Source organism: Pelodiscus sinensis, chromosome 22 (genome assembly GCF_052426305.1).
Source record: "Pelodiscus sinensis isolate ZL-2025 chromosome 22, ASM5242630v1, whole genome shotgun sequence".
NCBI classification, from domain to species: Eukaryota; Metazoa; Chordata; order Testudines; family Trionychidae; genus Pelodiscus; species Pelodiscus sinensis.
In genome coordinates, this window is record NC_143073.1 from 4983315 (window position 1) to 5044321 (window position 61007).

Genomic DNA, 61007 nt, shown 5'->3' on the forward strand with positions numbered 1-61007 from the left:
CTGCACCCCAGACCCTCTCACATCCGCATTTCCTCCCAGAGCCTGCACCTCTTCCTGCACTCCACATCCTCTTCTGCACCCCAGTGCCCTGCCTCAACCCAGATCCTGCACCCAGCACACAGACTCTGTCCCAGAACCTATACCCCAGGCCTCCATCCAAACTCCCCATAGAGCCAGGGGCAGGTAAAGGGAGGGAGGGAGCACCACCCCTACTGAAAACATCTCTTTTTAACCTTTTCTTTTTTTAACTTATCAGAGGGGTAGCCGTGTTAGTCTGAATCTGCAAAAGCGGCGAGGAGTCCTGTGGCACCTTATAGACTAACTGAAGTGTTGGAGCATAAGCTTTCGTGGGCAAAAACCCACTTCGTCAGATGACATGCATCTGACGAAGTGGGTTTTTGCCCACGAAAGCTTATGCTCCAACACTTCAGTTAGTCTATAAGGTGCCACAGGACTCCTCACCTTTTTTTTAACTTGTGTTTCATCTGTTGCCCAGTTCTTCAAGAATAGATACATACAAAGATGCTTACACAGGGTGAAGAGGAACATCCTAAAAATACATTATTTCTTTATATGTATCTCCACTGCTGTTGGCTTTTTTTCTATGCCAACAACAGTGGAGATACATTTGCTCCCTGCCACACTACAGTTTGTGGAGAAATACTGGTCTTTAAAGTACTAAATTGATGCTAGATGAATGGTCTTGTGCTTATCTGTATTAATTTCACTAAGACTTAGAAGTGTAATTTGTTGTATTCAAGTGTCTAGCACATATTTTAATGTTAACAAGTTTTACTTACCTCACTAGATCATAGCTGTTTATGTACCAGAAAAAAAGGAAGAAAAATTTGTTGATAAGAAAACCTAGTATTAGCACCACATTGGTAGTAAATAAAATAGTTTGAATAGCCCAAAACATCTATTTTAAGGTTGTGAGATCAAAAACTATTCAACAATTTATGTTGCTAATACAGTACTTCTGACTAGCATAAAAAATCTCAGGGCTTTCTAAAAGTACAGCCAAGTATGCTGCACTATAGCTCTCTATCGCCACCTTCTGCTACCATCAAAGGCAGGCATCGATAGCTGAGGTTGGACAATTAACCAGATATGCTAATGATTAGACCAGATGGCCTCTTGCATTGCATCCTGTCTGTGATACTTTATCCTCAGCCAGTAATTAATACTGAGAGTCCAATCCATAAAAGCTTCACAAGAAAGAACACATTTTTCTGCTATGGTATCTTTGTACTGTATTAACAATTTACTAATGCCTTGAATTCAACAGAGGTGGGGTTTTTTTGTTTTAAAGCTTGTGTCATTGCTTTGAAAAGGCAAACTTTTTTATGTGGAATTGTATGGCTGCACATTCCTAGAATGAGATAAAGTATTAAACTTGTCCTTTTTCAAAGAACATTGTCTAAAAACTTGTCTTTGTTTGGAAGCCAGCTGGTGAAACCAGCATCCGCATTGAATCTAGCTATGGTTCCATGTTTAACAATTCTGGTGTGTAGCAAGGTTGTTTGGTTTATATATATTTACACCTTTTCGTTGCTCAGTTGCAATAGAGAATACCAAACAAATACTATTCTACTTGGGTCTCGAAATCATTGACTACCTATCAGAGGGGTAGCCATGTTACTTTGTATCTGGAAAAAAGAGGAGTCCTGTGGCACCTGGCCCTGGTCTACACTAGGGAGTTATTTCAAAATAACTCCCCATATTGTAAATAACAAGCAGAGCATCCACACTATGAAGGCCGTTACTTCAAAATAACGGAAGAAGTTACTCACCTTGTGCAGTAACGATAGTTCTTCAAGATGTGTGTCCTTGTGGGTGCTCCACGCAGGTCTCGGTGGGTGCCTGCACTGGGGATTGGAGAATTTTGTGAGCAGTGAGCCTCGCACCACACCTGTGTACTCAGCGCCCCCTCCCACTCCTGAGCCCGTGGCGTGCACGCGGGATGTGAGTCCTGTCAGTTCCTTTTCAACGGTCCCTGGCTGAAGATGAAGTTCAGAGCAGCGCTCTTCTTCCTGACAGGAAAAACAGAAATCCTTTGTTAGTTTTAGGCTTTTACTTCATAGTTTTACTTAGTGCAACCTTTTTTAACTTTTACTTCGTTTAAGAAAAAAACAGTTATTTCAAAATCATTTCTTAGTATAAACATACCCTAATAGATTTATTTGGGCACAAGCTTTTGTGGGCAAAGACCCACTTCGTCATATGCATGCATCTGTCTACCTAGCTACTACAATAAGGAGTCCAGTGGCACCTTAAAGACTAACAATTTTATTATGGCATAAGCTTTCATGAATTGCAATTCACTTGATCAGATGCATAAAGGGAAAGGAAAACCTACCTACTACAACTTGGTTCTAAAACTATGAATGACAAAACCTTCAATTTATAATCAGCTTGTACTTCTAAATAGGATTTTTCTATTTCTGTTTCTGGTCAGTCTCGGCCCCCCACTCTGGCAGAAATGCCTTCCCTTTCCTCTCACAAATATTGTGAAGGACACAACATGTGGCCACCACATGTGGGATGTTCTGCTCATCAACATCCAGCCAGGTGAGGAGGCATCAGAACCGCACTTGCTGAGCCTAGCGTTGAACTGCTCCCTGGGTGGGTCAAGATGGCTGGTGTAGGGCTTCATTAGCCAAGGCAAGAGAGGGTATGCTGAGTCCCCCACGCTGATTGTGTAGCTGGGGAAAAAAGTGCTGGTGAGCAGCTTCTCAAACACGTTGGAGTTGTGGAAGACGCCTTCCCCGACCACCTGACGTATATGTCCGTAAACTGGCTGCGGTAGTCCGTGATGGCCTGCAGGACCATCAAAATGTCTCCTGTTAATGTACACAGATGCCTCTAGTAGTGGGAGGCCAGATAGGGATATGGGTGCCGTCAATAGCCCCTCTGCAATTAGGAAAGCCCATGTCAGCAAAACTGGTGACAATGTTGCGGAGGTTGATGACCCTGCACAGCAGGATGGTGTTGATGACCCATTTGAAGAAGACAAACAGAAAATTGCAGGGTTGCCAGAGTCCTTGGGAGGTTTCTCCCTTCTCTCCCTCAGCAGGAACAACCCTCCACTTATCGCATCTCCTGGCAGGGCTTTGTGAAGACAGGACTGAAAAACCTCCCAGGGAGAAGGCTTCCATCACCACCACCACTACCATCCCCTCTTCCCTAGGAAACCCCATTCCAACAGTCCATCCTCCTCCTGGGACAATAACCTGAGAGCGCCATACCTGCATGACCAGGGTCCCGATGGTCGATCTCTCCATGCCAAACTGGTTCCCGACAGATCAATAGCTATCCAGCATGGCGATCTTCCACAGGGCGATGTGACCTGCTTCTGGAGGGGGATGGTGAGTCTCATGTGACTGTACCATTGCCTGTGGAGAGGGGCAAGCCACTGAGAGCTCCAGAAAGGTCTCTTTCCTCATCCGGAAATTCTGGAGCCACCGCTGGTCATTCCACCACTCTGTGACGAGCTGTCAGAACTGTGTCCAGACGCCAGAAGCGGCAGTGCCCGGAGTGCAGGGGAGAGTGGGTGGGATTCAAACAGCATGAGCCACACCTGCAAGGAGCCAATGAGGGTCTCCAAGATGAGCAGAGGGTTGGGTTCCTGCAGGGTCTGAGAGGTAGCCTGCAGAAACTGCTGCATGAGGTGCAGCACAAGCTGCAATAGCTGTCGACTGCCCAGAGGCAGTTCCAGCTCTATACCTAGGGTGCTGAGGTGTCCACAAGGGCAACCACAGCAGGCAAAGGAATGAGTTTGCTGTCCCTCAATGAGGTAGGCAGAGGAGAAGAGCCTGAGACACTGCTATACAGGCGGGGTCCCTTTAAGCATGAGCCTCAGACAGGCTCAGGCAGCAGCTCCAAGTAGCTGCTGTCCTGATGCCCTGGACTGAAGTGGTTCTTGGTGGCCTCAAATGCAATTCAGCATCCAATCAGTGTGGATGCTCTATTTTGAAATAGCTAAGTGCTATTTCAATGAGCTTTTGGCGTGTAGATGTGCTATTTCCAGGGCTCGACAAACCGCTGATTCTACTCGCCCATGGTGAGTAGATTTCAGCCAGTCGCTCTGTACGCACCATTCAGTGGCGCTGCGCGCATGCGTCGTACGGGGCTGGCGAGTAGGTTTGACAAGCCCTGGCTATTTCAATATAAAATATTCAGATTATTTCTTCCAGAATAGCTTATTCCGAAATAAGTGTGCAGTGTAGACATAGCCTCACAGAAATAATTATGACTTTCAAACCTCTAAACTATGCAAAGACTGTAAACAGAATTTTATAATGTAGAATCACTAAACACAGAAGCTACTCCAATCTCCAATCACGCAGATGAAAACTCAGATGTGACCGAAAAATTGGTGAAGGCCCGAAGTCCCACAATGATTTAAATCAATTTTTGCAGGTATACATAGCTTCTTTTGTTGTCACTGTTATAACTGCAAGGTATATAATAAATGGAAATGACTTGGTAGAAAAATGTCAAAATTTGAGGCTCCTTTGTCTCTTGAGGCTCTGTCCAAATGGCCCTCCTGGCCTCCCTCTCTGATAGCGCCTGCTCCCATTGACATAGCTACAATCATGACAGAGGCTGACGTAATTTAAATTGAGAGCGCCTGCATCCTATTATAAGATCTGTAGTGTAGCCACAGCTTTTTAGGTTCAGAAGTGATGTAGGCAAGTAGGAGCCTGTGTCCCACCAAAACTCAGAATGAATAGGAGCATTACACTTTGATCTCTTCCTTCAAAGGCTAGTATAAAGAGAAGTGGCTTTGCATTATCTGCTGCAACATGGAATTGCAGAGGTGTGAAGTGGCCAGTTCATCACAACAGGATGTTCCCATATGAATCAGATAACCCCATGGAGACTCATACAACCTGCCACAATTGGCTCTTAGAGGTGTGAACTGACCTATTCATCCCAATGGGTGATTTCCTCTCCTCTAACTCAAAATCTATCCCAGCCCCTGGGGTGGAATACAAATTGAAATTTTAAAATCAGCTCCTTTTTGGGATGCTGTATCTGAGAAACCTTTTGACAAAACTACTGCAGATTTCCACCAAGAGATAACTTTTGTGACATAACTGTTTTAAAATAACTTCCCTTTGATTATTAAAATTATCTGATAGCATAAGTGATATGTGAGGAAACTTTTACTAAGTGCTTCAATTTGCACCACTTTATATTTTGTACCTAAAGTAGCACAATTAAACTATGGTGGGGCAGCAGTGCCACCACTGTCAGGATTGCACAGGGATTTTTATTTAAACCAAGTTGAAAAAAAATCGACAAATATTCTGACTTTGGGTTAGTGTTTCCTTTTTAGATGTTTATTGTTACTTGTGCACTAATTCTTTTTTTCTACAGTAATCTGTAGAAGAAAGATATAACAAAGTTTACTACTCGTGTTTTCAAAAGTGACTAAAATGTTGGAAAACTGGCTAATACATTTGGGGTCCTTTTTCACAGAAATTACTGCAGTGGAAATTGACAGTTCATAGAATCATAAAACTGGAAGGGACCTCTACAGGTCATCAAGTCCAGTTCCCTGCCCTCATGGCAGGACCAAGCACCGTCTAGATCATCACTGATAGATGTCTGTCTAACCTGCCTAAATATCTCCAGCGATGGAGATTCCACAACCTCCCTAGGCAGTGTTTAATCACTCTGACAGGAAGTTTTTCCTAATGTCCAACCTAAACCACCCTTGCTGCAATTTAAGCCCATTGCTTCTTGTCCTAACCTCAGAGGCTAAGGAGAACAGTTTTTCTCCCTCCTCCTTGTAACACTGTTTTAGGTACTTGAAAACCGCTATCATGTCCCCTCTCAGAGTACATCTACACTAGCCCCCTAGTTCGAACTAGGGAGGCTAATGAGGGCGTCTGAAATTGCTAATGAAGCGTGGGATTTAAATATCCCGCGCTTGATTAGCATATTCCCGACCGGTCACCATTTTGGAAACTGACTAGCCCAAAGTAACTGCCTGCGTCTATACGCGGCAGAGAAGCGGGATTCCAACATAAACCCCTTAGTTCGAATTAACTGTTAATTCTCATTCCACAAGGAGTAACAGTTAATTCGAACTAAGGGTTTATCTCGGAATCCTGCTTCTCTGCCGCGTGTAGACGCGGGCAGTTACTTCAGGCTAGTCAGTTTCCAAAATGGTGACCGGCCGGGAATACGCTAATCAAGAGCGGGATATTTAAATCCCGTGCTTCCTTAGCAATTTCGGTCGCCCTCATTAGCCTCCCTAGTTTGAACTAGGGGGCTAGTGTAGACGTACCCTCTGTCTTCTCTTTTCTATGCTAAAGAATACTTTCAGTCTTCCCTCATAGCCATAGCTCATGTTTTCTAGACCTTTAATCATTCTTGTTGCTCGTCTCTGGACCTTCTCCAAATCTTTCTTGAAATGTGGTATCCAGAACTGGACACAATACTCTAACTGAGGCCTAATCAGTGCAGAGTAGAGCGGAAGAATGACTTCTCGTGTCTTGCTCAGAACACTCCTATTAATGCATCCCAGAATCATATTTGCTTTTTTTGCCACAGCATCATACTGTTGACTCATAGTTAGCTTGTGGTCCCCTAGATCCCTTTCTGTAGTGCTCCTTCCTAGACAGTTGCTTCCCATTCTGTGTGAAACTGACTGTTCCTTCCTAAGTGGAGTCCTTTCCATTTGTCCTTATTAAACTTCATCCTATTTACCTCAGATCTGCACCTTTATTTTGTGTTGATAAGATGAACTGGTGCACAAAGTTGAAATTTGTTTTCTGTGTTTTTCACGCTAAACTTTGTTATTGTTTCAACTGACATCTTGGTACCATATTGGTCAATGTTGATTTTATGCCAGACCTTAGAACAGAGCTCTCTATTTAGGTGCATTTTCGGATGCCCAGTAACATCTTTGAGAATCACAGCTACTTGTTTTTGTTTTTTTATCAAGATAGTAACTTTGTTTAGGAAATGGCTGAGGAAAATATGCTGCTGCTTACTAATGACTTTCATTTTCCTTCTATGGAATTAAATTTATTTTCTTTTACAATTCTTCTGAAGTAAAGTGTAAATACTCAAATGCATTTTAGAGACCTTCGTAATACTGGCTCTTCAAACAGAAACTTTGTTCACAAGACAAACCTTCTGGACAGTACCTCTTCAAAATGCATTCTCAAAAAGCTGACACAGATAGTACTTGTGTTGGGCTTAAAAGAAGCACCTGGGATCTTTTTCAGAGGGATAAGGCAACACGCCACATGTACTGAACATCCATAGATCAATCAATACTTATCATACGTATATGATACATTACACTCATGCACTCTCTCTCACACACACAAGCACACTCCATCTTGTTACCAAAAGTTGTTCCCCCTAACTGCATTGGCCAGGTGAGTTAGATGGGGGAGGGGTGGAGCCGGGCTTCTGCCAATCAAGATCAATGTTCCCATGTTGACAAGAGGAAAACCGGGGGTCCCTCTGCAAGATGCCCCATATTTATCCCTCTCATGCAGACAATTAGTCATCACCTTGCCTTTCTTAATACTGCTTCAAAGAGAGTTCTTCCAAGGGCAGGCACTTGCTGCTTGACTCCCAAGGCATCTGTATGTCCAGTCTTCTTAATGAGCTCACTTTACAGGTATTGCCTTGGATCTGGATCCCAGACCTTCTCCACCCTTGCAACTGCTGCTGGAGGTGCTCACCTTTCATTCTCCATTTACACCTCATTCATTTCAACAGGACAATCAAGGAAAGGGGAGAGCTCAAAAGACATTTTCTCTTACAAGATCTATATACTGTATATAAAAAGAAAAGTTTCTCTTAATACAAAGTAATAGGAGAAATGTTACAGAGATCCTATAAGAACACTTAACAAAGATATATCTTAATAAAAAGTTATATGAGAGTGATAATATTACAGGGATTTATCCACACTTGAACCTACAATACAAGGACACTGGGCATATTAAATGGTCACAGTACAGCACCTCAAGCCACCAAAAAAAGTCATGCAAATTTGCCTGCAAACATCCTGGTTTGGCAGAGCTTCAGTCCAGCTGCATGAGCACAAATGAAAGACAAGAGAGAGGTTCACATATGCTGTGATAGATCACATAAAATGAATTGAGCAGTTACACAGGAAGTAAAAGTTGTTACAATTTGTTGTAGTGAACCAAAACCAAAACCCAGTGTCTCTGTTATATCTATGATAGCTTGGTGTCCAGTAGAGTTACATACTTAAGTTCTCAAGCTCATCTTTTGAATTGTTATTAAGGTGTCCTTTGAAGATGAGGATTGAGAGAGAACATGTAGAATGATGGCTTTGTGAAGTGTGTTCGCCCACAAGTGATATGATGTCCTTGTCTTTTATCATTGTTCTATATGCGTTCATATGAGAATTTGATTGTCTGGTTTTACTTGCACCTTTGTTATTGGGGTGTTTGATGCACTGAAAGAGGTACATCACATACTGTGATAAGCACATATGAAACCCAGGGATCTTGAAAGGTGTATTGTGGAGAGTATTGATCATCATAGCAGTGGAAATATGTCTGTATGTTTTGCATCTCTTGCTCTGAGAGCATCTATTGCCACTTTCATTTGGTCTGCAGATCCCCGGTCTGTAGGGGTATGTCTACACTACCACCCTAGTTCGAACTAGGGTGGTTAACGTAGGCATTCGAACTTGCAAACGAAGCCTGGGATTTGAATTTCCCGGGCTTCATTTGCATGTTGTCGGGCGCCGCCATTTTTAAATGTCCGCTAGTTCGGACTCCGTGCCCGCGGCTACACGCGGCACGAACTAGGTAGTTCGGATTAGGCTTCCTATTCCGAACTATCTGTACACCTCGTTCCATGAGCAGTACAGGTAGTTCGGAATAGGAAGCCTAATCCGAACTACCTAGTTCGTGCCACGTGTAGCCGCGGGCACGGAGTCCGAACTAGCGGACATTTAAAAATGGCGGCGCCCGGAAACATGCAAATGAAGCCCGGGAAATTCAAATCCCGGGCTTCATTTGCAAGTTCGAATGCCTACGTTAACCACCCTAGTTCGAACTAGGGTGGTAGTGTAGACATACCCTAGGAGATTGCTTGGCAACTGTTGGGCTATGTTTTTGGAGGATCACGGCACAGTTTCAAATTGCAGGGGCATGCCAAAAATCATAAGAATTGTAAACTGTTGATGTCATGTAACTTTTGGTGAGTTCTTTTATCTTAGGAATCCCTTGTTCAAAGCAGCTCAAATTCGGAGCAATAACCCTATCCCTGATGTCCATGAGATGCAGCAATTTTCAAGACATAAAACAAAATTTGGGTTTTAGAGCAGTTAGACATACCAGCTGTGAAACAGCAAGCTAGTTTCAGCCTATAGATATGCTACCTCTCCACCATTTTATCTTGAGAATGATAAAAAATATTTTTTCTAATCCAAAAATTTTGCTGAGGTGGCAGAATAGGTTTTTTTTGTTTGCTATAACATTTCTTAATCCCTGCCAGAGATGCTCCAAAAAGTCAACAATAAAGTTTTAAGTTAGCAATGTAGGAGAAAGATTGGATGGCTAAGTACGATTCAAGCTGATAACTGTTAGCCAGTCAATCTTGCTCCCACATTGCTAGCTTAAAACTTTATTTTTGACTTTTTAGTGCACTTTGTTCTTATTTTTAGTCTTTTGGTGCGCTTTTAGAAAGATTATCTTTTTAAACATTATTTTTACATATATTATTTAAAATTTTGTCTGTTTGGTGATAAATCTAGTATGTTGCCTATGGCAGGATGGAGCTCTTCTTGCAGTACGCTCTTATCTGTAGAGCCACGCAGCCAGCTCCCCTCTTCCACGAGCCAAGGCTCACCTGAGAGAGCTCCTGTGGTCAGGCCACCAGGGGAAATGGGGGGCTACGGCAAGATGCCAGCAATTGCTCCTGCACTCAGACCAGCAGGGGATGGGGTGGCAGCAGCAAGAGGCCCGTGACAGCTCCCGCAATCAAGCTGCTGGAGGGGGTGGGTTGCAGCAAGAGGCCTGCAATGGATCCCATGGTCAGGCCGGTAGGGGAGGGCAGGGACAGTGGCAAGAGGTCCACAGCAGCTCCTGCAGTCAGCTGGTAGAGGGGGTGGCCTGCCGAGGGGGCTGAGAGCCACATGGCATGGCACAGACGAACTGGCGGAGGTGACCTGCCAGGGGCAGAGCACGCCTGAAGGAGCTGGCAGGGGTAGCCATGTTGGCACATGCGCAGGAGCAGCAAGCTGAAAATCCCATGACAGACAGACAAGAACAGTGGCCACTTAATAAAAAGATTGTATAATAATAATAATAATAATAATGAGAGGACTAGAAAATTAAATGTTTTAAACATTTACAATGGTAGAAAAAGTTAGCCTCATTCAAAGTTTCATGTATATTAATTTACTCTAAAAAGGAAATAATCCTTCTTATATAAGTACATTAGCAACAGCAGAAGAATATAGGGCTAGTTTATAGATCTACTAGCAGCGTTACCCATCATTGCCTTGGGTCCTTCAGGGAAGGGGCTGGCAGTGTGGGGGAAGCAGGAGTCAGGGCAGGGCCTTGGGGATGGGGTGTGTGTGCAAGAGTGAGCATTGGGAGGCAAGGGGAGCTCAGGGAAGGGGGTCCCATCCAACATGAGCCTTCCCTGATCTCCCCTGTCTGCCAGGGGCATTTACTCTCCCTTCGGCCCTCCCACCCTCTGGCCACCAGGGGCCTCCCCCCAATTGCTGCAGCCAAAGGCTGGAAGAGTGGGAAAGGGTTTGAGGCAGGGGGGCTCCTTACCCAATGATCAGGCAGGAAAAATGGCAGAGGCCCAGCCCTGCTGGCCACTCAATTGGTGGTACAGCTGCCCCCAGTGGACACGCTGCAGGATAGCTCTCCCCTGGCATGTTTTCTGCCCCCTAGTGGCCACTTTAAGTATCGTGTCACTCTGAACTGTAACTCCCTCCCTTTGCATGTTGTGGAAAACAGTCTCTTTCTTAGGGCTTTCCATAGTCCTGGCACAACTAAACTCTGATCTTGCTTTAAGTTCGAAGAGGAAGCTACACACCAAATTTGGGGGCAGAGAGGGACAAGCATCCATGCCCTGCCATGCTCCTCACAGGAGCGCCCCGACCCTGCTCTCCACTAAGTGCTGGGGTATGGGCCAGAGGTGGGACATGCTCCACTGAAGAAGTTCCCTGGCCCTGCTCCCCACCAACTGCAAGGAACAGGACAGAGTGGGAGAGGCTCTTGTGCTCTGGCCATGCTTCTGGCCAGCAATGTCTGGACCCACTCCTCATTAAGTGCCAGGCAGGGTGGAGAAGGACACAAGCACCCTGCCACAGCTACTCTCCTCCACAGAAATGCTGCACCTCCTCCCCATAAAAGCCTGGTGAGCAAAGCAGACCCCCACCAGCACCCTGCCCCTGCCTCTTGGCCAAACCCCCACCAACACCCTGCCTCCTGGCCAGACCCCACCAGCACACTATCCCTTGGCCAGAACCCCACCAGCACCTCCTGCTCCCTCCCTCTTGGCCAGACACCTACCCCCAGCTTGCTCCTGTACCCTACTTTCCACCCAGATTCTGCACCCCCATCCCTACCCCTCTCATTGGCAGCCCTGTACCGCACACTGGATCCCTCATTTTTGGCCCCACTTCCACTAACCCTGGAACCCAGAAGAGTTAATCTGGCCGGAGTCCTTGAACCTCAGTCCTACCTCCGGGTATGTCTACACTACCCTCCTAGTACATTACCCAGGAGGGTAATGTATGCATACCGCACTTGCTAATGAAGCCCGGGATTTGAATTTCCCGGGCTTCATTAGCATAAGCGGGGAGCCGCCATTTTTAAATCCCCGCTGCTTCGAACCCCATGTAGCGCGGCTACACGGGGCTCGAACTAGGTAGTTCGGACTAGGGTGCCTATTCCGAACTACCGGTACACCTCGTTTCATGTACAAAATAAAGATAACGTGTCTTCCAAAATGGAATCTGTCTTTATTGAACAAAACTGGGGGAGACTGGGAAAAGGAGGTGGGAGAGGGGAAGAGAGAGGCTGGGAGAGGGGAGGGCAACTAAAATGATCAGGGGTTGGGAACAGGTCCCAGATGAAGAGAGGCTAAAGAGCCTGGGACTTTTCAGCTTAGAAAAGAGGAGACGGAGGGGGAACAGGATAGAGGTCTATAAAAGCATGAGTGGGGTGGAGAGGGTGCATACAGAAAAGTTCTTCCTGAGTTCCCATAAAGAAGGACTAGAGGACACCAAACGAAAGGAATGGGTAGCAGGCTTCAAACTAGTAAGAGAAAGTTGTTCTTCACAAAGCAAAGAGTCAACCTGTGGAACTCCTTGCTGCAGGAGGCTGTGAAGGCTAGAACTAGAACAGAGTTTAAAGGAAAGTGAGATCAAGTCATGGAGGATGGGTCCATGGAGTGGTATTAGCCAGAGGGTAGGAGTGGTGTCCCTGCCCAAGGTTTGTGTAAGGCTGGAGAGGGATGGCACAAGACAAATGGCTTGGTCACTGTCTTCGGTCCATCCCCTCCAGGGTCCCTATGGTTGGCCGCTGTCGGCAGACAGGCTACTGGGCTAGATGGACCTTTGGTCTGACCCAGGACGGCCATTGTAAGCTCAGGGCTCAGGGTCAGGGGTCTCACTGGATCCCCTTGATTCTCTTGCACACCTGCTCCTGGGTGGCCAGGCTGGCAGCTCTCCTGCCCTAGACGGCCACTTTCCTGTGCCCAGTGCGGAGATCGTGGACAAGGTCCACGATGTCTGCACTAGCCCAGGCGGGTGCCCGCCTCTTGCGGTCCCGGGCAAGCTCCCGGGAGCCGCCAGCCTGGTCCCGGGAAGAGGGGGAGGGCTGGGGGGCATCAGGTGGGTGGCTCGATCCGTGCCAGGTGCAGGGTCTGCTGGCTGGGTGCTGGCAGGCTTGCACCTGGCACGGGCACCATAGCCAGCCCGTGCCCCTTTAAGGGCTCCAGGGCTTGGAGGGGGGCAGACGAGTTTCCCTGGTGTTGGCCAGAGTGGCCACCAGGGAAACCTGGGGAGGGCTAGCCTCCCACTAGTTCGAATTAAGGGGCTACACACCCCTTAATTCGAACTAGCTAGTTTGAACTAGGCTTAATCCTCGTAAAATGAGGTTTTCCTAGTTCGAACTAAGCGCTCCGCTAGTTCGATTTAAATTGTGTAGCGCCTATGAAAGTTAGTTCGAACTAACGTCTGTTAGTTCGAATTAACTTTGTAGTGTAGCCATACCCTAGTGGTTTTCTTGCATTCATGAATGAAGGGAATGAAAGTTTTCAATGAAGATGAGAGATGGGAAGTTTATCAGAAGACCATTGTCTCATTGCAGGAGAAAAATAACCCCAATCCTACAGACATCATCATCACCACCAAAGAACACAAAATGGTCAGATGCAGAGTAAGTGACTGATGAAGTGTCAAAATATATTACCCTGAAGCTGACAAAGAATGAAGATGTGCAACTGTTGGGTGGTGAAGACAACACAAACACAACTTTCCCTTTCTCACTCCAGTTGTGCATTCCATCCCTGCATCCAGTTCACCCTCTGAAAGAATCTTTTCAGTTTCTGGTTACACAATTAAAGAGACTTATATTTCACTTAAACCAGAAACTGTAATGATTTAGTGTTTTTACATAGCAATGTCAAAAAAAATCAGCTGTCTTGAAGACATATAGGCTGTTTCTAGACTGGCAAGTTTTTCTGCAAAAGCAACTGCTTTTGCGGAAAAAATTGCCAGCTGTCTACACTGGCCGCTTGATTTTGCGCAAAAGCACTGACTTTCTACTGTCCGAAATCAGTGCTTCTTGCGCAAATACTATGCTGCTCCCATTCGGGCAAAAGCCCTTTTCCGGAAATGCTTTTGCGCAAAAGGACCAGTGTAGACAGTTGAAAACTGTTTTGCGCAAAAATGGCGAAAATGGCGATTGGAGCTTTCTTGCGCAAAACTGCATCTAAATTGGTATGGACACTTTTTCGCAAAAAGTGCTTTTGCGGAAAGGCGACCGTGCCAATCTAGACGCTCTTTTCCGCAAATGCTTTTAACGGAAAAACTTTTCCATTAAAAGCATTTGCGGAAAATCATGCCAGTCTAGATGCAGCCATAGGGTGTGTCTAGACTACAGGGTTTTTTCCAAAAAAGTGGCCTTTTTTCAAAAAAACTTCCCCTGCGACTAGACTGCTGCCATGTTTTTCCAAAGTAAATCAAAAGAATGCGGCAGCTTTTTCGACCATGGAAAACTTTGTTTTACAAGGAATAACACCTTTTTTCGAAAGTGCTCTTTCGAAAAAAGGAGCTATGTAATGCAAAATGCATTTTCGAAAGAGAGCGTCCAGACTGCCTGGGTGCTCTTTTTTTTAAAAAGCAGCTTGGTTTTTTGAAAGTACTTTGTAGTTTAGACGCTCTTTTTCAAAAGAGGCTTTTTCGAACACATATTTTGAAAAAGCCTCTTTCAAAAATGGCTTGCAAGTCTAGACATAGCCATAAGGCCCAAGTTCTGCAACTAAGAGCAGGTGAGGTAGAGACTAGCCCTGCAGTGCATAGTTTGTATTGAAAAAGTTGTTGTGGCTCCAATAAACCCAAGCACAATAGCACTGGAGGCAAAGGTTTATACTCACCCCTATGCCCTCTCTAGAGCCCCTCCCCTTAGTGTAATCACATGTAGAGGGAAAGTGCCTGCTGTGCCTACTCCTGTTTCTCCCACACAATCCTCCTAGGAGGATAACTTATGAAATGAGAAGTGCCAGTAGAAGTGTTTAGCCAGGTCAGCCCTAAAAATTAAGAACTAGCTGGGCAGCTGGCCAAAGAGCACCTTCTTTAGTTCACTTCTCTCTGCCTCCCACACCTGCACCCCTCTCCTGAAGCTGCTCCCTTCACCACTGCAACTTCCCAGTGGGGAAACTGATGATCTGATCTGAAGTCATGGTCCAGACTGAAGTGCCTGTTGTCGATGGTCGTGATCCCCCCCATAAGCTCCCTAGGAGAATAACTTGTGAAGTCTTCTCAGCCCAGCAAGCCCTGGCTTAGCACTAAAACTTGGCAGCCTGCTGGAGAGCACCTGCAGCCCCCTGCACTCCTCATCCCTGCACTCCCTCTCCTGCAGCAAGAAACTGACAAAGTCACAGAGCAAAGTGTCTGCTGTCGTTGCTCCTAGCTCCACCACACAGACCCCCTAGAAGCCCAGAGGGGAGGTGTCCTGGGATTCCCCTCGTGATTCCACAGGTAGAACAGATTCTCCTCTCTTGCATTATCTTATCTCAACTATTCATCACTCAGCTTCAGTGACAACTTTGAAACTGGGCAATGCATAGAGATAAAGATAATACCCTACAGTGTGTTCTGGGGAGGGACTGTGAGCAATTAAAAACGCTAGAAAAAAGCCAGAGGAACTCATTCTCATCATATGGCATTTTCTTCTCCCCATCTCAATATTGCAGAACACAGCAGGAAGCTTGGAGACTGGCATAATTTAAAAAACAAGGAGGCAAAGGGAAAGAAAGGCTCCCTCCTCCACTAGTCCAAGGCTATGGTTTTAGACTGCAGTGAAAACCATAGCAAGGATAAGGGTAGTATTGTACTTGTTCTGACGACTGTTATAAAATAAAGATTGATGTTTACAATAACAACATGGTTGATACATACATTTATTTTATTAAGCCACAGGACACACGCGCGCACACAAACACAAATGCTCCTTCTAAGACTGAGCACAGTGAGACGAGCTGCTTCCGGCTTGATGCGGATGCGGATGCAGATGTACATAAAAGGTGGAGAGCGGATTCCGGATCGGATACATGCTGTTTTTAGCCGATGTGGATCGGATGCAGACCCACATTTTTATATCCACACAGAGCTCTAGCCATTGAGGAGGCAGGAGCTGCGTGTGTGTACCAGGGGAGGGGGTGGGGCTGCTGCCTGAGGAGTTCGAACCCTAACTCCTGTCTCCATTTGCAGCGGCGTCGGCCCGGCGGCGCTTCCCTCCCTCACGGCGCGGGGGCCTCAGGGAGGGGAGGAGATGGAGATGAAGAAGCGCATTACGCTGGAGTTGAGGAATCGGGCCCCAGAGAAGGTATGGGGATGTGACGCCCCCCCTAATGTTCCCCATCGCTGAACAGCTGATACCTCGCGGGGTGGGGGGTAGCCGCCACGTGGGGCTGGACACCTCTGCGCTGCGAGGCCGCTGCACTCCTCCACCCGGTTTCCCTCTGCCCTTACGTTTCCAAAGGTTCCTCGGGAGGCAGCTTGTGTACCGCGCAATCCCTGACGGTTCCCCCGCGATGTGTCTCCATAGCCCGCTTCGCCTCTCCCCAGCACCCTTATTCTGTTGGCTGGGTGTCCAGCCCTGACTCAGCGGGCATGACACCGGACAAGTGGGGCAGCCAGTGCCTGGGACTGGCCCCTTGTCTCGGGCGATGGGCATGATTTGAGAGGTTCCGCAGTGTGACCCAAGAGCAGAAATTAATTTACCTCCCTCCCTTCCTCTGGCAGCCCCTTCCTGATCCACAGCTTCAGGGTTGCCCCCATTTGGAGGGTTCCCTTCTTAGACTTTTGTCCCTAATTCTTGATTGAATTTAAAGGATGTTTCTCCTGTTTGGTGTGGATGTTGGATTTAGAGTGAAAACTTCTATCTCCTTTCCCCGCCTTCTGAGCTAACTTAACTCTTGTATACTGGAAATCTGGGTCACCCACCATGCTTCAACATCAGTAGGTCGGGGGGAGGGGGATTTTTGTACGAGACTTCAAGCTGCAGCTGCTTTTTGAGCTGACGAATACATGGGAATCCTTAACTTTTATAATCCCTCTTCTCGTTGCCATCGGTGGCGTGCTTTCTTATTTATTTTTAACTTCTACTACGTGGATATTGTAAACAGGTCATAGTTGCACCGAATCCATTTTAGAACTATCTGGGTACATGACTTTGATTTCTTGCAGTCCTTTTCCAGCAATCTACGAGAAGCAGGCAATTTTTATAAAATGTCTTTGTAAAATGATTTTCCTCTTTCTTTCTCTGCTGACATTTAGAGCTGTTTATTTTGAATTACATCATATTTGTTCTCTTCTTTCTCCGTCTCACCCCTTCCTTCCCTGAGTTTTCAGCTCTGCCCAGAAAGCGCATGCTGGGGTAATGGCACCCTTCTCTCTTTTCCTTGAAACCCATACTGCTTGTAACCAGCCTTCCTAATGGCTAAAGGCAGATAAGGCGATTGCTGTTAGGTCCTTTTCAGTCATCAGAGACAAGATAGGCTTTTCGTGTGTACCTCCACCCACCAAGCCATAAGGTTCGGTTTTGCGAGGTCATGTACAACAGGATTCGCTTCTCTATGCCCGCCATGCGGCTAGTCAGGTAGCTCTACTAACTCTGTGATGAGGGAGTGGAGGTGTACAGTACTGCAGAGAACACCAGCCCCTACTGCTCAAACTTAACTTCAAAACAAAAGTCCGGGAGAAATGGAGCCTGCTTACATTGAAACTTTTTATTTCTTTTATAGTGAAGTAGGATGAAAGTCTGAAGTGCATTGCAATGTGCAGATTACATGTAAAATACTTTTCTTAATATTGTATTTAGTCTTCAGACAGATACAAGCAATTCTACTCATAATGAATCTCCTTAAATTGGGAAGCCCAGGTCATGTGCTTACATTGTAAAACTCAAGTATATATAGACAAGCGTGCTCTTACTCACATGAGTAACTCAAATTAATCACAATTAAATTAATTGTGATTACAGTTTTATTCACAATGTTAAACAATACTAACTGAATTTTAATAAATATATTTGGATTTTTTTCACATTTTCAAATATATTGATTTCAATTATAATATAGAATACAAAGTGTATAGTGCTAACTTCGTATTTTTACTACAAATATTTGTACTGTAAAACTGATAAATAGCATTTCTGAATTCAACCCATGTAAGTATTATAGTGCAGTCTGATTACCATGAAAATGCAATTTAGAAATACAGATTTTTTTTTTTTACATAACGGCACTACAAAATAAACAAAAGGAAAACTAGAGCCTAAGAGTCCACTCATTCCTACCTCTTAGGCAGTCAACTGCTAAGGCAAACAAGTTTGTTTTCATTTCCAGGTAATAAAATTGCTTTTTATTTACAATATCTGAAAGTGAGAACAGGCATTTGCACAGCACTGATATTGCCAACATTACAAAGTATTTACATGCCAGATATGCTAAACGTTCATATGCCCCTTCATGCTTCAGTCATCATTCCAGAGGACATGCTTCAATATGGATGATGCTCATTTAAAAATGTTAATTAAAAGTTTGGCTTTTGGGGAGTGAATTGTATGTCTCCTGATGTTTTACTCACATTCTGCCTTAAATTTCATGTTATAGCAGTCTCAATGATGAACCAACACATGTTGTTCATTTTAAGAACATCTTTGCAGATTTGACAAAACACAAAGTACCAGTGTAAGATTTGTAAAGATAGCTACAGCACTTGACCCATGTTTAAAAATCTGAAGTGCCTTCCAAAATCTGAGAGGGACAAGATGTGGAACATGATGGACAAGAAGCAATGGGCTTAAATTGCAAGGGAGGTTTAGGCTGGACATTAGAAAAACTTACTGACTGTCAGGGCGGTTAAACACTAGAATAAATTGCCTAGAGGGGTTAGTGGAATCTCCATCATTGGAGATATTTAAGAGCAAGTTAGACAGACACTTGTCAGGGATGATCTAAACCAGGGATACTCAACATGTGGCCCGTGGATCCACATGTGGCCCATTTGTTTGTGGCCCACAGTGCGGTTTGAGATTATGCAGGGCTCAACACGTGGGATCCTTTGAACATGGCCTCACGAGGCATCTCCCAGGCGGGGTGAGCACTGAAAAATGGAAGACGGGCTGGCTGGAACAGATAGGTATAGGGTGTCAGCGTTTCTAGTCCCCAGGGAGGAGGTGCCGGAGTGCTGTGTGAAAGAAGCTATTTGCATATATTTACATATATGCTTGCATTTATGTGCAACCACACTTAAGTTGCGGCCCTTGGCATGTACTGTGTGTATCATTGTGGCCCCCGCGGCTTCCAAAGTTGAGTAGCCCTGATCTAGACAGTGCTTGGTCCTGCCATGGGGGCAGGCGACGGGACTTGATGACCTCTTGAGGTCCTTTTCAGTTCAAGGATTCTATGATTCTGTGTTCTCAGAAGTCTTAAAAGAGCAACACTCCTATGTGAAAATTACAGACCCCAAATCACCAACAAAGACAATCAACCGTTTGCTGGTTTCATCTGATTCAGATGATGAAAATGAACATGTGTCTGTCCACACACTGCTTTGGATTGTTATTGAGCAAAACTTGTGATCAGCATGGACATGTCCTCTGAATGATGGTTGAAGCATGAAGGGACATATGAATCTTTAGCATATCAAGCATAAATATCTTGTGATGCCTACTACAACAGTGCCACTCCTTTTCTCACTTTAGGGGACATCATAAGCAAAAAGCAGGCAGAGTTATCTCCCATAAATGTAAACAAATTTGTTTGTGTGAGAATTAGCTGCATAAGATGTAGGACTGAGTGGACTTGTAGGCTCTAAGGTTTTCCTTTTGTTTTATTTTTGAATGCAATTTTTTGTAAATAATTCTACATTTATAACTCATAATAAAGAGATTGCACAACTATACTTGTATTTTTCAATTAAGCTAATACTATTTATTTTTACGGTGCAAATAATTGTAATCAAAATAATAGTGATCACTATGCACTTCGTAATCCGTGTTTGTTATTGAAATCAATATACTTAATGTAGATAGACATTCACAAATATTTAAATGGTGTTCTATTGTTTAACAACATGATTAACCATGATTGATTTTAATTGCTTTGAAAGCCCTAGTTCCTATCAGATTGTCTGATGACACTTACAAAAACAAGGTATTTAGCAGAAGTTTAAGACATCAGACGATCACACTCATTCATATATATTTTGTGTTCTATGTTGGGAAGGATTTTTAGGAGAGTAAGGTGGTTCAGTTAATTTCCTATAGTAATTTCATTTACTGCTTTGCCAGCTGCATGGAGAGCAGGCTGATCAACTGTAGCTTTCGCTTCCCTGATGTTAAACTCAGATAAAAAATGACTTGTAGCTCCAGCAGATGTTTTTGCTTTTAGGTCAGTAAGAATGCTATCGATCAGTATGTCTAGGTGTCCCCAAGAGTTAAAGTCCAGATAGGTTCATATCAGGCAGTGTTGTTACTTAATGCCAGGTTGCGAGATTGACCTGATTTACAGGGAATCAAGGAAAAGTTCATAAAAACAATTAGTTGAATAAACAGTACATAGCTTGATAGATTCTGGTCCAAATATTTTGAAAAGCCTAAATATGCATTTAGATTAGTATAGGTTAAATGCTTAAGAGACTGGAATAGTCCCAACAGAGTAGTTCTAGTGTATTATAAAATTTACTTGTTTTACTTTTTAAAGAAAAATCCTCTACAAATTTCATTTAAAAGAATGTTGAGGCTGTAACTTTAACAAAAATTAAAGCAAAGAGAAGACAACACATGTACAAAATAAGGGTCTACATTTTGTTTTTCTGATCTGTCTTATCCACCAAAATGACCAAGAAGTTGTCAGTCAACAAGTGTGATGTTCTCTAGAACCACTCTTACTTCAAAGCTCAACTTCATATACTAATATTGGGCTGGCTCTTTTTTTTTTTTTTCAACTAGAACATTTAAAATGTCATGCCCATGCTTGTTATAACCCATGAGAGGATATACAAAACAGTAAATGGTCTAAAGAAAGTTAATTAGGCAATCCTATGTATCCTTTCTCATGGTTTAAGACATTCTGTAAAATAGAGTAACATATTTAAAACACATAGAAGGAAATATTTTATAGTGTCATGAGCTTTCATGGGCAAAACCCACTTCCTCAGATGAGTGGAGAAAGAGACAGTGAAGCTTTTAGTAGGATATGCAAAAGGATTAGGTTATTTTATGGGCAATGAGAATATCCAGTTAAACTGGTAGAATTAAAAAAATGTGGGGATATTAAACCCTCATGCTAAGCTAACCACTTAAGAGATGGGTTTAAGGAAGAAATTTCCTTTGTTGGCATATCATTCCTTAATTATCCAGCATACATGGGATTCTTTGTATCTTCTGATGTATCTGAAACAGGGTACTTTATTTGATGGATCATTTATCTGATCTATTTTTCTATTCATATAAAGGCCTACATGCATCATTGTGGTTATGGCTTTGGAGAACATATTTCTGACCACTGACATGCTAAATTTTGCCTCTTTCTCTAGTGCTGCAAATATAGATATACTATATAGATATACTACTAAATATAGATATACTACTTTTTTCATAGGCTGGCATTGTTAATTGTGGTGACAATAGGATTCTGATAACTTGAGTTTTTGCCTAATGTTTTACTCTTCAAGTCATTGATTTAGATAGTTTAGTGTGCTTAATGGTCTTCATTAACCTGAAGATGGGTTTTACATTCTTTTTGAAGGTGACAGAGTTGGTGCTTGATAACTGTCGATCCAGCAATGGTGAAATTGAAGGCCTGAATGAGTCATTTAAAGAACTAGAGTTTCTCAGTATGGCCAATGTAGAACTAACATCATTGGCCCGACTCCCCACCTTAGCTAAGCTCCGAAAGGTATGTATTTCTATATTACAACAGCAAGCTCTTTTGCCAAACATCTTTGGTTAACACAGCTTCTTGTACACTTTCAGTATTCACAATCACATTTGCATTGATTGAAATGTCTTAGTAGAATATGTTTGCAGGGCTGTGAAATGATGTCAATCTAAACTTAAGATTTAAAATTGGTGTAGGTAATGTTTAAATGATTTTTGTCCATAAACTCCTGGAACAATAAGGGCCCTATCTATTCAGCACTAGAAATACTGGTAGATACCAAGGATGCCAGAGCAAGGTCCCTGATTCTGCAAAGGATCCTCTGAGAAGTCAGTCGTTATAGATCAAGGTTTAAAATTTAAAATGATAGCCATCATAGTATTAGCCCTTTCACTGATGCTATGGCTTTAATTAATGATTTAATCAATAAAATACATCAGTACTTTTTATATGAGGTAATAAATGTGTGTATCTTTCATATGCACCACCAACTTAAAAATGAGATCTAAAAAAACATGAACTTCATTGCTTCTAATTAGAAATTACCCTTTATAATTTCTGTAAACTTTAAAGTAATCTTTCAAAATAGAGATTAACAATTCAAATACTGATTAAGACACATAGCTAGTACTGATTAATGTCTGAGGCAGTGATCAGAAGTTGAATATTACTTCTTACTTCTACGATTAAGTTAAAGATATTTCATGCAATTGAACGGAAAGATAGAGAGGGGCTGGGGATGATGTATTAGGTGAAAACCCAGCTCTAGTGGATGAAACTCTGGCTGCACTGGAGTAACTGAGAGTTTCAGCTGTGATTAATGGAACCAAGATTTTGCTCCATTATACCTAAATAAAACCTGTGCAAGGATCTAACTTCAGGTTTCACATTTTGCTTAAAACCTGAGACCCCAATCCTGAAATACTTAAGCACATGATAAGCAGTAGGAGTTCAGCACTAAGAGCATGTCTACACTGCAGTGTTATTTCAGAATAACTGACGTTATTTCGAAATAACATAGTGCGTGTCTATACAGCAAGCCAGTATTTCAAAATAATTTTGAGATGGAGGATTTCTTACTTCGACTCCTGTCACTCTCATATCACGAGGAATAAGGGAAGTCGAAAGAAAAATGTTCTTCCTTTGAGTTCTTGCTGCGTAGACAGCACCAATAGCTGAATTAAGCTATTTTGACTTTAACTATGCAATTGACGTAGCTGAGGTTTCGTATCTTAATTCAACTTTTGGCCTGCAGTGTAGATGTACCCATGGAAATTAGTTATTTCAAAATAATAAGTCCTGAAATGACTATTTTGAAATAGCGTGTCCACACTTCAGGGAAGTCTCAAAATTAGTCCAAGGCAGTCAGTCTCCCTTAATGTGGACACACTACCTCAATTTAAAACCCAACCCCAGGAAGCACTGGGGAGTAATTACTTTGAATGACTCTGGGAAGTAGTTATTTTGAAATATCAGCAGTGAAGTGTCCACACTATCGTTATTAGGAAATAACTATTTTGAAATAAGTGTTATTCCTTGTGGAAAGCAGCAGTTATTATTTCGAAATAACCAGACCGTTTTTTGAAATAGCTCCCTAGTGTAGACCAGGGCTAACTGTGAATAGTCTAGATGCAGTCAATGGGATCACACAAACTTAAAAGTGAAGCTCATACCAAAGTTTTTTCAGTTTGGGGAGCCAAATAATGAAACTGTTAAATGAATTATCTGGACTGAGCACATTGTAAAGTGCTATGGAAATAAGTCATATGTTAGTCTTTAGAGATAAGTGCACATATCAATATAGGTTCCTTTGTTTTTAAGTAAACTTTATTTATGTAAGTAGTCTGAAGTTTTTATGGGTTATACAGCAAGTCAAGTGGTCTGGTGATGCATTTATTGTTATAATAAAAAACAGGTTCTTAATTTCTATAGAAGTGAAACCAATGGTCTGATTATCCAATTTTTGTGTATAATAGTTGGAATTGAGTGACAACATCATTTCAGGAGGATTGGAAGTCCTGGCAGAAAAGTGTCCGAATCTCACATACCTAAATCTAAGTGGCAACAAAATCAAAGATCTTAGCACTGTGGAAGCTCTTGTAAGTATAAAATAGGTTTTTTTTAAAAACTATAAACCATTGTGAAATCTCTACATTAAAAAAATAAATGATCAAAGGCAAAAAATATATTTTGGAGAGTTTGTCTATCTGTGAGTCTATGTGTCTGTTCAAGAACTACTCCTAAATGGTAAGGACGAGGACCACCAAACTCGGCATACAGCTTCCTCTTATCCCAACTTAAAGCAAGGTCAGGGTTTGATTGTGCCATGAAAATGGGATGTGCCCAGAATGGGTCGTCTTCATTTAAAACCAGACAAAAGAAAAGACAGAATCATCAGGCAAGTGAAAACGGTTGGCTGGGAGTGCCACTCCACCCCCAGCCAGGACTGCCCCGGCCCTAAGCCTCCACCCCTGGAATCCTTTAGGGAGGACGGAGGGCTGAAGCTCTCCTCCCCTCTTAATTTGTATGGGAACGTTGATGGCTGTTCCCTTTCATCAGGGAATGAGGGGAAAGTGAACAGTTTGCTGCATTCCTCACTCTGGCTGGGAAGCACGGGGCAGATAAACCTGGACCTGCCCCACCTGGGGGTCACGTACCACTCTCCCAGCTGTGCCTGCTGGAGCTGTAGAGGCCAAGGAGAGACGCTTCTTGACTCCAAGATGCTGTTGTGAGAGGTAGTTCTCTCTCCCCAGGGCAGCTTGCATACTGAACCCCTCATGCTCAGCCTAAAGCAACATTTTAAATGAAGCATGCATATTTTCATTTTATTTTCCAAAAAACAAAAATTGAATTAAGAACCCAAGTAATGCCAGGTAAATCTTCTAGTAATATTATAAGTGACCTCAACAGTATTGGTTATATGTGGCTGACAACAAGAATGCCTTATAGATAAGTGCAGTAAATGGGATTTAAGATAATGTTACACAGATCAATAAAATATGAAATAATAATACACCGAGTGGTTTAGCTGCCTATATATAGATTAAACAAAACTGAAAGGCATCCAAAGAGCAAAATATTGTTTACTTTTTCCATACTTCAGGTTTTTTGCCAATTCAAGTAACACTGATGTTTTCTTTCTAGATTTGTCAGTATCCCAATCAATCCTGTATTGATTAACTCCATTGTAGTAATTCATCATTCCATAGTTCAGTCAAGATATTACTTGAAAATTTACCATTGTTCTTCATTAGCAGGGCCATATACCAGATCGGAGGCCTTGCTTCCTTTTGAGCTCATAGGAGAAATAGTTTGATTAGCACGTAAGGACTGCCTTGTGTGAACAATTAGTTTTGTATTTGTGTAGTCTTCCCTCAGTTTAAGTTGAAGAAATAAATCTTAAGGCATAAGCTCCACAGTCTAGGTCCAGTTCTGTTTTCTGCCCTCACAAGGCCACCTCCTGAATAATTTCACTCTTCTGGTAGAACATAGCTGTTACAAAAAATTATGAATGCGGAGGGACAGGTAATATTTCAGTGACCTTTGGGGGAGAGTCTTTAGTTATCAGAACAGAAATCTTCTACTGAAGTCTGTGTATAAATGAGAATCAGTGCAGAGAGTGGAGAACCAAGATGGAAAGTACAAAGTAAATTGTATAGCTAAAGACACAACCTGTTATGTTTATGCTAAAACTTACAATTTGACAGATGACAGTACAGTAGTTCAAGGTTCCAAGTGTTTACTGTGTGTTAACCGAAAGAAAAAGATTAGTACTCTTAATTCTTCGTTTTCAGCAAAATCTTAAAAATTTGAAGAGTCTCGACTTATTCAACTGTGAGATCACAAACCTGGAAGATTACAGAGAAAGCGTTTTTGAGCTGCTTCATCAAATCACATATCTAGATGGATTTGATCAGGAAGATAATGAGGCACCTGACTCAGAAGAGGAGGAAGATGAAGGTAATATTTCTAAACATGCTATAGCTACTAAATTAAAATATATTTTAGATTATCGAGATATTAAGTTGGGGCTAGAGTGACTCTCCACTGCAGTAGTGCAATATCATAAATTAAATTTTTGAAGTGCAGAACAGTAGCATTCACCCATTCAGTTGATGCTTATGCTAAATTATAGGAAAAACAAGTAATAAGTAAGCAAGCCAGTAGTAATCCATTTTGTTAATGAAAGCTTTTTAGGGGAGGGTTTTTTCACTTCATATCTGATCTGTGTGGAAACTATAATTCTATTTCCGAAATCATATTTGAATCACAGTAGCGGAAGTAAACAGACAAGAGATCTGTAGCAAAGCAGGCACAGGTTGAAACTCTCTGGTCTAGCAACATCCATGGTCCAGCATGATTTTAGTTATCTGGATGTTCACTTATCTTGGGTATGGCTAAGTTTCCTGTTGTCCCATAAAATTTGATTATAGCCACCAGTCCTGGCTCTTGGTGTTCTGTGCTGTTATTTAGCTCTAATGCACCACTAAATGTCTTCTGAGAGCCCAGTAAGCACTGGAAGTGTTGGTAATGCTGCTAGACAATATTGACCTCTTGTGGTCCAGCAAATTCTCTGGTTCAGCTCCAGTCAGGTCCTAAGTGTGCCAGACTAGAAAGGTTCAACCTATATCAGAGTCCCCTTGTGACCTCAAGCGTCAGTTTTCATTATTGGTAAAATAGGGATACTACTTTCTTCATTGCTATTGAGGGCTAACTCATTGAGGGTTGAAATTAGATGAAAGACTCTGTAAAAGTCCAAAGTTCTTAAAATTTCTACATTGATTTCATTAGAAAGATGGCAGGCCTTTCTTTAAAGAAAGGATTATTTTAAACGCTTATGTAAATATTGTTAGCTTTACTAGTGATCATGGTTGGAAGAGTTACGAAATATATCAGAAATGTTTGTTTCACACAGTGCTGCCCACAAGTGTCTCCATGCTATTCTGATTAATTGTCCTATGGCTTTAAATGAGGTCTGTCCTCACACTTAAATCTGAGTTGTGTCCTTTTAAGTGAATTTCACCGAAGAGAAGCTAAATGTGTCAAATGCTCTATTTTGAAAGTATAAACATATAAGTCAACTTAACAGTACCTGAAAATCTCTTAAAGGGCAGGAACCTGAAATGTAGTGAATTTTTTAAAAAGTTTTACATAAGAATGGCCATACTGGGTCAGACCAAAGGTCCATCCAATGCCAGGTGCCCTAGAGGGAATGAACCGAACAGATATTGATCAAGCGATCTCTCTCCTGCCATCTGTCTCCACCCTCTGACAAACAGAGGCTAGAGACACCATTCCTTACGCATCCTGGCTAATAGCCATTTTTACCTATTATTACCACAATCTGAAATTTAGTGAATTTTTAAAAAAGTTTTAAAAGAGTAATTTCAGATACGGAACCCATTTCAGTTCCCTCTGCCAGCCTTTGTGGTTCACACTTCTATTTATCTATTTTTAAAATGTCTTTCCTGACCCTGCATAAAAAGCCCCATACAAAACTGCCTATATGAGAGAAATTGTCAAATTGGTGATGTGCAGTATGGGAGGTCTAGATTGGATATTAGGAAAGACTATTTCACTAGGAGGGTGGTGAAGCATTGGAATGGGTTGCCTAGGGAGGTGGTGGAATTTCCATCTTTAGAGGGTTTAAGGCCAGGCCTGGCTGGAATGATTTAAGTTGAGATTGGTCCTGCTTTGAGCAGGGAGTTGAACTAGATGACTTCCTGAGGTCTCTTCCAACCCATGATCTTCTGATTCTTCTATATGATGCTACAAATATACAAAATAAAAATGAGAACTCTTTTCTAATCTTTGTTGTTCTAACTGTAGGGCTATGTCTACATTGTGCTCTCTTGCACAAGAACATATGCAAATGAGGCACGGCGATGAATACTGCCGTGCCTCATTTGCATATGTTCTTGTACAAGAGAGCGTGATGTAGACGTAGCCTAGGTGTTTCCTGGAACTAATAGAAAGTAAAATTCAGTCGAGTATTATGTTAAAATGGCTGTCGTTTTAAATTTTAAACCTTGATCTATAGTGACAGTGATTTCTCCGATGATCCCTTGGAGAATCAGGGACCTTGCCCTGGCACCCTTGGTATCTAAATTCTTGTTTAGTTACGTATTTATACATTTAAAGTCTTCACATATTTTAATTAATCTCTCTTGTCCATTTTTAAAAACTTCAGGAGAAAACCTTGTAACTGAGTTGACTTAGATTTTTAGGAAGCATCTAAAATGAGTTTATAAATAAACCATTAAGTTTTAGGGAATTATATGGAAATAGCTCCTTTCTTTCAGAAGGAGATGAGGATGACGATGAAGATGAGGATGAAGCTGGTCCACCAGGAGAGTATGAAGAGGATGATGATGAAGATGATGGAGGTTCAGATTTGGGAGAGGGTGAAGAAGAGGAGGAGGAAGTGGGCCTTTCATATCTGATGAAAGAGGAAATTCAGGTAAATTTATACCTTTTCAGCTTCTAAGTACAAGAAGTTTTAATTTCACAAACTCTTTCTGGGGTTTGGGATTTTCATGAGGCTATATGCCTAAACAAAGATGCATTATATTAATTTGTAGAAAATTATTCTTATAAATTCTAGTATTGTATGTAAAGTAACATACCACTTTAGATTTTGATCATAAAGTTCTCTCTCCGAAGTACTTAGGCAAAACTTCTGCTCACCTATCAGCTAAATATATCTCTGCATTTCACTTCAGCACATGGCTTTGATTTTTCTAATCTTCTATCCCCCATCTACAGTGAAAAATGTCTGCATTTTCTGTAAGCTAAAAAAAAGTGTTGAAATTGTACACTACTACTAACTAAATTGTCAGAGTATTTTTTGGAGTAAGGTACATAACTAATTTTTATTATAGACAAAATGAAGAAACTATCCTTGTTCTCAATTAGGTAATCTACAGTACTAACAATAATAGTCAATGCTATTTTATGAGTCATGTTTAAAATTAAATAAGGGGGGAAATCAAGCTTTTTGGTGGGTATTTTATCTCCCTGGTTCACCTATAACTCCTCTCAGCACTTCGGCAAAGCTAGCATCAAAATCATCACCTTTATATCAAGGATCTTAGTGAGCTTTACAAACATTCATTAACACAAGCTTAATGAGAAAGGCAGGTAAGCACCTCCATTTTACATGTGTGAATTGAGCACAGGAAAATGTGAGGTGACCTAATCATGACTACATGAATCAGTGGCAGTTAGAAATAAAACACACCAGCCCTGATTTTTACTTCTTATCACTGACAACTAGACACTTTTTTTGAATAGAGGAAGTATGCTTTTATTTCTGTATAGCAGTAGTTCATACTCTCGTAACACCTTCTGCACCACATTTAGAAGCAAAAGTATTTGGGATACCATCTTCATAACTTTTCAGTATAGTTGTAACAGAACATTTAATATTCTTCAAACCAACCTACATTCCACTGTGGAACTTAATTTGGTGGTCTTCATGTAATGACTTACAGCCATAAAATGAAGGTTTCAGAACTAAAACTTGATTTGAGGAATTGAATAATCTTGGGAATTTCCTCAGGAGAATGGACAAAAATGGGTTTGGAAAAGAGAACATATTCTTCAATATTAAAATCTTCAGTGAGTTAGTAGTTTCTCTATACAGTTGCTTTTGGGAGACAAGAAATTACAGCATGCATAAAAAGGGCTTTAGAGGAACTGGAAACTATGGTAGCACAATAGAGCGGGATAGTGAGGATGTTTTTTTATTTTCTGCCGATAAGGTGGCCTATATTGAGCATGTGTTCAGGAGGTCCAAGACTGTCAGATTTGTTCATATTTTGGAAAATGCAAATAAGGGCTAGAATTAGCCAAATTATATGCCATTTAAACCAGACTTTGAGATAAATAGCCTAATTCAAAACTTCCCTTATAAATTGAGCAAAAACGTCTCTTAAATTTGTGCTTAAGACAAAATTATAGATACAAACTTTAACTGTAATGCCTTCAGATTTGTACCAGATGGTATAACAAATTAATGTGTTTAATATTAGCAGTTATTGCTTTAGAGAATAAGGTTCAGTTTTTCATTGACTCTTGCTGTACATCTACTGTTGCAGTCTTCTCCACATATTTTCACAATCCTCTATTTCTGTATTTCAAAAAGTCTGTTGTGTACTGTCTTGCTCTTTTTTAATGTGTCATTTTGTTAAGTTCCTAGTAGTATCAGAAAGGATTAATGAGTGGAAAGCAACAAGAAGCTCACACTACAGCTCACCAAAAAAAAAATTCTTATTTTTATATATAAGTCGCCCTGGTATGCACCCATTCTGCACTAAAGTCGTTGACACTTGTAGGAACGGATGCGTTATAAGTCCTCCTATTCTCCACTCTTAAGTCACGCAAAATACCCACCCCCAAATTTGCACAAATAGAAGTCAGCCGTGGGAAAATAATTCCCCGCTTTAAGTTGTTTCACTATAAGTCCAAGTTTTTTGGAATGTATCTTGGACTTATAGCTAGGATGGCCTGTATCTGTGCAGCCCAGTTTAGTGAAATATAGTGAAGAATTTAGTATCCTGTCTTCACACAGATGTCTAGTAACGAAGTAAATAAAGAATGTGATCGCTATACAGAATAAGTGCTTTTATTTGTTTTCTGTGAAATATAGATTGCTTAAACTAAATGTAGGTATACTGTAGTTTTTAAAAATCTGATTAAATATTGCTTATTGTGAAGGATGAAGAAGATGATGATGACTATGTTGAAGAAAAAGGTGATGAGGAAGAAGGTAAGTTTCACAAAGCATGAAAATAGCATGTTTCAGAACCCTTCTGAATTGATTCTTTCAACTTCTGTAATTTAGAAGGTTGACATTAGCAGTCTGTTGGTATAAATTGTCTGTTTAGCTAGTCTCTTTGAAGGTATGTAAACACAGAGAAAGAGGGTATCCTGATATGGATTTATGAAACATTTCAAAAGTTAAATATTTAGATATTTAGCTGAGCAGTAATGCATTAATTCAAATGCTATCTCTTCTTATGTGGCTTAACTTAACACTTAACTTTTGAGTAAAAGTGAAAAAAAAATTTCTAAGCATTTTTATAGAAATATTTTAGCGCCCTGAATGAATAAGAGGAAATTTGCCAAGTAAAGGATTTACAGAAATTAATTTTCTAACGGCTATGTTGCATGAACTTTGTAAACTTCATTTAACATAGGTTTAAAAGATCTTTATTAATGCATCAGAAATGTCTGAATTTCCTAGTTAGGGTCTAAAAGCAGTACTTGCGTTCTTAGGACATCTGCAACAAAACATTTCAAGGTGGTGTCATTTAAGGGAAAAAAGGCCAATATCCCTTTTAAGCGCTGAATGTTTAAATTCATAGGTTGGATTTTCTTTCCCATCTAGTCTCTTTCAGTAGCTTCCTAGAGTTTAAGTGAAATTCCATGCATTACTGCCTTATGTGGTTCCTATAAAAATAGACAAAGGCTTGGAAATAGATGTCTGAGGGAAAAGAGACGTAAGTGTATTGCTAGTACTGAGGCATAGTGGAATGACATACTTTTATAGGGAAAGACTTTAAGAACTGTCCCTTGAGAATATTAAATTCTCTTTGCATGATATGAGTGGGATATTCTGTATATTCATGCATACAATAAGTATGAAAATAATCAAAAAGATAAATTAGGTAAGCCTTACACTTAATAGGCAAAGGCTAAAAACAATCGGCCAGTCAAAAGGCAAATAGACAGAAGTGTTGGCATTCCCTTCCCTCTCTTTAGATTGTTTAGATTTCAAGATCGTCAAGGCAGGGACCAGTCATTTCATAATTATAAAATGCCCGGTATGTTCTTAGATGCTAGATTAATAATTGTTCTGTAAGCGGCAGCAGTATAATCTCACCACACTGAAACAAATATCTACATACTGTGAGGGGTTGGGTACGTTACTTATGTGGTTCTGCCCATGCTCAGTAAGGACTAGCCAGATTTAGGGAGAGTTATGGGTTGAAAAGTGGTTTGTTGAGTTCCTGTATAGCCTTTTGAAGCCAATTTCTATATTAAACGTACCCAAATATTCCTGATTGCATTAACCAATCTCTTTGAAGATTTGTAATCTGGATTTTAAAATGACTGCTATAAACTATGTGGTGTCATACCCATGTTGGTCCTATGATATTAGAGAAAGGTAGGTGAGGTAATATGTTTTTTTTAACCAACTTCTTTTGATGAAAGATGAGCTTTCAAGCTGACACGGAGCTCTTTTTCGGTTCTAAGAAACATACTCAGTATCATAGCTTAAATACAAGGTGGAACAGATTGGTATAAAGTAGGTAATGTATATCTGAAGGGAACATTCAAGGTGTTAATGGTCTGCTTACCGAGTCACTAAAGCACTCCGTGAGGATATTTAAATGGTCAGAAAATGATCACCTGACAATGTCAAATCTTAAATTTTTTAAATTGCATTTCATGATTTGGCCACAAGAGTGCACAGTAGGCCACTTGGATTAATTATTGCCATATTTTCTGTATGAAACAGTTGAAAATTAAGAAAAAGAGGCTAGTAAAAGCAAAATCAGGTTAAATGTGTTCTCTTTCCATTTGAAATCTCTGTATAATACGATTTATTGCATATATAATTTATAGTGCAGACACAAAAGGATTTTGAGAGACATCAGACTGAAGAATAACCTATTTACAGTATGAAATATAGAATGTTTAGATTGAGCATTCAGTTTAATGTAGTTTATTTGCATTAGTCAGAATAAATAAACGGGTTGTTTAAAAAAGATCCATCAGCAGCACAAAGAGAGGTATAGTAACAAGTGCATATAAGAAATAAAATAATTTGAAATAGTCTGCTAGTTTTTATAGGTAAGAGCACAACACATGTTAATTTCCTGATATTTAAATTTAGTGTAATAAAATATATACAAACTTCTTTTTCATCAGCAGAGGGAGTCCAAGGGGAGAAGAGGAAACGAGATCCTGAAGATGAGGGCGAGGAAGATGATGATTAAGTCACTATAGAATCAAATAGGACCAGACTCTTAAGTTACAGAATACGCAATAGTGATCATGCAGATCTGTATGTCTCCATGTACCATAGATGTCCTTACAGAAGATAACATGTTCACTTTTTATAGGAAAGGTGTGGTTTTACTATTTTTGCCCCTTTTATCATTCCAAATAAGATGTAATAGCCTGGTAGTGAACATATGTAGAAAAACCAGTTTCAACCCTATAATCACTGAACCCATTGTCAAGCTTTCTCCTAAAATTTTATTTGGACTTCTTTTGTTTTATACAAGTTTGCTGTGTTTGTCATTATTAGTCCACAATTAAAAAAGATAGACTTTTACATGGGTTTAGTATGACTAATTTCATTTAAGATTTTAAAGTTACATATAAATTAAAATCAAAGATGCTGTAAAGTGATAAAGTCAAGTCTATTTCAAGTGAAAAGTTGGTTATATCCAATTGATCTGACACGTGCAACTTGGAATCAACTTGATTATTTTCACTTTTTTAAAAAAAGTAATCTGTGAATTATTTGGGGGGAAGATAAGCTTATGCCCTCTTTTATTATGTTGGTATTTAGGAGGAAGGTTTAAGTTTTAAGGCCTAGTTTCCATGTTTATTCTGAACATCAACTGTGTGCTTGGAGGACTTGCTGGATATGTCTGAAGATGTGTATTAGCTCTCATGCTTTAATTGAATTGGTGGAGATGTGGCATCCTTCTTTCTCCAAAATGTTTAGTCGCTGAATTAAAAAAGATATTTCAGACAAACTGAAAAACAATCCAAAGTTTTAAACAGGCTAACCAAAACTCCCTTTCCCTCTTATTTGCTCAACTTTCACTCACCTGGCTCTTGTTATATTGTCATGTATTAGTTCCCCAATGATCATAATCTTTGAGGTGAGACAGGACCTGCATTTCTAATGCAAAAACAAGCAGGTATCCCCATCAAACACACTTCTAAATTTTAAGGAAAAAGCCTTTATACATTTTATAAAGCAAAAAATGAGTGTGAGCTCAGTTCTCTCATCTTTGCAGGTGAACTTTTTGAATTTTTGTATCTGGTTGTAGCTAGATCATTAAAGGCCCTATTTCAGCAGTAAATAGTTCTTATCTTTCTATCTTGAAAATCTGTAGGAATGTGTTCTACCACATGTATTCGGCTGCAAGTGCAGGAGACGTGCAAACCAGTCTTTTCTCTGGCAGACTGTTAATTGTGATTGGCAGATTTTAATAAATCCTGACCTAACAGACATTCTCACTTTCCATTTGAGCCAATGCAAAATATAAATTCAGACACACAGTGCTCCTCTTTTTGCAGTTGTAATTTAGATTTCAAACAAGGTATCTCAGTGCAACACTAACATTGTTTCAGATCCTCAACCAAATATCTCACACAGTTTTATTCAAGATACTCTATTTTTTTATTATATATCTTTCTTGGCTGACAGTAATTGTTTAAACTGGGGAAAGATATCAGGGGTATTTCCTGGACTTGTATAGTGGGGTCACCCATATATCACAGTTACTTGTAAATATTTAATAAGGCATTTCACACGCCAGCAAACTTTAAGGCCATGTCTACACTGTGAGTAAAGGGTGTGATTTCCAGCTTGTATACGCATACCTGTGTTAGCGATCATTGAGACAGCATGACTTTGAATAGTATTTTAAGCGTGGCTCAGCTGTGCTGAGTATGTACCCATAGGGCTAAATGAGTTTGTACTCAGCCTTGCTAAACCATACTGTTAACTCCCTGTGCTACCATGGCTGAATTACTGAGAATCACACTCCTAGCTTGCATAGGCAGAGCCTAAATGTGATACATGATTCCTAAATCAAGTTTAAGACAAACCGCATGAGAAAAGAAGTCCACAAAGCCCAATTTCTTGTTTTTTCCCTCAATAGAGCCTTAAATCATAGTCCATGTGGTTGTAAAGCATAACCAACTTTTAAAAGCATTTGAATGGAATTTATAAGTCAGTTGGCAAAAGATCTGGAAAAAAATTAAATGGGTTAACATTTTAAATAGAGATCTGTAAAGATACTAGAAAAAGTATCTTTAAATGGATATCTGTAAAGATACTTGGCAAAACAACATTTGCAACCACAATCTATGTTCCCATGTTTGCTGTATGAATATTAAACGAATTTTAAAAAATTAGTTAAATGCACACCCTTTTTGTCATGGAGGCTCTGTGTTCAAAGCAGTTGCTTTGTATTTATCTTTACTATCTCAAAGTTTTCCCCATGTTTGTCTTTGAATGTTAACTTTTTTAGTCGAAGCAAATGCTAAAATCTTCCTATTTACAAATATGTACTTAAAAACCTCTCAATATAAAGACTATATTTAACTGTCTTGTACTGAGGCATACACAAATTGTATGAAATACAGAGTTAAACTGAAATTAAATTATTTAATGAGATTTTTGTTGGAAATTAGTGAAGCTATCAACAGTCTTGTTTCAATCAACAAGTCGGCATTAAATCATCCAATGTTATAAAGGTTAAACTATTTTTAATTGTCCAAAGACAATTAAAGACATAAAACATGCAGGTTAAATTTTTTTTCAAACAATTTACAATGTAGTGCATCAGCTGCTGGTGACAAGAGTCAGAGCCTCACATGCAACTCTGACTTTCTAAGTAACTTTGTCTTTTCCACAGTGTTACCATTTTAAATATAGTTCCACATTTGCCAGTCACCTTGACATGTAAACAAGATAGCATAGCTTTTTTTTTTAAGTTAACACATAGAGACATAGAGCCTCCAGATAATTTTTGAAACTTTTTTGCTTGGTGGGTGGTCTCTTCATGCAAATATGTAGGGGTGGGTTTTATATTTTGTAGAGGTTTTTGTCCTATTTTAATGCTCTTTGTATGGCAGTATGTATATAGTGTGTTCAGTTCCTTATCAAACCCCTTCCTTAAAAACTTTGAAGTACTGATTTTGTGCAACTGTGTTTTGAATAAAGCCATGACAGTGTTAAATAAAACAAAACAAAAAAATCCTGCAGCACTCTTCTTATGATTTTTAGTTGTAACAATGTTTCTGCCCCCATGTGTGCTGTAAAATTTTAAAGTTTTTCAAACTGAATTATTTCAAATAAATTGAAATGTATTGTTGTATTGGATTAATTTTCTAGAATATAGCTTCTATTCAGTAGCTGCATTTTTTTTGTTTATATTGGAGAAGAATAAGTAGAATTTGCTATTTCCCGGTATCGTTCTTAGTTAAAATTACACTTTATTTTAATTATACCCACAATTACCTGTCCTCATAAAGTTGTAATACCATTCTGAGTTTTAAAATATATTAAGTGGTGTTCATGTCACTTGGGTTGTCATTGGGTGAAGGGAAATCAATTTTGCCTTGTATAATACAGTAATATCTAGCAGTTAGCACTTTTTGCAATAGAATTTTGAATTCTGTATCTGAGAATCAAGTAACTAATCTGTGAAAGGATGATTCCAAGAAGGCAAAAGACTGACATACTGATAGCTCCTACATACAAAAACATTGGTAGCTCCTATATACAAAGACACTATTTGCTACACCCCATATTGTCACTATCACAGAAGACTACCAAGCATCATATGAAAAAAACAACAAATGGTCTGGTAGCACTTTATAGACTAACAAAACATGTAGATGGTATCATGAGCTTTCGTGGGCACACCTCACTTCTTCAGATGACTGGAATTATGAGTAGGGGATACGAAAGCTCATGATACCATCTACATGTTTTGTTAGTCTATAAAGTGCTACCAGACCATTTGTTGTTTTTTTCTGTAACAGACTAACTTGGCTACCCCTTGAAGCTTCATATGGGCTGCCTGAAATAAACTTTTAATAACTTTCTGCAGAATTATATTTCCCTCATCTTAGGCCTCTTATTTTACCAAGAAATTCAGTTGAATTTTGTTGCTGAAAGTTTGCTGACTGAATATGATAATTTTGACACCTGTATAAACTTAAAATGCCAAGAGAATTGAAATGCTTTCCCAGATACACTCAATGCAGAAATGAGCGTATGAATGCTAGCACTGCCTGCCTTCTCTGAAAACTGATGCAATTCAACTACAGCAAATAGATAAATCTAGTTCAGTCCTGTAAAGTAAAATTGATAGAAGGATGACAGTTAAGAGCTTGGACTTTTTAAAAAAGTGGTTACTTGGATATCTCTTGGAACTAAACTAGCTCAATGTGTTACTCTTTCGATATAGGTACACTGAAGTTTCTTTCAGGTATGTCTTTAGAAAGCTTCTCCCTTTACTCTGCAAGGAGCTAGCGATCCCTTTACTTTTATTGTGAGGTTGATCCAGAAAGTAAAAATATTACATTGTGTGCATGTTAGTATATAGAAGAAAATTATTGTGTAGTAGTTTCCCTTTAAATACAAAAATAATGGGAAGACCTGAAACAGTGTTCTGAAGACGTCATGTTTACAGGCTAGTGACCTGTATTAACTTTCTCTTTAGAGTCTAATAAGCCTTTTTAAAAAAATCTTAAAAGAGCTTTTGTTTGCCCTATTATGATGTGATAGCTGCTGCCTGGACACCTTTAGGGAAAGTAGGGTGGTTCCCTGTCAGAGGACAGTTATGTTGGTATTAACTGTAAAGTATGGTGCTTACTCTTAAAGAACAGTTAAGGACTGTTCACAGTAAGGTTTGTAGTGTTACTAATGTCATCCATTTTGTCACAACTTGCATAGGAGCCGGCCTATGTCTACTTTCCCCTCATACTTTCTCTGTTTTACCTCCTCCCGCCCCACTTCTTTTGTCCTAGTCTCTTCTCTACCTTGTGTGACTATGCCCCATATTTTGCTCCCCTGTGGTGCCCTCCCCTTTCCTATGCCTGCTGTTTCTGAGTGGCAGGGCTGTCCCCCATTGTGCGTCTCTCTGTTCCCCCACTGGGTCAGTGCACGCTAACAAGGAGGACATAAAGCAGGCTCTTCTCAGAGATGCCTGTGGCAACTAAAATGGAAGGGGGGGGGCCGCGTTGCCACATCGCTCGCTTGCCCAACCAAGCCTAGGGCTGCCCGAGGCAAGCGCTGATTGGCCCCTGAGCGCGGGAAAGCCGTTATCCACGGGTTTGCCCCAAAGGGGATGCAGGGGCCAGGCAACCACCCGCCGCTGACTGGCTGAAATTTGCCGCAGTTCTTCCCCCTCCCCCTCTGCCTCCAGCCTCGTGCGCAGCCGGCGCGCGGGGATTAAGCGTTGAAGTGACGCGAGCGCGCGGCTCCAACGGTCGCGCCCCGGCCCGCGCGCTGCCCGCCCCGCTATGGCGCAATGATTTGTTTCAGGGGAGGGGTTAAGCGCCCGCCCAGGGGCATAAATTCCACCTTGGAACCTGCCTGTGCGACATAATGTCTGAAAAAATAAATGTATTCCTGTCAGTTTCTTAAAAATATTTGTACTGCCCGCAGAGAAATACACCCCCCCCCCCCAATCCTGAACTTCCTCCTCAAATCTCGACTTGAAAATGTGATTGGTGTTGTGGGAGAGAGTGCCCAAGGGATTGTGTTCAATGGTCATTTCCCTCATAATTTTAAAAGTGTAATTTGTCAGTTGCAGGTTTCACCAAAATAAACATCAAAATTAGGCAATTCTGTCAAGGACACACAATTTACAAAATATTTTCATTCCAAATCCTCTCTGAACACGTGATTTTTGTTGCTATCCCTCTGGGAAACTCAGACCAATCAGGCTATTGCTCCCTTTCCTCTGTTAGATTTAATAAGTACTGGCAAGATGTCATGACTCTGTCACTGTCCCATTTGGGCACTATGGCTTTTATCCCCCCTCGGACAGACACCCTCTTCTGGTTTCTCTTACTTGCTAGCTGTTTTAATCTCTCCCCAGGTAATAATTTACCCACAGGGAAATATTTTAGTGTTCATATAAATAACTGCTGAACCAAATCCTAACCACTCAAAAATCATGAGATTAAAAGAAAATAAGAATTCTGTTTTGGTGGTGGTGTTTTTTTAATTTGTCTTCTGAGGCATTGTACCCTTTAAGGTAATGCTTTCAATCTTTCTGCAACCACAAGTGCTAGAAACATACTTTTTAAAGACAGAATCTGAGATTTGATTCTCGTGTAATCACATAATTCAGGAACTGGGGCTTTAAGAAAAGCACCACATATTGTGAGACTCGTGATAAGGTTTTGAGAACAGGCCACACAAATTAAAGTCTCTCGTGTCCTTGCAAGCAAGATGAGTAGCACATTTTGACCTTAGTAGGAACTGGTTTGGGGGAGAGATGGTTAAAAGAAAATAGGATATATAACTAGTGTTGCTAAATGCAAATGTTAAAAAATTATGATTTGGGCCACAAAATAGTGAAATTGGTGTAAATATAGATTAAAACTAAAATAATATTAACAGGGAGTCCTTAAAGACTAACAAATGTATTTTAATCTTTAAGGTGCCCAGGACTCCTCATTTGTGCTGAAGCAGGCTAATATGGCTACCCCTCTGAAACTTAAAACAATATTGGTTCTATTTATTTTTCTTCTGATTTCTGAGCATTTGTGATGTTCTTCGTTCATATTTTCAGTTTTTTCTTTAGCCATAAGGGTTAGAAACTTTAAATGCAGATCGAGATTCTTCATTAACCACATGCCTCTAGGAGATGGGGCTTTAAAAATATTAGAGTTGTCAACACTATAAACCCATCTATGAAATAGGGACCCTGGACAAAAGCAAGGTCATAAGTGACTAAAAAAGCAAACAGCAAACCCATTCTGTTACTGGAGTTTGATCTGACTTCCTTTCATGATAAACCTAAATTGATTTAAATGAGAGTTTAATTGGCCTCTGGGATATAGGCTAGCTCGGCAAAGAATTTCCTTTCATTTGGTCCTGCTGTTGGAGGTGGTTACTGTTGCTATTCTTGATCCTTCTGCAGAACGTGAGGAATGTGGGAATAAAATGAGGACTTGCCTGCTGTACTGGTCTCAGGGTAGAGGGCTGCTGTCTACTCCAGGCCTGATGCCAATAGGGGAGGAAATGAGGAATAACTAAGTCTTTCACTTGGGACAGAAGAATCTCAAGCATTGTTAGAGACTGGGGATCAACGAACTAAGCAGCAGTTCAGAAGAAAAGGACCTGGGGATTACAGTGGATGAGAAGTTGGATATGAGTCAACAGCGTGCCTAGGGTACGTCTAGACTACACCTCTCTGTTGACAGAGAGATGTAGATTAGGCACGTCGAAGTTACTAATGAAGCGGGGATTTAAATATCCCGTGCTTCATTAGCATAAACATGGCCACCGCTTTTTTCCAAAACGGAGCTTTTTCAGAAAAAAACCAGCAGTCTAGATGGGGATCTTTCAAAAAATAAACCCTTTGAGGTTTACAGGATCTTTTGAAAAAGGGTTTATTTTTCGAAAGATCCCCGTCTAGACTGCTGTGGGGTTTTTTTTCAAAAAAGCTCCATTTCGAAAAAAAGTGGCGGCCATGTTTATGCTAATGAAGCACTGGATATTTAAATCCCCGCTTCATTAGCAATTTCGATGTGCCTAATCTACATCTCTCTGTCGACAGAGAGGTGTAGTCACGCTAGATACAGCCTTTGTAGCCAAGAAGACTAATGGCATATTAGGGTGTATTAGGAGCATTTCCAGCAGATCTAGATAAGTTATTATTCCCCTTTATTCGGCACTGGTGAGGCCACATCTGGAGTACTGTGTCCAGTTCTGGGGCCCCCACTATAGAAAAGATATGGACGCATTGGAGAGGGTCCAGTGGAGGGCAAGCAAAATGATTAGGGGGCGGGAACACATGACTTACGAGGAAAGGCTGAGGGATTTGGGCTTATTTAGTCTGCAGAAGAGAAGAGTTAGTGGTGTGGGGGGAGTTGATAGCAACCTTCAACTTCCTGAAAGGCGGTTCCAAAGAGGATGGAGAGAAGCTGTTCTCAATAGTGATGGACAGCAAAACAAGGAGCAATGATCTCAAATTACATTGAGGGAGGTCTAGGTTGGATATTAAGAAAAACTATTTCACTAGGAGGGTGGTGAAGTACTAGAATGGATAATCTAGGGAGGTGGTGGAATCTCCATCCCTAGAGGTTTTTAAGTCAAGCCCTGGCTGGGTTGATTTAGTTAGGGTTGGTCCTGCTTTGGGCAGGGTTCTGGACTCGATGAGCTCCAGAGGTCTCTTCCAGCCCTAGGATTCTATGATTCTAAGTGAGTTCTGCTACACCGAAAGAAGAGATGAAGAGTTTAGGCAAGTTTGTGAGTAAAAAATCCTGGCAGAGCTCCTAGCAATGCTTGGAATTTAATGCCTGCATCAAGAGCAAAACATTTATCAAATTACATGTATCATGTAATTGCAATTTGTCATATGGATAACACAATTCAACGTTCCATTTTTATTAAAATACACAAAATGTACATACATTCGTGAGAATGGGAATGGCTCCAGATTGCTAGCAGGACAGACTAACATATCTGAGAAAGGAGTTGTGAGAGTACTGAAGTTCACATGGATCCAATACCCTACTTAATCACAAGAATGGAGCAAGCTGGTACTGTAGAGAGAGATGATACTATGTTGTGTGCATAGCTTCATGATCTGCATTAGTTGGTCAGTGGCCAGTCACCTTCAAAAATGGGATTTTATTGTGTTGTAGCATTAAGTTTCTAGGGCTGGTGATTTTGCCTGGATACCGACAGTCATTTAACCCCATGGTGTCCATGATAGTGGCTACTGCTTCAGCGAAATAGCCACACTTAACCAGCCAAATATCCACATTATTCAAGTCAAATAGCTACACTGAACTGGCTAAATAGCCATATGTGGCTAGTGGCTAGTATGTTGGACACCATGGATTTAAATCATAGTGTATGTTAAACTTCAGTTCTGGTCTTCTACCTTGACCATGCCCCTTTTAAAAAAAAAATCACTGAGATGAAGAAAACCTATCCTCATGCTTCTTAACTTGCCTGCCAAAAATGAAGGAAGATCCAAAAATAAACTTAATGGACACCAGGACAAATGAAAAGAAAACTACATATTACATAAAAACTGGCATCTTCTGGCACTGGGGAAAGAGAGCTTATCCCAGAAAATGAAATGGATTCAGACTACATATTTATTTTTGTGTTGGAGAGAAAAGTTACTTTTGCAATCTTTATGTGGTGCTTTAAAACAATATACATGATGTGTTGTAACATTTGCTAGTGCTTCTTTCAACAATAGCGACAAGGAGTCCTGTGGCACCTTATAGACTAACTGAAATGTAGGAACATAAGCTTTCGTGGGCAAAGACCCACTTCGTCAGATGCATGTCTTTCAACAATAAAGATCAATTCAGGTTACAAATTTGCATCTATGCATTGTTGACAAGTGGTTAGCAAAATGAAAGTTACTTGAATTTCACTCTCTGAAACACTGTCTAATCACTCACATGCAGAACAGAAGGGTAAATGGGAGAGGGCCTGTGTTCTGCTATTTAGAGATTAGGATTCTAATTTTTCTGCAGCATACAGATCACATGAGAGTGGAATGTGAATGGGAAAGTTACAGCAGAATAATAAGCAGAAAACATTTTGAATGGGACAGGAATAAAAGTATTTGGAAACTAATTGGTAAGAGGAAAGAATGCTAAGGTAGTGCATTTGAACAAAGACTAATAAAAAGGAACAGGATGTGAAGCAAAATCAAGACAGTGGTAAGAATGAAACAGAGCTAATGAGTAAGGGTGAGACAATCTGAATGATGAACAGTGAGGTGTGAGAATTTAACACAAAGTAAGAGCTGAGCAGGGAAAGAAGGAAACAGGAAGGTTGGGAGAATGGTAGACAATGTCAATATATAGTAGAAGGGAGTAACCAAAAAGGAAGGCATGAAAAAGTGATAATACAGTTTGGATGGGAAGAAAGGAATGGAGTAGGCCCGGTAACACAAAATTGGAGAAGTCTCAGAGGGGAGAGATAATTCAGCAAAGAGAGGGAAGGAATAAATACGGCTGTATTGAGCACTCAGTGAAAAATAATTTGGTTGAATATACAGTAACTGTTGCAAATATTTCCGGCACAGTTCTGGCCTTGGTTACCCAAGTGCATTTCCCATTACATAAATTTTCTTCCATCCTCCCAGTATCTGTCTGCTCCATTCTTGCAAACAGGAAAGAAGAAGAAAAAAACTAAATAAATAAGTAGGAGAAATCCATCTTTGCAAATGGTGTTTTCTTTTGCATAAAAAAAGAACAAAATATGTTTTGAAATTTTTCTGCTATAAGGACAGCATTAAAATATTAAAGACACATGAAAATATTTAAGACCACCTAAATAGGAGCAAATTACACAATTAGAAAATTGGTAAAATTAAAGGGAATATTCCATGGTTTTGAAAATTAATTTTATAACATTGAGTATACAATTCAATATAATAAAAATTGAAACTGGTTTTAAAATCTACAACTGCTGGGTAATTGTATATCATAATTAACAAAGGATAGAAAACATTTAAGTATCAAAAGAAAGTATTTGGAAAATGTATCAAGTAAGATTTCTTATGAATCTCCTTCTAAACTATGCAACTTTCCTTTTTCACTCAGGCCGCAAGATTGCTTATCAGGTAAAATCTTTTTTATTATTAAAAAGGTTATATTAAAACATAGTTGTAATTACTTAATAGTTGTAATCAGAGAAGTGACTATTGAAAACCTACACCTTCTTACTCTAAATTTCTGCTTCCTGTGCACTTTAAATTTCTATTTCTTTATTTCATGGCCACTGCAGAGCCAATACAGTTTTACAGGCAGTCCCCGGGTTACATGGATCCGACTTACATCGGATCCCTACTTACAAACGGGGTGAGGCAACCCCGCACTAGCTGCTTCCCCCCAGCAGACCAGGGAGACGCGGAGCAGCTTTTCTCAGCAGACACCTCAGCTTGAGAATAAAGGACTGAGGAAAGTGAGGTGTGGGAGAATAAAACTGAGCTCTGGAGAAATGTTTGGCTAGAGTTTCCCCTACAATATGTACCAGTTCCAACTTACATACAAATTCAACTTAAGAACAAACCTAGAGTCCCTATCTTGTACGTAACCCGGGGACTGCCTGTATAGGGAGAATATATCTGAAAAATGCTATTATAGTAAAAATAAAATAGACACTCATGTCAAATTGTGGTCTCCCCTATGTAACTCTCCCTCAAGTATGTCCACATCCAATGTCCTCAGTATATATCAAAATGTTTTATTATCAACACTGTGACCTGGAAATCCAACTATTATTACTTTCTTCTCCTTACATAATCACTAACTAGTACAAAACATCCGAAACTCAGAATTTAACTCATAATTCTGTTGACAACGCATATAGTTCTTTCAAATACAGGCAGTCCCCGGGTTGCGTACAAGATAGGGACTGTAGGTTTGTTCTTAAGTTGAATCTGTATGTAAGTCGGAACTGGCGTCCAGATTCAGCCGCTGCTGAAACTGATCAGTTTCAACAGCAGCTGAATCTGGACGCCAGTTCTGACTTACATACAGATTCAACTTAAGAACCCCAGGCATCCCCAAGTCAGCTGCTGCTGAAACTGATCAGCGGCTGATTCCAGGAAGCCCAGGGCAGGGGCTTCCTGTAGTCAGCCACTGGTCAGTTTCAACAGCGGCTGACTTGGGGACGCCTGGGGCAGAGCAGCTGGGGTGCTGCTGGGTTGGTCCAGTAGCACCGCCGCTCCTCGGCACTACTGGACCAACCCAGCAGCACCCAAGCTGCTCTGCCCCAGGTGTCCTGATTCAGTCGCTGCTGAAACTGACCAGCAGTGGCTGAATCAGGACGCCTGGGGCAGACCAGCTGGGGTGCTGCTGGGTTGGTCCAGTAGCGCCCAGAGCGGCACTACGGGACCAACCGGCAGCGCTCCAGCTGCTGTACCACAGGCGTCCGGAGCAAAGCCGTGGAGCACGGGGGCAGCGGGACAGCCCAGATGCGCTGTGGCTGTCCTGCTGCCCTTGGGCTCTGCGGCTTTGCTCTGCTTTGCTCCCCGTCTCCCTGGTCTGTTGACCAGGGAGACAGGGAACAAAGCAGAGCAAAGCCGCAGAGCACGTGGGCAGCGGACAGCCCAGACGCATCTGGGCTGTCTGCTGCCCGCGTGCTCCGCCGCTTTGCTTCCTCTCCCTGGTCTGCTGGAGACCAGGGAGAAGGGCCCCGTTCGTAACTGCGGATCCGACATAAGTCGGATCCGCGTAACTCGGGGACTGCCTGTATTTGTTAGTCTCTAAAGTGCCACAGGACTCCTCATTGTTCATCTACTATTGAAATTCAGTAGTGTTTAACAGCATGCAACAATAATACTTAAGCTTAGTAAAGGAAGTGGAAAATACCTTATATAAGTGAGATAGACAGAATAGGAGTATCTATATTACAATTTATTTAGGATGTCAGGGCTAACATGCATTAGTAGAATAATAATGGGATATTTAACAGTAAGTTGCCTCGCAGAGGACTGGGGGGAGAAAAGGCCCTGCAGACTAGTAGAGAGAGAAAGCCTCGCTGGATGGAACTTTCTGCCCTGAGCCCCTCCTTATTCCCCAGTCTTCACTCTTGCACATATCTCCAGCCCCTTGTCCTGAGCCACTCCTCAACACCCTCACTCTGGCTACATCTATACTGCAAGCCTCTTGCGGAAGAGTAAATGCAAATGGAGCGCTCATTTTCAAAAAGGCACCATCTACACCACTTTTTGCGCAAAAAGGAAAGGAAGAGGAAATGCAAATAAGAGCGCTGCATCGGCAAATGAGCGTTCCATTCGCATTTGTTCTTCCACAAGAGGCTTGCAGTATAGACGTAGCCCCTAACTCCTGAACCACCCCATGTTCCCAGCCTCCTGCCCTGCCCCCCACATCTCCAAGGCCTTACTCTCACTCCTGCACCGCCCATACTCCAAAACCTCTGTCCTGAAGGACCCAGGCAACGCCAGGTCACTCTTCTAGTATTAGAAATTTAAAGACGAATACCACTTTCAGAAGGTTCCTGAGCTTTCTCACATCCAAATTCTGGCTTAGTACTTTTACTATTATTCTGTCAGATTTCACAATTGCTACTGAATTTAGATTTTTGATAGTTGTATTTTTTTTGGAATGAAACATATTCACTACTGCACTCAGAAGTGTAAACATAGTATTTCCTGAATCACTTATGTTTTTTAAAGGTCAGATTAACACCAATTGACAGCTTTAAAACTGATTCAATGAAGTCAAGAAGATCTAAACCCGATATTATCATAATGCCAAAGGAACCAGGTAAAAGTAGATCATATTGTTCTTCTCTGAAACTATCAGTACAAGATTTAATGATCTGAAGACTAAAATTGGTAGGAATATCTAAATCTCTTTTGTACCTGTTTCATTTGCATAAGCACTCTTATTAAAGATAATACTGTATTGTGTTAACTTTTTTGTTTATTCTATTAACAGTTGCTTGGAACTTTGATGCTTCTTAATTATAGGGAGTCAAATAGCACTGACTAACTCCAAACACGGTGCTATTCAAGTGAGGGCCTTCTCTTGTTCTGAGTAACAACTGTTTGTTCTGTGGTGATTCTGAGATGTAGCTAAGGATTAGTTTAAGCTTCTTAATTGTATTAAGATTACAAAACTGTGTTTTGGTGAATTAACTCAGGACTCTTGAAATCTAGATACTGATTGGTATCTAGATTTTACTAACTAAAATAATAATTTATTATTTTAGTAAAATTATGACTTAGTAAAGTTATGACTTTAAAATGCTTTAAAGATTAGCCTTACAGCCTTTTGTGGGACTACACAAGTATCTTGAGATATTATGGACTTTGTGTAAGCCAGCCAGCACACATTAGAGCAGTCTCATTTATGCTAGAGGTCTAGCCTGGCACAGAACAGTCCCATTGTACATAAAGCAGGCAGCACTGTTGTGAAATGAAACTACAGTTTAGAAACATTATGACATACAATTGTTAGTAGAGTGATCTTGATGTGAACATAAACATTGTTATTCAAGAAGTGAAACGTTGCAAAGGCAAATTGTCACTTGATGCTACTGCCTTATTCTGAGCAAATTGTGCCTACTTATGGTAGAGCCCTTAGGATGGGACTACACTTAGGGTATGTCTACACTACAGCACTAATTTGAACTAACTTAATTCAAATTAGTTAATTCGAACTAAGCTAATTCGAATTAGTGCATCTAGACCTAAAAACTAATTCAAATTAGCATTTTGCTAATTCGAAATAGCATGTCCACATTGAGTGGACCTTGAACCGAAGTTAAGGCTGGCCGGAATGATTGGAGTGTGGAGCTGCTGCCTCAGGCTAGCAGAGGGCTGTGCTAAAAGGGACCCAACCCCCACTTTGAACAGCCAGTTCTCAGGATTCCCCACTTTCTTGTCTAACTTGATGAGGGACAGCAAAGCAGTCCTGACTTGGAGTGCCCTGAGTGCCCTCACTCGGCACATCACAGCACTCGGCCATCATCCCAGCTGCACTTGCCGCAGGCTGCCACCTGGGGGGGTTAATTGGGGGGCTGTCAGGATCCAGGAGGCCCTGCAGGAAAGCTTCCACCCCGAGGAGCCCGCAGAACCACCCCAGTCCTCCCCATTGGTGGCTCATGCCCCATTCCTCCCTCACCTTCTTCCACTTACCCTTCCCTAGCCCCCCTTCCTAATGTAAAAAATAAAGGATTCGTGTGTTCGAAAATAGAAACTCTTTATTCAACAAAACTGGGGGGGGGGGGGGGGGATTAACCTCTGGGGAGACTGGGAAAAGAAGGTGGGAGAGGGGAAGAGAGAGGGTGGGAGAGGGGAGGTGCAAACCTGGGATGAGGGAGCTGGAAGGGTGAAGCCAGGGGAAGAAGGAGGAGGGGAAGTATAAAACTAGGGTATGCCATATCTTCAGTACTGTGTACAGATGTGGTCTTCTCACCTCAAAAAAGATATTTTGGCCTTGGAAAGGGTTCAGAAAAGGGCAACTAAAATGATTAGGGGTATGGAACAGGTACCATATGAAGAGAGGCTAAAGAGACTGGGAGTTTTCAGTTTAGAAAATAGGAGACTGAGGGGGGATATGATAGAGGACTATAAAATCATGAGTGATGTGCACAGGGCGAATAAAGAAAAGTTCTTCATTAGTTCCCATAATATAAGGATTAGAGGACACCAAATGAAATGAATGGACAGCAGGTTTAAAACTAATAAGCGAAAGTTCTTCTTCACACAGCATATAGTAAACCTGTGGAACTCCTTGCCACACGAAGCTGTGAAGGCTAGAACTATAACAGAGTTTAAAGAGAAGCTAGATAAATTCATGGAGGTTGGGTCCATGGAGTGCTATTAGCCAGGAGGTAGGAATGGTGTTCCTGGCCTCTGTTTGTGGAAGTCTGGAGATGGATGGCACAAGACAAATCACTTGGTCATTTTCTTCGGTCCATCCCCTCCAGGGTACCTGGTGTTGGCCGCTGTCGGCAGACAGGCTACTGGGCTAGATGGACCTTTGGTCTGACCCAGTACGGCCATTCTTATGTTCTAAGCTCAGGTCTCAGGGTCGGGGGTCTCACTGGACCATCTTGATTTTCATGCAAACCTGCTCCTGGGTTAGCATATGGCCCTTGGTGACCAGGCTGGCAGCTATCCTGCCCTAGATGGCTGCATTCCTGTGCCTAGTGCGGAGGTCGTGGATGTTGGAGGCCTCCCCCCAAACCTCGAAAAGGTCCACGCTCTCCGCACTAGACCATGCGGGCACCCGCCTCCTGTGGCCCCGGGCAGGCTCCTGGGAGCTGCCAGCCCGGTCCTGGGAAGAGGCGGAGGGCTGGGTGGCAGCAGGTGGCTGGCTCATGCCATGCCAGGTGCAGGGTCTGCTGGCTGGGTGCTGGCAGGCTTGCAACTGGCATGAGCATTATAGCCAGACCATGCCCCTTTAAGGGCTCCGGGGCCGGGAGGGGGGGCAGAAAAGTTTCCCTGGTTTGGCCCAGAGTGGCCATCAGGGCAACCTGGGAAGGGCTAGCCTCCAACTAGTTCGAATTAAGTGGCTACACATCCCTTAATTCAAACTACTTTAATTCGAACTAGGCGTTACTCCTCGTAGAATGAGGTTTATCTAGTTCGAATTAAGCTCTCCGCTATTTCGATTTAAGTTTGAACTAGCGGTTTTCATGTATAGACTCTATGAAAGTTAATTCGAACTAATGGCTGTTAATTCAAATTAACTTTGTAGTGTAGACATACCCTTAGGGACTTATTTCAAAATAACTCCCCTTATTTTGAAATAACAAGTGGAGCATCCACATTACCAAGCCCACTATTTTAAAAATAACAGGCTGGTTATTTTGAAATAACAACTCCTGCTTTCCATGAGGAATAACGCTTATTTTGAAATAGTTATTTGGGGAGTTATTATTTCGAAATAAATTATTTCAAAATCATTTCCTAGTGTAGACATGCCCTTCTTGGTCTATTTCTCTTATTTTGTGGTGATACTTTTTGTGGAGCTTGTCAGGCCAATAAAGTATTACTGAATTGACATAAATTAAGTGAACTGATTTTGGCTGCCTGTCTGTATGACAGGAGCGTTACAATATTGATGGATGGGAAGTGGAAAAATAAGGGTGAGATAAGCTTTCCGACAGGAGGAGATGGAACTGCAAGGGAAGATGCCAAGGATAGCCATGGGGTATGAAAGTGGGATTCTTAGAGTCCTGCTGTGACTTCTTATCCTTAATCTGTAAATCCAGACTGCAGCTTTTATCTAATACAGTCTAAATCAGCTTCACTGTAGTAAAATGCCTTCTCTATCTGTAGTAAACAAAATACCTTCTTTACTTTAATGTAAAATGCATTAATCATCAAATATGTTTGTTGTCAATACCAAGCATAAATTGAAATAATTGTGGAATAAACCTCACTTTATTGTGCACATGTTAAATTAAACATATATCTTTTACTAATTAGTTTTACATTTCTCATTTGTAGCAATATTAAGTAAGGGGGATATGAAGAAATGCTATAACATCTGTGTTCATTAAAAAGATAATACTTTAAAATGCTTCTAATTTTATTAAATCTATTCAGTGGAATCACTTAAAGCTTTTATAAAAAATTAAATATTTGATCCCATTAAAAAGCATTGTTAGTCTGGGAAGTAATATTTTGGTTTTCTTATAGAACTATTTAAATAAATTCACACTAACTACATTTTTAAGATGTGTTTTACTGTGGAATAATGACTAGCACCTCCATAATATATATTAAAGAGGCTAACCTAGTTGATGTTGCATGGTTCTGAACCCCTTTTTAATGTCCTGGTAGAGTGCCCTTTTATCCAGACCATGTTAAAACATTTGAAAATGTTCAAAAGTATTCTAAACAAGTATACTTTATCAAGTAATTTCCAAAAATGAATGTATATTCAAACTATTGTTTATTTCATGTGGTTAGTGCATTCCTTTTATAGTGGTTTTTAATTATAACTTATTCCAATAGAGGAATTATTGACATCACATATGCACCAGAGCAATGAAGAAATTAATCAAAAGATGTTGAAGATTCTGCAAGATTTGGAACCAGCAGAAGTAATACCTAGGAAACTGTTAGCTTTGAAGGTAAGAATGGAAAGTTATATATACAGTAAAACCTGTGTTATCCTGCACGCTCGGGGATTAGGGCATTCCAATTATCTAAAAATTCTGGTTATCTGAGGGTCCCATCAACCTAGGAAAAACCAATGGACAATAATAGTAAAACTCAAGTTTTTAATATTGGTAGTTTTATAGTATGTGAGGCAGTTGATCTCACATTTCTATTTTGAGTTAAAGATTATTAGTACTTCATAAATAAAAAATTGTTAAGCCAATCATAGTAAACCAAGCCAGGCCTGTGCACCTGAAGATGTAACAGTACTGTGGCTGGGGGCAATGCCAGTTAACAAAATTTTCTGGTTAACAGAGTGCCAGATAACACAAGTTTCACTGTAGTTAATATAATGCAAAGAGTGATTATTCCACTATTTGGACCAAGCACAGAGGATATATTATGTCTGATTTCCCACATAATTGTGCAGATGAGGGTTAAGTGTGTGTGAGTAGGCTGATTTGGGGACACATTCTCCTTTCACACCCTGGAAGTAATGTAAGGCCATGTCTACATGGGAATGATTTTTCTGTGTAATCTATGGTGCAAACCAGGGGTGCACAACCATCAGCCCTCAGGCCGAATCTTGTCCATTGATCAGTTTCAGCCAGCTTGTGATGCTGAGTGGCAAACACAGGCTCGTCCCATCATGGAGGGAGGCTCTGTGTCTCACACACACACACGCATTGGGGATCTGGTGCCACGAGTGCTGGTTTACCCCACTGCAGGTAGGAAGCCTCAAGCTTTTGGTGTGGGCTCTGGACTGCGATTGCAGTTTTCTGTTGGTCTGTGGCCCATGACAGAAAAAAGGTTTTCACTCTTAAGGTGACCAAATTTCCCTGTGCTGAATTCAGGACACTTGGTACAATTATTTGTAAACAAACAAATTCAGCGGCATTCAGAACTATGTAGTACAAATATTCAAATTAACAAAAGTTGAATGAGTCCTAGTTAAATAGTGCATAGCTAGAGTCTTTTTATTTGCCTTCTCATCTCTAGGGTTTGCATGGTGAGAAGTTTCTCTCTCACTCTCACTCACTGACCTGACCCAACCCTCCCTGTCCAGTGCTCTCCATTCTGTCTGGACCCCCAGGATGGACCTGCCTCTCCTGGCACTTGGAATCACATTTTCTCAAGGCAACAAGTGGGGACCACACAGGTTCACAGGCCCAACTTCCCCTGATCTTTGTGAGGGTTAATCCCAGAAAATGGCCAGCAGCAGCCTTTCAGCACTATGCAGGAGGGAAGGGCTTACATTCACAGGAGGGTAGAGGTGGGGGTGGGTGTACGGAGTGCTTTGCCCATGTCTTTACCAAGGGTGGAGTTTCGGGAGGGCAGGGAGAGGGAGGGAGCAGTCATGCGCACCAGAATGTGGCTTGCTTTTTTCCCCATCCCCTAGACTATTAGGGAATGAGGGGAAAATATTAACATTCTGTGCATGCCTCTTACTCCTGGCTGGTGAATGGAGGGGGCAGAGGAGTAAATCATGGAATGCAAGTACTTTCTTCTTGCTCCCTAATAGTCTGGGGAATGGGAAGAAAAGCAAGCCGTGTCCCTCTTGTCCCTGGCTACAGTGTGGGCAGGAAGGAGTCCTAAAGATGCATTGTGCATCATGGTCCGGGAAACCTAACTGCAGGTGACTCACCAGGGCCAGAGAGGTAACCCACCAGGGGAGGGTGATTAGGAGAGAGAGCAGCCCCAAATTTCTGGGGGCAGGATCGAGCTGGAATCAGCATATCTTAAATCACCATCCACACAAGTGCTCCTTTCGGCTTCCCTTATTCCTCATGAAGAGCAGGAGTACGGGCACTGATGGGGGTGCCCATTGAGTTCGATTTAGCACGTCTTCACTAGACTCACTAAATCAAACCCCAGAAGATCGACCGTGGCAGTATTGATCTTACCCATAGTTTAGACAAGCCTTGAGTGAACCACCTTCAAACAAACAAACCAAAAAAGCAGAATTAACCTGTGGTACTCATTACCACAAGCTATCATTCTGGCTAAGAGTATAGCAGGATTCAGTAAAGGAGTAGGGATATGTATATGAATAATGAGAACATCTACAGATACATAAATTAAGGTTTTTTTTACTATGGTTACAAATCTTCATGCTTCAGATTATAACTCAACCACTAATTGATGGATGTCAGGAAGCAGCTTCTCTTGTATTGGGTAACAGTCACTGTCAAAGAGAGGATACTGGACTAGATGAAACATTCTAGTATAACAGTTCCTGGATACTTTTCATGTATAGGTAAATAGTTTGTGAGTTGCAGCAGATAGCATGTGTGCGCACACACACGCACCCATAAAATCATACACATATGCACTATGGAACACACTAAAATTTATCTTTTTTCTTTTTTAGAATCTTCAGGAGATCATTGCTCAGAAAAAGGAAAATACTTATGTATACTCAGATGTTTCAAAGAAGATTAGGCAGACTTCTGAAAAAAGAATACCTTTGAAAAAAAGAAGGAAGAGATTAATTATAGCAAAGTCAATACTAAGGGCTGCAAGAAATGATAGTTGGATATTCAGAAAATATAATAAAACACAAATATGTGTGATAGAAAACAAACAGACCAGGAAAGGCAATATTCAGAAACAAGATAGGAATATAAAATTTAGAAATCAGAACCAAACTCCTAAATGTGTCAGAGGATTATTATATCTTGGTGCTAACAAAGCTGAAAACCAACAAACATTAAAATATACTAAAAATAATAAAAACAGAAAAGCTAACTGGAGAAAAAATAACTCAACTAGTAATGCCAAGAAAGAGCAAATGTTAGTACTGAAGGAAAGAAGAAAAAGAGAAATACACATACAGAAAAGAGTAAAGGTTTTTAAAAATCCAGTAGATCATGATAACTCATCCATCTGTTTCTCAGTTTATGTTACACTAGATACTGTTCAGAGTAAATTATCAAAAAGACTAAGGAGAAACCTAATTGGTTTTAGAAGAAATACAAGAGAAACATCTTTGAATAATTTCTTGCAGAAATTTGGTGATTTTCTTAAACACCTTCCAAAACACAAAACACTTGGTAATGAAAAAGTTACAGGCATTGATATTAGTATTAAAATAAAAAAATCCCGAAATGACTCTCATTTTCCCATACGAACACAAAAACCAAACATAAATATTTTAATATTATCAAAAAGTACTTCTCAGCCTCCAGGAATACTGTCCATCCCAAAACATATGGGAACAGCTGAAAAGAAAAGAAAGATGTCACATGAGAAACCTTGGAAAATTCCTCATTCTGTTTCTTTGCATAAAATAAAGCATAATTCTGAGCATAAATTCAAACTCAATACTTTTAAAACAAATGAACAGAATAGTAAACAATAAAGCAGATAAAGATATTGAAATGGGAATGGTAGAAAAATCTATGGACACAAAATTACAGCTTTCATTAGGTTTTTAAAAAACTATGTAAAATATAAAAGTTTCTAAAATTCACCATAAAATAGTAAATGTAGAATTGATTACTACAAAATCCCCAAATTCACAGTAAATTTGAGAATACCATCATGATGTCAACTCATTTTAAGAGACAAAGGCAAGTAATTGGCACAGAAAGGAAGCAAATACTGCTAGCTTAGTTACTCATTTGAAGTTGTCAGAAACAGTAAAACACATACCAAACAATCCTATCAGCAGATCGAAACAAATGTAACTTGGCCACATACATGAACTGCTAAGAAAATTAAAGACATTCATTAGGATTTTTCCACAGCAGATGCTGAAGCAAGCACAAGAAAATATCCAACGTTTAACCAAAACTTTTGTTCAAACCCCTTCAGAAACTCCTTAATATGCCTCAATTTAAAATATTCAGGAATTTTTTTAAAAATCTAATGAAATGTTGATAAAAGTATAACAGTGTTGAAGTAAACAAAATTCTCATATTGCAAGTTGGCAAGAAAAAAGCAAAGTTAAGCTCCATAAAAAATATCTTCAATTTAGTTTTAATCTGTAGTAGAGAAGGAAAAGAAACTTTGAAAAAAATGTGGATTTGAACTTTTACTAGAAACAAATCATTAGTTTGTTTAATAAAAATAAAAATTCTTCATGCTAGTGTTATTCAGTGAAAAGGAATTCAAATATTTTAACCACCAAAATCAAATATTAGAAGTTTGTTAGCCTTTAACGATACTTTATTAAAATGTGGCTTTCTATAGCTAGACTTTTAAGTTTATATTCAAATATATTGATTCTCCATGTTTATTCACATGAGCATGTATATCAAGCATTATATCAAGTATGTACAGTAGCCGAAGTTACTTTGCATAAACAGTAAGCAAGTCCATTAAACAACATTGCATAAGTGTAGACTCTAAAAAGGCTGATGACCATTTGGACTCTATTCCAATATTTTCACTTGCATATCATTGACTTTCTTTTTGTCTTTGTAATTTCTGCACAGGTCAGTGGGCCAAATTCTGGCACTGCAAAATAGGCAGCCTCCAGAAAACCCACAGCCAGAAAAGGGAGCACAAAGTAGAAGATCACTATTGCTCTCAGTCACAATCAAAAAGTGGTTTCCTCACAGACTTTCCATGACCAGAGCTGCAGAAGGTGCTTTATAAGTCATGATCTAAAAGTCAGGAAATATGATTGAGATGTCTATCCATGTATGCTCACTGATGTGGACATGCCTTCCACTCGGCCCCCTCTATAGACAAGACTAGAAATAGACTGTCAGAAGGAATTGTGTCTAGGATGAATGTTGACTGGAATACACATTTACATTAATGCTAAACTACAAGGGCAATTAGTGAAATAATTACTCTTAATATTAGTATAAATGAAATAATACTATATTGAGTCAAAGTACACAATCACATGTATAATGTTAATTCTTGAAATCAAGAGTGTTAATTAGTCCTCAGTGGGAAGGCCACTTTGAAAAATGAAGGGGCATATGCTGAATATTCATTCAATTTTTTCCCTAAGATAGTGCTGAATGGAGTTTAATTCTAACCAAACATCTTAGCAATATTCTGATAACTTGCTATCAAGGACGAGATTTTGGTCTGTGTTGAAAACACTTTCAAATGTAATATAGCTTTTGAACACTAACCTATCAGGCCATCTGTGTTGTAAAGATTTGTACTGGAATTCCTGTTTATGGGTTTTTCCTCATTTTTCTTCCTCTTAAAATTCTGCTTTAGAGGATAAAACTATAGCATGTATTTACAAGAGATATATTATAACTAATGTTAGGCTGGTTTCAGAGTTGGAGCTTTCATAAGTAGTTAATTAGAATTAATTGCCTCTTTTATTGCATATATCATAAATTCTAAGGGACAGTCTATACCACTGATATAATGTGTGTTAAAATTCAAGGTCAAGGCAATAATTTGCATTAAAATCCCATTAAGGGATATGACTACTGTGTATGTGGATGAGGGGAAGGGGATGCTATGGGTTCAATGTGCAAATCAAGTGGTTCCCAGAGAATCTATAATAGGCTCTGGTCATCCATTCAAGGGCCCAATGTCCCTAAGTTTGGACTCCCAGCAGCTCCCCATATATTATGGCTTTATTGGAGAATCTCTACTACAGATCCACTCAGACCACAGACTCTGCTTGAAATTCCATTATAGTTTCAGTGGGTGCAGAAGGGTACAAAGTTTGCATCCTCCTCCTGGCTTGTTCACCCTGCCCTGTATTTTCTTTAGCAATGTTAAAATGGATAATTCTATATTTTATCTATATAAACTCTTATATTTCCCCTGTTTATTTCAGTGTACCTTTTATCTTGCATGTTCTTCATAAAATTATTGTTCGTGTCTTATATTGTATTTTCTGCTGTATATTTATATAAAACGTCTTTCGTTATCCTTTTGAAAATATTCATGTTTAACTGGTCGCAAAAGCTATCTGCTTTATCTGTTTTAGTACAGTTAACAAGAAAATAGAATGGGTAAATGAAAATATGTAATTTTGTGGACTATCTTGTCATTGATTTTTATGAAAAATCCATCTCTAAGAATTCTGCATGCAGAATATATAGTGGGCAGGATGGTATAATAAATACTTTTGTTGTTCACAATGTTTTATAAACATTAATTCTCACAACACATAGGTCAGAATGTCTTCCTCAACGACTTTGAGTGAGTTGGCACTGACTAAGTCCTTGGCTTCAGGGGGTAGCCAAATTAGTCTGTACAGTTGTTTTTTAAGTTTATTAAGTCCTTGGCATCAGTGCAGCTGATACTGACCATATGGAATACACCATCTACTGACCATATGGAATACATTCTTACATCAGCTGTTGATTTCACTATGCACACCAGTACATAAATAACCATTGATACTGATGATGTTCCTGGTGGTACCACAAGTGTTACCATGAGCCAAAAGACCTGATTGTCTCTGACACTCAAGATTTGCCATTCTTCTGTATTGAGCTTCCAGTGGTCTATTCCTCTCCCTCAGAGATATATCTTGTCATACATCTCTTTCCTTCACCATCAAAGACTGTTCCACCTTTCTCCAATGAGGTGGAAGAGGAGGTGTACTTACTCCCCATGATCATCTTAAAGGACTCCATGCAGAGAATCATACTACTGCCCTCAATACCTAGAGACCAGAAGTGACCCAGATCTTTTTTATGGACACCTCTGGATGCAACCTCCAGATGCCTGTTCTCTCACGTTGGCCTTATTGTACCCTGAGGCTGTATATAGGCCAATCTTTCCCAAACTGTACATGGAGCAGAGACAGGGACAAGTGCACTCTAAGTCCTCATCAGACTCTAGGGTTCCCAACCCAGATCCACAATTGCAAGACGAGCATGATGAAGAAATGGAGGAAAAGGTTACACCACAAGTCCACACCTTCTTATCCTCACCCGATGAGGCCATCATGCCGCAACCTCGTACACTGGCTGATGATTTTAAACAGTTTCAGAAACTGTTGTGCAGAATTGCCAGTTCTCTCCAGATACCCTAGGAGGAAATTAGAGAACAGCACAGGTTGCTCAACATCTTGCAAGCTTCCACATCTGCAAAGATCACACTCCTGATCAACAAGGCCTTGTTGGACCTGGCCAAAGTGTTCTAGCAGACGCCAGCATCAATACCACCTATCTGCAAGCTAGTGAACAAGAGCTATCATGTCCCCACTAAGGACGTGGAATTCCTATTTTCTCTTCCTACTTTGAATTCCCTCGTAATCAATGTTTTGAAGGAGAAAAGATGACAGTACCATTCCAGAACCTCTCCTGATGACAGGGTCTCAAAATAACTCTTCAGTTGCAAAGAATATTCTTTGGCTACACTCCAGTTTCAAACTGCTAAATACAAGGCTCTCCTAGCTAAATATAACCATATCAACTATTCCAAGCATGAGGAGTACTGCCAGCTTATTCCAGAGGACAAAAAGGAGCAGTTGCAGGCACTGCTGGCAGAATCCTCCCTGTATACCATGGACATAATGGCCTATCCCAATGTGATGTCTGTGGTGATGGGACAAGCCTTAAGGCTCCATCGCTCAGGGAGGTGTAGACCCCTATGGAAGATCTACTGTTTAAAAGGTCTAAATTCTTTACTAAGCGCCCTGATGCAGCCCTTCATTCTTTAAAGGTTCTTCTTTGGTAGTGTTCCCGTGGGTACTCCACTGTAGGTGTCAGGCTCGTCCTGGCTCCGCAGGTCAGAGATTCATCAGCCGTGGTTTAGCCGGCTTCGTGCCATTTCTGAGTCTGCATGCAGTCTGCCTCCTGCCAGTTCCTCCTAACCGTTCACAGTCACAAGCGGAGTGAACTGCTTCTCCTTATTTTGACTGAAAAAATCTGCAAATAATTAGTTTATAGTTAGTTTTTAGTCATTGGTACTTGTTTAAGATATAGTTACACTTGATAATTCATTTAAAAAAATTGAAATAATATATATTGTTTCTTCTAGTTATTCGTGTACATAGTTATAGTAGTGTTACAGTTAAATTTCTACTTCACCAAAGCTCAACAAAATGCTGAGATCTCCTGATTTCAAGAAATGCTGTACATGCTGCGACGCAATGCCGGTGTCCGACGGTCATGTATCAAGTGCTTGGGCGAGGGTCAGATCCCTCAGAAATGCCCGCACTGCTCAAAGCTGATGGCGCATGCGAGATAAGACTGCAAAATGCACCTAAAAATGTTATTATTCAGCAAAGTACTACAACCTGCTGAAAGCGACCCAGCCGTACCTCCTATGGCCGCAGGAAGACCACCAGCAACCCACAGAATTAGCATAGGTGATAAGTTGGGCACATCCGGCTTGTCTTCCAACAACCAGGTTCGCAGACACAAAACGAGCCATACTGTATCGGAGCCGAGTCCGACCTCACATAGGGAGGCGGCACAGGCAGTGATAATGGCCCCAAGAGCCGATTCAGTACCCACGCCGACCAAACAAAGGCCAACGGCACCAGCCAAATTGGCACTGATTACGGCACCGAGCTTGCCGGCTCTGGCACCGCCCTTGAGTCCATCCGCATCGTCGGGCTCCACGGCCAGCTCAACGGCGGGTGAGCCCTGTGACACTGAATCACAGGGCGCCAAGTCCTGCGGTGCCGAGTCCTGCGGTGCCGAGCCCTGCGGCACCACTTTCCACCCAAGGATTGCACCGAACGACACAGACTACACCGGCACCAAGCTCAAGAGAGGCACCGCAGCAACCAGTACCTATGTCACATATGGTTCCAACACCAGTACAGCATGTATCTCAAGGACAGGACCGACTTTCTCCTCAAATACGCAAGGCTACCCACAAATCCAGGAGGATAATCAAACCTTCCCCAGCCCGGATCCAGTGGGATTTTCTCCTCAGCCTCCTTCACCAGCTTCGGTACTCTCGATTCCTACGCAACACGAGGACTGCCCTAGTCCTTACCAGAGGCGCTCTCCATGGTATTCACCATTGCCTCAGCGCTACCATAGACATTCACACTCCCCAACATATTCTAGAAGAAGATCTCGTTCTCCTAGGTCACCTACGAGATCCTCCTACACTAAGTACCACCATGTATTGCATAGGAGATATTCTGCACATTATCCCTCTTCTCAGCATTGCCACAACAAGTATCATCGTCACCGTGACTACTATTCACATCGTTACTCTTACAGTCACTCCTGCTTGTCTTCTCCGTGCTACCATCAAAGACATTCACACAGTACCACCAGGTTACGATCAGCGCCTCAACCATCTAAAAGGCCACCAACTTCCTCAGGAGATGCACCTCCACCAGTGCAACATCCAGAACAACAGGAATCCATTTCAGAACATGGTCAATCCCAGACACTGTCCCCAACAGACCAGTCTTCCTCTTCTCCAGATGACGCAGTCTTTCCAGGAGATTCTTCTCCGGTAGATGATATCAAACAATTCCACAACCCCTTTAAAAGGGTAGCAGAATTTCAAGAAGTACAACTGGGGGAGGTACAACAAAAACAGTATCGACTTCTTAAAAACTTTCAACCGTCGCAGAAAAGCAAGATGACTTTGCCTTTGGATGAAGCGATATTAGAAATTGCAAACGACATCTGGCAGACACCGGCTTCCTCCCAAGCGATGCTTAAGAGGGCTGACAAAAAATATTTTGTGTCCTGCAAAGGGATGGAATTTCTATACACATACCCTCAGACAAATTCCTTGGTCGTTGATGCCACTTGACAACGAGCCAAGACCCCTCAATATAAAAATACCTCCTCCGACAAAGAAGCCAAACGTTTAGACCTTTTCAGAAGAAAAGTGTACTCATCCGCCACGTTAACATTATTAATGGCAAAATACTCGGTGCTCCTTTCCAATCACAACTTTAATAATTATACAAAGTTAGTGATACTTCTGGAACATCTGCCCGAGGATAAGCATCAGCTTCTGAAATCAGTGGTGCAAGAAGTTTATACGGCCTCGAGAGCAGCATTGCAAATCTCCTTGGACATTGCAGATACAGCAGCCCGTACCACAGCAACATCGATAGTAACGAGGTGCTCTTCTTGGCTTCAGATGGCGGCTGCACCCAAAAAATTGCAGACAAAGGTAGAGGACCTGCCATTTGACAGGCAGAGTCTGTTAGCAGCTAACACCAACCAAGTCCTCCACTCCAGAAAGGACTCCAGGACAACACTCAAGATTCAACAAGATACAAGATCTCGTCCACACCATCTCTGTCAGTCCCAGAGTCACCATACTTATCAGCCTAACGCTCCTGGGGCATATGGCGGCAACGACCTACGTGGTACAACATGCGAGGCTTCATCTCAGATGTCTGCAGCACTGGGTAGCTTCAGTCTATCGCCAGGGCAACCAAGATGTCCACAGACTAGTCACGGTGCCTGCTATAGTGAGATACTCCCTGAAATGGTGGACGTCCGCCACCAACATGCTTACTGGAGTCCCCTTCCATCGTCCGCAACTAGATATCCAAATTACTTCGGATGCGTCACTTATGGGATGGGGAGCACATTGCGCAGGGAAGCACATGCAAGGCCAATGGACTGCAGCAGAAGCATTCCAGCATATCAACCTTACCTACCTTAGATGTTCAGAGAGCTTTGGACTTCTATCTAGAGAGAACACGACCTTTCCGACAATCACAACGCCTTCTACTATGCACGGACGAGCAAACCAAAGGCCGTCCTTTATCCTTGCAGCATATTTCCAAACTAATTGTGAAATGCATTGCACATTGTTATTTGATACGCCATAAGCCAGTACCTACCTCAAAAC

General features: G+C 41.0%; 2 protein-coding genes across 3 annotated transcripts; both read left to right on the forward strand.

The window, feature by feature from the left end:
• Positions 1-15903: 15903 nt before the first annotated feature.
• On the forward strand, positions 15904-35791 carry ANP32E (acidic nuclear phosphoprotein 32 family member E). The gene is made up of 7 exons (XM_006134666.5): positions 15904-16088; positions 21520-21669; positions 23628-23750; positions 25446-25611; positions 27954-28111; positions 30370-30421; positions 32590-35791. The coding sequence occupies exons 1-7, from the start codon at positions 16035-16037 to the stop codon at positions 32655-32657; spliced, it is 771 nt and encodes a 256-aa protein (XP_006134728.1). The 5' UTR covers positions 15904-16034; the 3' UTR covers positions 32658-35791.
• A 141-nt stretch (positions 35792-35932) lies between these two features.
• Positions 35933-56089, forward strand: LOC112547694 (uncharacterized). 2 transcript variants are annotated; one of them, XM_025190496.3, is made up of 5 exons: positions 35933-38522; positions 43231-43250; positions 45831-45921; positions 50130-50248; positions 52648-56089. In XM_025190496.3, the coding sequence occupies exons 1-5, from the start codon at positions 38417-38419 to the stop codon at positions 53635-53637; spliced, it is 1326 nt and encodes a 441-aa protein (XP_025046281.3). In that variant the 5' UTR covers positions 35933-38416; the 3' UTR covers positions 53638-56089. The 2 variants fall into 2 exon arrangements, with proteins under 2 accessions (XP_025046281.3, XP_089628404.1); XM_089772278.1 differs by having other exon boundaries at positions 35933-38044.
• The last annotated feature ends 4918 nt before the right edge of the window (positions 56090-61007 follow it).

Coding starts and splice junctions, on each gene's coding strand:
- ANP32E (XM_006134666.5), top strand. CDS start 16,035: ATGGAGATGAAGAAGCGCATTACGCTGGAGTTGAGGAATCGGGCCCCA. Junction 16,089..21,519: donor GGAATCGGGCCCCAGAGAAG/GTATGGGGATGT, acceptor TTCTTTTTGAAG/GTGACAGAGTTGGTGCTTGA. Junction 23,751..25,445: donor TTAGCACTGTGGAAGCTCTT/GTAAGTATAAAA, acceptor CTTCGTTTTCAG/CAAAATCTTAAAAATTTGAA.
- LOC112547694 (XM_025190496.3), top strand. CDS start 38,417: ATGACTCTGTCACTGTCCCATTTGGGCACTATGGCTTTTATCCCCCCT. Junction 43,251..45,830: donor GCCGCAAGATTGCTTATCAG/GTAAAATCTTTT, acceptor TGTTTTTTAAAG/GTCAGATTAACACCAATTGA. Junction 45,922..50,129: donor CATAATGCCAAAGGAACCAG/GTAAAAGTAGAT, acceptor TTATTCCAATAG/AGGAATTATTGACATCACAT.